At 46.2% G+C, this 72089-nt stretch overlaps 2 long non-coding RNA genes across 2 annotated transcripts; both read right to left on the reverse strand.

Moving 5' to 3' along the window:
* Positions 1-6441: 6441 nt before the first annotated feature.
* Positions 6442-7635, reverse strand: LOC130331590 (uncharacterized). The gene is made up of 2 exons (XR_008874512.1): positions 6930-7635; positions 6442-6829 (listed from the first exon to the last, which is right to left on the reverse strand). It is a non-coding gene; the product is annotated as an uncharacterized LOC130331590 (long non-coding RNA).
* A 26178-nt stretch (positions 7636-33813) lies between these two features.
* On the reverse strand, positions 33814-35973 carry LOC130332563 (uncharacterized). Its single transcript, XR_008875250.1, has 3 exons — positions 35803-35973; positions 34322-34521; positions 33814-34221 (listed from the first exon to the last, which is right to left on the reverse strand). It is a non-coding gene; the product is annotated as an uncharacterized LOC130332563 (long non-coding RNA).
* Between the last annotated feature and the right edge of the window lie 36116 nt (positions 35974-72089).

Here is a 72089-nt window from a genome sequence, read left to right on the forward strand (position 1 = left end):
GCGCGCGCCCTAGGGAGCGGGGCCGCGCGCGCCGGGACAGAACTGACGGAGAGCGAGTCAGGTACGGGAGCCGGGGTGCGCATCGCGAGCGGGCGCTACCCGCATCGCGAATCGCATCCCGGCCGGAGGCGGTATCGCAGCGCCCCGGGTCCGTGGAACCGACCGGAGCGCTGCAGTGAGGGGAGTGTAGCGAGCGCTCCGGGGAGGAGCGGGGACCCGGAGCGCTCGGCGTAACAATAGGGCACGTACAACATGTAAGCATGTGACTTCCATCGACCTAACTTCTTAATAACGTGAACTGGAACGCCATGACTGGAAGCAGCTGCACCTATGCGAAGGGAATGCCCCGAGATGACAGAAGTATCATGACCTAGAGACTTGAGTATAACACGTATGTAACTGATAAACTTAGCGATAGTCATAGGGGAGCCGTCGAATGACAACAACGGTGCTTTCCTGTCAGCGTTTAAATGACAGGCCATTAACTCATGCAAAACGGCTATTGGACACCACTTGTGTGAAGTGGCAACGTAAGATATCAACACTGGATGGCCCGGGAGAGACATTTTCGTGGTTCTAAGCTCCAAAACATAATGGTCCTTGACCCAACTAATCTGGTCTAACATTAAATATGACGAATGCTCAGAACCGCTCGTGAACTCTCCTGGTCTCAGAAAACCGTAAAATCCCCAGAATAGTGCAGCCTTTAACATTAAACTATTACTGTACCCAAATAGTGATTTGTCCAAAGCCTCAGCCAGCTCTCTGAACATCTGACCTGTCAGAGGTTGTCTAGATGGAGCTTTCTGAACCTGGTATTTGGATACCCCTTTTAACGCTGCTCTGATGTAAGCAGTGATGCCCTGTCAGGATGTGATAATGTGATGAAGTGTTGTATCCCAGATAGATATATTTTAATTGTATTATAGGCCAGATGGAGGGTGGAGTGGCAAAACGCAATGAAACTTAATAGGAAAGGGACACTCAGGTGATCTGCTTGAGAATGGGTGTGACGAAACTTGCTGAAAATATTCCATGCGGTGTGGTAAACTTTGCGAGTATTGGGGCGATAATGAGGAATCGATGAGCTGTTTGGCGGTTGACAAATAATGTCCTAATCCATGACTAGATCCCGGAAGTATGGGATTGGTTGACCTGCGGGATCTGCCTCTGGTACCATCTGGAAGAAGAGTGAGAAATTGAGTCTAGATAAATCATCTGCAGCCGTGTTATTGGTGCCCTCAATATGAGAGCTGCTGAAATGGAAATTGAAGGTAAGTGAAAGCCATACTAGTTTCCTGAGTAATGAATTAATAATGCTGGATGCCGACCTGCCCTTCAATAGAATATTAACTGTGGCCTCGTTGTCAGAAATAAATAACACAGTCTGCATGGCCCAAAGATTCCCCCACACACTAGCAGCAGCAACAATGGGAAATGCCATTCCACTGACCCAAGAACCTGTCCCACATAGCTAGATCAGCAAGAGCATGGTGATTGAGTTTAACGACATCGTTCTGACCCGTGACAGAAGACATTGCTTCTAGCAGTCCTGAAATGAAAGTTCTGCCTTGAGGTATGACTCTCATAGAAAAATTAAGCATTCCTAACACAGATTGCAACTCCACTTTGGTGACTCTAAGTGATAGTACTAGGTTGTGACATGCTGATCTAATTCTTGATAGTTTATCCATAGGGAGCCTGGCTACCATGTATTCTGTGTCTAATGTGATGCCTAAGAAGGTAAGTGACTTGCAAGGGCCCTCAAACCTTTTGGATGATACCGGAACTTCTAGTTGTTGAAAGACGGCAAGGGCTGTGCGCAAGTCTCTAGGATTGGTGTTGGCAGGTTCAATCAACAGAAAATCGTCTAGATAGTGCGTGACAGGTACACAATCAAATCTGTTTTCTAGCAGCTAGTGCAGTGCAAGCGCAAACTTGTCGAAAAGCCATGGGCTGCTTCTGGAACCGAAAGTCAGTTTAACGGCAAAATAATATTTTTTTCGCCATTTTATCCCATGCCATCTCCACAAGTCTGGCCTGATAGGCAGTAGCTTGAAGGCGTCGGAAATATCAAGTTTAGACAACCAAGCCCCAGTGCCCATGCTCAGGATCACTGCTATCGCCTGATCTTTGGATGCATATTTTAAGGTGAATTCTTCTGCGTAATTGTACTGTGCTAGGGCAGCTGCTGCCTTCGCTGAAAAGGACTTGTGGTAGTCATAGAAAGTTGACCCTCCGTATTTGTGTGCAAATTCCGTGACCGTGTAGAGGTACATGTCTAGTTCCTCGCACCTTTCTGGTTAAACTGAACAAATGAGATCCCTATAGATCGCAAAAGCCATGCTGAATTCTGCCAGTGACAGTTTACGTTTAAGTCTTGCATCCTTCGCTTTGAGGATGACAGAGACTTCGCCACAAGCAATAGTTTTATTCTCTGTGACATCATGGGCGGCAATGATGAGGGAGGCTAGGTTGATGTCCTTGCCATCCAGGATGTCCTTCTTCAGATTAGCAGGCAAAAAATGAGCCGGAGCAATGTTAGGTACCAACATGTTATGAGTAACCGCTGAACCCGCACTTTGTGGAACTATGCTCTGCTGTGGAGCAGGAGCCTGTGAGATGACCGGAGTTGAAGAGTCTGTGTTCCTATTCTCCAGTGCATCAATCCTGCTAACCAAGGAGTTTACTAGAGAATGAAGCTGTAAGATGGAGGTGTTAAGTGTCTGCATGGACACCCCACCACTACTGGTGCCTGCCCCATAACTCGGACCAACCTGGGCAGCTACCAATAACCTGTATAATTCTTCCTTTCGTGCCGTGGCGGGGTGCGGAATCCCGCGCCGAACAAGTTCGGCTATGATTTTAGGTATCGTTAAGGCACGGAAGGATGGGATACTCTCGTGTTCAGATGACCCGGACGAATTTCCTAGGACGGATCCCGTCTCCTCGATGTCAGATGCGTGAGACATATCTAGCAATAAACAAAGAAACACAGTGCCCTAAGAAACAACTTAACCCATCATGTGTGTACCAGTAACCCAAGATGCCGAGTAAAATTGCCATGAGGGTCTGAGGATGAGCAGACCAGGCAGTGAAGAGAAGATAACCATAACTGTAAATGATCAACCACGTGACGAATTATGCGTGAACTACGAGTCCCATGCCATAAACGTGATGGGCAGGGATGTGTTGAACCCAAAGACGTGATGGGTCAAGCTAACTGAAAACTATCTGAGGCTGGGATCGTCTAAAGCTGCACCTGCAAATGGGACAAGGTCAAAACCTCGTACTGTATGCCATAAGGCTCAAAGTCCAACTACCAACCTGAACAAGCTGTCTGGATAGTCCGGATGACTAATATGTCCGAGATGAAGAGGAGGTAGCTGTAATTCCTGAATAGCGTGACCCTAGAACAATCAAATATATAAACACGTAGCGTATAACCATTTAACAGGAACCTATATACCCAAGATCAATCTACCTGAATGAAAAAAGGGGTAAGATCAGTCAATCTTACAGTAGCCTGTCAATGTAATGCCATGAACCCAGTATACCTCGTGGATCTACTGATAGAAAAATGATCACAAAGATTTAAAATGTCTGAAAGCCATGGAAACCCCAAAGGCATGTTGGGTCATGGCACCTATCAGCTATACACACCTGGAAGAGACAAATACTCAAGGCTAGAGTACGTGATTGCAAGCAGAAAGAGCAACCAAGAGCCACGGTAACCGAAAGCCATGATCCGGCTATGCGCTTTATTTTTTTATTTTTTTTACACATATATACATATACACACATACATACATACATACACATATATATACACACACATATATATATACACATATATATATATATACACACATATACATACACATACATACATATACATTATTTTTTTTCCCCAAGCGTGTGCATGAAGTTAACATTAGCTAAATGCCTGTAACTGGCCAGAAGTGTATTAACTATGTAAAGACGTTCATAAGGAAAATCATGACAGTACGCCGATAGTGTTTCTGGTCATGCCTTCTAATTGAACATTATTGCACGAAAGCCAATCTGACCACGAAGGCATGACCAGTCTGCCGGGCCCAAGCAATGGCATGAAGCTGAGCATGCGAACCATCTGACCAATCAAAACCCATGTTGCCAGGTGAGACCTAGTAGCGTGAAAGCTGACCAACACAGCGGGGGTCACCGCCTCACTCTGGCATGCCGGCCGACTCCCTGCCACGATAGGGCACTATAGCCTCATCTCGTTCCTGCACCAGAATCCCCTGGACCCGGACGGGCGGCGACGACAGAGAGAGGCACGCTGCCTGCCGGGGTAAGCGTGACCCCAGCTCCCGCACTGACCTGTCAGCGCCGCCCGCCCGGCACCAGGAAGCCTGCCGCCCCTGGACACGCAGTATAACTAGGGACCACAGCGTTGGGCTTACCGCTCGTACCTGAGACACGGGCGGCGCCGCTGTCAACGCTGCAGTAATGCAAGTAAGCAAGGCAGGCCACAGTACCCGGCCTGCAAGACTACTTACCCGCCCTCGGGGTGCCGCGGCGCCAAGCCAAGGATACGGAGGACTGGGTACGAGGCTGCATACTCACCGCCCACGACGCCGCTGGCAACTTCCGGGTCAGCTGACAGCTGACGCGATGAACGAAAAACCGGCGACGTGTGTGCTGTAGCGCCCGGCGGGATTTTGAAGCCCAGATGCCCCTCCTACAAACTCAGGCTAAGTATCTTAGCCTTATACGTATGAAACGCTGCAAGCCAAGACCTGCTGCAGATACTAAAATCCTCCTCTCCACCTCGTCAGACACCCAAGTCCCTCTACTTCACCGTCACTCAGCAGAGGGCTATACTGTCTACATAAAGACTTTTCAAAAGAAAATGGAAAACAAGAAAAACCAAATTGTCTAAGCGACTGGTTTTAAGAGGGGATTGAAGGATGCAAGGATCCTGATAAATTTGTATTTATATACAGATCTTTTTATTCCTTGTATGACATATCATAAGTTCTCCTTTCTAGTAACCGCAAAGCATAAGTTACACCAATCCATATAACGGTACAGACCTTAAGTCACGTACATCCTGTTATTCTGCTTCGCTTGACTGCTGACGTGTAACTATTGTACAATTTTGTCATTTCCTCATGAGATATAACTAAGAATTGGTAAAAGTAAAGCAGAGTGTTCTTAGACGGTATCCTGTGTGCATGTATTCTTTCCACACCCGACATGACGCTCTCCTGGTGCCAGTACAAGCCTTAAGCCAAATTGGACCTGGTACCAGGGGTACTGAGTAGACAGAGAACCTTTCAGTAACAATCAAATGAAATATCACATGGTATAACTCTTAAAGAGATAACACATATTATACATTGGAACATATTTACAATGGGGAAACAAGGGCTGGGGACACAGAAGGAGACTGTCTGACAGGACAGCAGGGGTACGGGGTAACATATCCCTTACTGGGCCACCTCATCGGTTTTTATATATACCGGCAAGTTGTCTAAAATATCGGCTGTGCCTGTAAAATACTGGCCAGGTGGCAACACTAAGTGTGTGACATGGTTGTAATAATTATTGGGGAGATTTAACAAAACCTGTAAAGAGGAATAGTTGACCAGTTGCCCATAGCAACCAATCAGATTGCTTCTTTCATTCTTAGCAAGACCTCTGAAAAATAAAAGAAGCGATCTGATTGGTTGCTATGGGCAACTGGACAACTTTTCCTCTTCACAGGTTTTGATGAATCCAGAGCTGTATCTAGCTCCTTTTGTGCCCGAGGCAAGAACAGAAGATTGCACCACCACCTCCATTTGGGCTCAGGCAACCCCTCAGAAATGTTTTTGCGGGCCACCCCTACTGAATTATTTATTGTTATGTTTCTCACAAATGACATATTCACTAATCATTTTTTATAGGCCACTTTAAAAATGAAGAAAGGAATCTGTTGCTATGGGCAACTCAGCAATCTTTCCTCTGGACGGGTTTTGATAAATCTCCCCCACTGTTTAGAACAACAGGTGCTGCATGGAGATCGCTGGGGTCCCAGCAGCAGGACCTCCACGATCAGACATTTTATCCCCTGTCCTTTAGATAGGGGATAAGATGTCTAGAGACAAAGTACCAATTTAAGGGCCAGTGCACGTAGCCAAAAGTTGATCCTTTGCAACCGTATGACCCCTAGCAAGTTCACTGCATGAGACCCGTTCATCAAAAAAAAGGCTTGTGCACGGACCTTGCTGGGTGTCCTATGGTTGCCTTGGCAACTGCACCACCCAACACCAGTTGCCTCTCTCGGCTCTGCATTGTGCAGATCGAGCAGCTTTAGACACTTAAAAAAAAGAAAAAAAAAATCATGTCATTTACATTTTACTAACACTGTTTTTCACACACAGAAATAAAATAAATGAGTCGAACAAGTTAAAGAACAGTTTAAAAAAAGGGAAACTTTATTTATTATTTATTAAAGTGTTTGTGTAGGGATTTATGTAACCTCCCATCACTCACAAAGAGCGTACAGTAACTAACTCAGGACAGGAAAAACCTCCAGAGGGGAGGAAACCTGTAGGGAATCCATGGCTACTGTATTGCCCTTCCTCTGGGCATACTAAAGGAGGTTACCTCTAGAATTTGGGCCAATGTGTCTGTGTATGTTCGTGATTCGAGGGGCTGTGCCTTCATCCAACTTCTTGCTGTAGGTCCGGAAATCTAGGCCATCATCCAACGTCTTGCTGTAGGTCCGGAAATCTAGGCCATCATCCAACTTCTTGCTTTAAGTCCGGAAATGCTACTCCACATGCTGGAAATAGTGCATCTAAGATAGGAAAACAAAAGAGAGATTATTTACATGTTTATTATAGAAATGCACATGGAACTGCACTAAATCCTTTTGGACACAACAATGTGATACTTACCAGTCACAGTCATGTTTTTGACTTCACATTCCCGCGTCCCTACAGTGTCCAGCACCGGCCCCTCACTGATGGAGAATGAGCAGGAGCAGTGTTATATCTGCTCAGTGCTGCTCTCTGGTGGACAATGGTTATGACATCACATGTGTGACACGCTGTTACCTCCTGGGAGTTCTATTTGAGCAGTGCTGCTCTCTGATTGGCTGAAAATCTAAAAAGCTTTCTAATATACTCTGTATGACTGTTATCTAAGGGATTTGGGGGATTTTTTTTATTAAAATGGCGCTACTCCCTATCATTGTGAAATATTTGTTTCTCCTAACCAGACACTCAGTATTTGTAATATCAATTGGTGGCCCCAACAGCCTGGGCCCATAGGTTTCTTACATAGATCAGCGCGGCTCCGGCAGGCTCAATGAGCAATGAGCAGCGCTAGCCGCCGGGATGTCTGATGAGTGACGTCCCTGACGTTGCGGTCTGGAGCAAAGGATGTCACTCGTCAGACGTCCCGGCAGCCATTGATTTAAAGTGGTCGTGGCTCCTGCTGCCAGTTCAAGATCAGACACCATGGCCCTAGATTGACATACTGCATCAGTGATCCCCTGTGGCTGTCCACCTGTTACAAAACTACAACACCCAGCAGGCCCTGAGCTGTCCTAAAACTCCCAGGGCATGCTCTGAATAACGCCACACATTAATTGTGTTTAATCCCAGCCTAAGCCTAGGAACAGACATCATTTTTGTTTGAGTTTTTTTGGGGCAAAAAAAAAAACACCACAAAAACTGCCCCCCCCCCCCCCCCCTCCTCATTTCTATTCTTCCAAGATGCCATCTTTGTGGAGTTTTTACCAAAAACACTGGGGGAGATTTATCAAAACCTGTGCAGAGGAAAAGTGGCGTTGCGACCCGGGTGCGGTGGGTGCGGCCCGCACCGGGTGACACCAACCTAATGGGGTGACAGCAAGACGCTCCGCAGCACCCCCCCCCAGCTACACCGACGCCCCCCGTCTGTACCCGACCGGCAGCACCCCCCCCCGGCATTCACCTGCGCTGTGCGCCCGTCAGCACCCCCCCCCCCCCGCCCTTCATCGCCGCTGTGCGCCCGTCCGTCAGCTGCCCGCCCCCGGCCTCAATTGCCGCTGTGCGCCCGTCCGTCAGCACCACCGCATGGGACGTCAGTGATGTCACTCGTAGGGCGCCAGGAGAGAAGGAGCGCTGCGCTGGATGGGTGAGTGTGTGTGTCTGTCACTCTGTCTGTCGCTATCTCTGTCTGTGTGTGACTGTGTGTGTGTGTGTGTATGTATGTGACTGTGTGTGACTCTGTGTGTGTGTGTGTATGTGACTGTGTTTGTGTGTTGCAGGGGGACCCAGGAGCGCTACACCCCTGCCCACAATCATTTCTTGTATTGGAATTATGTACGAGGCTTTCTGGTGTGCCAAGTATGCCTTATTTTCTGTGTGTGTGTGTGTGACTGTGTGTGTGTGTGACTCTGTGTGTGTGTGTGACTGTGTGACTCTGTGTGTGACTCTGTGTGCGTGACTGTGACTCTGTGTGTGACTGTGTGTGTGTGACTGTGACTCTGAGTGTGTGTCTGTCTGTGAGTGTGTGTCTCTCTGACTGTGTGTGTGTTTGTGTGTGTGTCTCTCTATGTGTTGTATGTGTTTTTTTTGTGGGTGGGGGGTTAAACAGCGATCTAATGTGGGGAGACTTTGACCCATTGTGGGGAACCTGCAAGGGAACCTGTGGCTTAATGTGGGGTAACTACTACCAAATGTGCTGAGTCTATGCTACCTAATGTTGGGATTCTATGCTACCTAATGTGGGGAGTCTATGCTACCTAATGTGGGGAAACTGCTACCTAATGTGGGGAATCTGTGCTACCAAATGTGGGAAGTCTATGCTACCTAATGTGGGGAATCTGTGCTACCGAATGTGGGGAATCTATGCTACCTAATGTGGGGAAACTGCTACCTAATGTGGGGAATCTGTGCTACCTAATGTGGGGAAATTGCTACCTAATGTGGGGGAACATGTACCAAATGTGGGAAATCTATGCTGCCTAATGTGGGGACAATATGCTACCTAATGTGGGGGAACTGCTGCCTACCTAAAGTGGGGGAACTGCTGCCTACCTAATGCTCCCCCCCTGGCAGTAGCACCCTCATCATCCACCAGCAACACCCCTCCCCCCCCAGCAGTAGCACCTCCATCAGCAGATCCTGATGGTGGATGATGGCGGTGCTCCTGCCAGGAGGATGATCCTGTGGATGGATGATGGGGGTGATACTGCCAGGGGGGATGGCCAGTTGCACCCTCATCATCCTCCAGCAACACCCCCCAGTAGTAGCACCCCCATCATCCACTAGCAACACCACCAAAACCCCCCTTCCCTGGTAATAGCATCAGCTAACGGATGTTGAGGGTTGTTACTGCGGTTGTGGTATTATATTCAGAGGGTGCACTGTATGGCAACGTTATATTCAGAGGGCGCAGTTTGTGGTAGTATTATATTCAGAGGGCGCAGTGGGTGGTAGTATTTTATTCAGAGGTACAGTGTGTGGCGGTATTATATTCAGGGGTACAGTATGTGGTAGATTTATATTCAGAGGGTACAGTATGTGATGGTATTATATTCAGAATGTACAGTGTGTGGTAGTATTATATTCAGAGGGTACAGTGTGTGGCGGTATTATATTCAGAGGGTACAGTATGTGGCAGATTTATATTCAGAGGGTACAGTATGTGGCAGATTTATATTCAGAGGGTGCAGTGTGTGGCGGTATATTCAGAGGGTACAGTATGTGGCAGATTTATATTCAGAGTGTAAAGTATGTGTTGGTATTATATTCAGAATGTACAGTGTGTGGTATTATTATATTCAGTGGGTACGGTGTATGGAAGGTTTATAATCAAAGAGTCTAGTGTATAGTAGTATTATATTTAGAGGATACAGTGTCTGGCAGGTTTATAATAATACTTGTTTTCATATAGAGGATGAGAATGCGCTGACATAGTGAGGAGACGTCTGGGTGTCACATTCTGCAGAGAGAAGTTTTAGCTGGACCAGGCGATATGTACCATCTGAATTAGATAATGGAAGACTATAGAGAAGACGTCACCTATAGTCACTGATGTCATTGTACATTCTCCTCTCTATGTCCTATCAGAGCTGTAGTCACTTGTAAGTTCTACAGTTATGGTGAGTGAAACTACAACTCCCAGCATAACCTCACCACTGCTCAAAGGGGTACTCTACTGGAAAACATTTTTTTTTATCAATTGGTGCTACAAAGTTAAACAGATTTGTAAATTACTTCTATTTAAAAATCTTAATCCTTCCAGTACTTATTAGCTGCTGTATAAGTGATTCACAGGAAGTTCTTTTCTTTTTTAATTTATTTTCTGTCTGACCACAGTGCTCTGTGCTGACACCTCTGTCCATGTCAAGAACTGTCCATAGTAGGAGCAAATCCCCATAGCAAACCTATCCTGCTCTGGACAGTTCCTGACATGGACAGAGGTGTCAGCAAATAGCACTGTGGTCAGACTGGAAAGAACTACACAACTTCCTGTGGAGCATACAGCAGCTGATAAGTACTGTAAGGATTAAGATTTTAAATAGAAGTAATTTAAAAATCTGTTTAACTTTCTGGCACCAGTTGATATAAAAGTAAATGTTTTCCAGTGGAGTACCCCTTTAAGTAATTCTGGGAGCTGTATATTTACATGGTGAAAACTTCTTTAACACTTTCCTATTCTGTGGCAACTGGTATATCTGATTATTATACCGGAATTTCTCACAATGCGCTACAACAATGGTGTCTGTCACAACAGGCTAAAAACTTACTGAGGGGGGGAAGGTATGGGGTGACACCATTTTCTACCGCACCGGGTGACACCAACTCTAGCAACGCCACTGATCTCCCCCAATGTGTATTATTATTATTATTATTATCATTATTATAGGCAGTTTTTTGGGTTTTTTTTTTCTCTCGGCATTCCACAGATTTGATACCCTAAAAACACCCAAAAAGGATGAAAACACCATTAGTGTCTGGTGTTTCATGTTACCCTATTGATTCCAACCTAACATGTGCCCACAACGAGCATGGTGTTTTTTTATGAGAAACACGCCAAGTGTAATCTCAGCCTAAATGATTGTTTTCACAACAGCTTGGAACAGGCTGCAGGCTGTGCTATATATTTGCATTGCTGCGGCGTACAGCACGTGCCGCATTTATTTGGCGGCTTTCTGATGGCAAATATGGCTTTTTGCGCTGGCGAATGCAGCGGGCACTTACTGGGCGTGGTTTCCTAGGTGCACAGTTAACGCACTGATTTATGACTTACAACTTTTGCGGAACAACCACTCCGGCCGTGACCAGACTGACCGAGCTAATGACCAAGATGCCGCAGTGAATGGCTTTCTTTCTGTGACACCCGTCATGCCCATTGAAAGCAACGGGCGCTTTGTTTGCCTGTGTCCTACAGAAGGTGCCGGTCACTGACAGAATGCAATGGGATGCCTGCTAGGGTTTTCACCTTTCTTGCAAAAAAAACAAAAAACAAAAACAGCCATGCTAATTTGCATAATTAATTATAAATGCGTGACATCACAGGAAGTGATAGAAGAGATACAATTCATGTGAAGGGGAATGAAATGGCACAGGGGGGGATAAAAGGGGCGATTGAGATGGCACAGGGACCCTGCCTGTTCAGCAGCTCGGGCCGCGGCCACCAGAGCTGGTGCAAGGATTTTTGCTACCCTATGCAAAACCTCATTTTGCCCCGCCCTTTAGTCTCACCCCTTTGCACCGCTCACCTGTTAGACCCCTTAAAGGGTAGCTCCCACCATCCTCTTTTTTTTTTTTTTCTGTCCCTGCCTATTGCCCATCTATCCCTAACCCCCTCCCTGCCTTTTTTTTTTTTTTTTTATTATCTTAAAAATGGCATTTTGTCTGCCTGGTAGTGTGCTCACTACCAGGCAGACTTCCCCAGCAGGCACCACGTCACTGATGCCTGCTGGGGGCCGAGTTCCGCCCATAGTTCTCAGGACAGGGTGCCTCCAGCTGTTTCACCACCACAACTCCCAGCATGCCCTGACATCTATTTGCTGTCAGGGCATGCTGGGAATTGTAGTGGGGAAACAACTGGAGGCACCCTGTGTTGGAAGACACCCAGCCCCCGACCAATATCGCCCCCCTCCCCCTCACAATATCGCCCCCCTCCCCCTCCCCCTCACCTGTGCCGGACCATGAGCGGGGGTCCGTAGCAAGCAACAAGTGTATGCCCGGCTTCCTGTCATGCCCGTACACTCTGGAAACTGTCTCTATGTTTCTGGAGGATTGAAAGTCCTCCAGAACCATAGAGAGAGTTACCAGAGTGTAGGAGCATGACAGGAAGCCGGGCATACACTTGTTGCTCCATATAACGCGCTCCCCCCGGCAATGACAGGAGCAATGAGGAGGCGGCGTATCCCCACTGGAGCCGGGGCTGTAAGCAGAGGTGAGAGCCATGTGCCTCCCTGCTGCAGGGAGAATATGCAGCAGGGAGGCGGCCAGTGTGTGAGTCCAGGGAGCCAATGCGCAGCCCTGGATTTCACTGTGCTCGCTCTCGCCTGTTTGATTGACAGGCGGGAGCGAGCACCGCAGTGACTAGAATTTCGACTCATTTGCCAGGCTCAAATGAGACGAAATTCTGTAGTGACGTCACTGCCGAATGCATTCGGCCACTAGGAGGGCGACCCCTAGTGGCCGAATTTAAAAGTGATTTTAAACTGGTTTAAAATCACTTTTTTTAATTAAACTATATTAGAGATATGTTGTAGTACTTAAGTACTACAACATATCAATTTTTTTATTTCATGACAGTGCCCATTTAAGGACGGACCCATTTTTTACCTTAATGATCAGGCTCTTTTAAAAAAAATGTGACATGTGTCCCTTTAAATGGTAATAACTTTAGAACACTTTTTCTGAGCGGAATGATTCTGACTTTTTTCGTGACATATTGTACTTTATAGAAGTGGTGCATTTTTGTTGACACATGCAGAAATGTTTGTGAAAAATTCCAAAATATTGTGAAAAACTGGAAAATTTCTGGCATTTAAAAATTTTTTTTATGGTGTACACTGTGCGGTAAAAGTGATGTTATATCTATTCTGTGGGTCAGTACGATTGTGGCGATACCCAGTTTATATAGCTTTCTATGTTCTTTTTCCTTTTCTGAGCAAAATTCCTTTTCTGCCATTCATTTTCAACAGCCGTAACTTTTTAATTTTCCGTCCGACGCCATTAAATTTTATTTTTCATTTTCACAGACCACTGTTCCAAAAATCTGTCATACACCAGTGGGGTGTAAATGCTCACTGCACCCCTTATTACATTCCGTGAGGGGTGTAGTTTCCAAAATGGGGTCACATATGGATATTTATTGTTTTGCGTTTGTCAGAACTGCTGTAACCATCAGCCACCCCTGTGCAAATCGCCTCAAATGTACATGGTGCACTCTCCCTTCTGGGCCTTGTTGTGCGCCTCCAGAGCACTTTGCGCCCACATATGGGGTATCTCCGTACTCAGGAGAAATTGCGTTACAAATTTAGAGGGTATTTTTTCCCTTTTACCTCTTGTGAAAATGAAAAGTATAGGGCAACACCAGCATGTCAGTGTAAAAAATTAATTTTTTTACACTAACATGCTGGTGTAGACCCCAACTTCACCTTTTCATAAGGGGTTAAAGAAGAAAAAGCCCCCCAAAATTTGTAAGGCAATTTCTCCCGAGTACGGCGATACCCCATATGTGTCCCAAAACTGTTGCCCTGAAATACGACAGGGCTCCGAAGTGAGAGCGCCATGCGCATTTGAGGCCTGAATTAGGGATTTGCATAGGGGTGGACATAGGGGTATTCTACGCCAGTGATTCCCAAACAGGGTGCCTCCAGCTGTTGCAAAACTCCCAGCATGCCTGGACAGTCAATGGCTGTCCGGCAATACTGGGAGTTATTATTTTGCAACAGCTGGAGGCTCCGTTTTGGAAACAGTAGCGTACCAGACGTTTTTCATTTTTTTTGGGGAGGGGGGCTGTGTAGGGGTATGTGTATATGTAGTGTTTTTTACTTTTTATTTTAGGTTAGTGTCAGTGTAGTGTAGTGTTTTTAGGGTACAGTCACATGGGCAGAGGTTCACAGCAAGTTTGCCGCTGGAAGTTTGAGCTGCAGCGCAAAATTTGCGGCATCTCAAACTTGCAGCACTCACTGTAAACCTCCGCCCATGTGAGTGTACCCTGTACATTCACATTGGGGGGAGGGGGCAAACATCCAGCTGTTGCAAACTCCGAGCATGCCCTTTGGCTGTCCGTGCATGCTGGGAGTTGTAGTTTTGCAACAGCTGGAGGAACACTGGTTTGGAAACACTAAGTTAAGTAATAAACTTTCAAGTGTTTTGCAACCAAACTTAGTGTTTCCAAACCAGTGTGCCTCCAGCTGTTGTAAAACTACAACTCCCAGCATGCATGGTCTGTCAGTGCATGCTGGGAGTTATAGTTTTGCAACAATTGCAACAGCTGGAGGCACTGAGGTAGGAAACGGACAATGTTTCCCAACTAGTGTGCCTCCAGTTGTTGCAAAACTAATACTCCCAGCATGCCCAGACTGCCAAGGCATGCTGGAAGTTGTAGTTCGGCAATATCTGAAGGATCAGATGTTGCCGAACTACAACTTCCAGCATGCTTGGGCAGTCTGGGCATGCTGGGAGTTGTAGTTTTGCAACATCTGGAGGTCCACAGTTTGGAGACCACTGTATAATGGTCTCCAATCTGTGCTCTTCCAGATGTTAGAGAACTACAACTCCCAGCATGCCTGGACAGACTGAGCATGCTGAGATTTGTAGTTTTGCAACATCTGGAAGAGCACAGATTGGAGACCATTATACAGTGGTCTCCAAACTGTGGACCTCCAGATGTTGCAAAACTACAACTCCTAGCATGCACAGAAAGCCAAAGGCTGTCTGGTCATGCTGGGAGTTGCAGTTTTGAAACTCTCAGAGGCAGCAGTGAGATCGCTTTACGGCAATCTCACTGCTGCCAATGAAGATGCCGCACTGCTGCTGGAAACTCACCGCCGGGACCGCACGGAGGACGCCGGGACCGCACGGAGGATGCCGGGACCGCTCGGGACACCGCTTCGACGGGTAAGTGACGCCGGGGGACGGGTCAGGGACACTTAGCAGAGCGGTGTGTGTCCCGAATCCCGTGATCGGGACTCACACACCGCGCTGCTAAGTATTTTCATAGCGAAACGCTGCTATCAGCTAGTCAGATTTGACCAGCTGATAGCAGCGATCGCTGGGGGGGGTGGGGGACGAAACCCCCCGTGGTCGCACGGTAAGATGGCTGGCTATCAGTGATAGCCACCATCTTACCGGGCGCTGCGGGATGCCGCGAGTAGCGGCAGTAATGTCCATGACGTACCTGTATGTCATGGGTCGGGAACACCTTGCCACCCATGACGTACAGGTATGTCATAGGTCGGGAAGGGGTTAAAAAGGTGGAAGGTGCAAATAAGGGGTGAGACCAAAGGGCGGGGCAAAGGTCCAGAGCCAAGGGGGCCACAAAATGAGGTTTTGCTAACGGTGGCAAAAATCCTTGCACCTGCCCTAGTGGCTGCGACCCGAGCTGCTGAACAGGCAGGGTGCCAGTGCCATTTCAGACCCCCCCCCTTAAATCCCCCCTGTGCCATTCCAATCCCCCTCCCCCTCTGATCCCCCCTGTACCTTCTCAATCAGCCTAGTCCCGGCCGGAGTGGTTGTTGTGCAAAACTGTGCGACTTATACAGAAGTTGCAAGTCACAAATCAGTGCGTAAACTGTGCACCTAGGAAAACCACATCCATTTGCCAGCGCAGAAAGCCATATATGCCATCGGAAAGTCACCACATAAATGCGCCAAGTGCTGTACACCCCAACTATGCAAATATATAGCACATCTGCAGCCTTTTCCAATCATCTGTGAAAATATTTATTTAGGCAGGGATTACACTTGGCATGTTTATTTAACATAGACTTTCGAAAGCAAAAGGAATCCCTATGGAACTCCCAAGTGATACAATTCTGCGTATCCATTTCTTTCATGTGAAAGAAAAAATACTCTTAGCCACAAGGAACAGACCACTGCTACAAGAAATCTCGCGATGTACCCTGACCTGTCCGCAGTCACAATGGCCAGACGCTGGGAGTTTGCACAGGGAACCAGACTGATCCGAGACCATAACATTTATTATAAATGGGGCTTCCTGACATATAGAGGGAAAAACTATGTCGCGGCTACTCCGCACTCCTTAATGGAACTATGTACACAATGGGGCATTAACTTCAATCAGCAAGAGCAGAAGGAAACAGGGAAACCTCTTCTCAATATATCCAGCCTGAATGGACAATAGTGATTTATAAGAAAAAGAGCGCTAAACAATATATGAGCAGCCTAAAATAGGAAGGGACTATATAGCCATTGTGGACAAGCAATCATGGCATAATGCTTAAAGGGGTATTCCAGGAATTTTTTTATTTGACTATGCTACAGGGGCTGTAAAGTTAGTGTAGTTCATAATATAATGTAAATCCACATATTAGAGAGATGTGTAGAAAAACGCAGCACTCACCGGGTTAGATGCAGATAAAAAAAGCACTTCGTCAGGTATGGCCTGACGAAGTGCTAGGTGCACGATACGGTCCGTCGCCTATATCCCTCCCCCCTGCACGCCTGTTTACCTGCTCCCCTGCACAAGCCAGCCGCTGTTTGTCTCTTGAATAAAGAAGTTGATTTTATCTGCATCTAACCCGGTGAGTGCTGCGTTTTTCTACACATCTCTCTCATATGTTTATTTGCTTTGCCTTTGACTAGCGCTATTGCACCCGGGACGCACCTGTGCGGCTTGTTGTGCTGTTTCCTTGTGTTTCGTTTCTATCAATGCAACACGTGGAATACACCCTAGAGTGGTGCCGGTAGTAATCGCTATAGACTGCATAATATAATGTATATACCTGTGTGTGACGGTTTTCTCACAATTCATATGTGATTTTCACCACAATATTTATTTTTACCAGCATACAAAATGACTGTTGTCTCTGATTTTTCCCAGGTTGCAATGCGGCCAAGACCTGACTCATTAGTCAGTTGATGACAGGGAGTCTGTCTGCTTCAATGAGTGGAGGGATCGCTTGGTGGGAGAGAGAGATCAATCTACAACTAATGCAACAGCTGTAGGCACCTTAATTGAAAACCACAGGTCTTTTGAATGGATGCAGCTCCTTTATGTTTCAATGGGTGTGGTGGCTGATGTGTGGGAGGGAGAAAAATGGAATTATGGGATTTGTAAGCAAAAAAGGAAAACTCAAACAGGAAATACCAGTTCACAAAAAGCTAGCCACAGTGTTATGGTAATCTCATGACATAGCCATTTAGTCCCAAGACAAGTGCAGATCCTTCCTAAGCATGTCCATTACTGTCTGACAGGTACGTACTAAAATCACATCATGTCCTCACTTTTTCTGTGTGTTTTTTTTTCTTATCCTTTTTTCCTTTTTTCAGTTCTTTCCTGCTGTAATGTTACTGTTATTTTTTCCTGCTGTAATGTTACTGTTATATTTTTCTCTGCTTTCCTTCTTCAGTTAACTTTTGAAATTATTAAAAAGAATCACCTAGAAATCACCTGCGACAGTCAGGCTCCTGAATCAACAACAGGTATGACTAGATATCCAGGTGATGCTGAGGAACTTTGACATTAGGGTGGTATTTCTAAACTGTAGGGGATTAAACTCACCCTACAAAAGAAACAAAGTCTGGCAGGAGGCAGAAATCCTACAGGCAGATATATTCTGCCTGCAGGAAACCCACTTAAGGGTACGTTCAGACGAGTGGATCCACAGCATATTTTACTCTGCAGATCCGTTGCTGAAGGACCCCCACAGGATGCCTTTAGATGTGCCTGCTCGGAGTGGCAATATGTCGCTACGAGCAGGCAGACTGCTGCGATGTGCGAGATGCTGCGCATGCGCGGTGTACTCGCACACATCTCGGCCGCTTCCCCTGCTCCCTGAGCTAGGCCGAGAGCAGCCACGATGTGCGAGTATACTGTGCATGCGCGCTGCCACTGGCACATTGCAGTGTGCTTGCTCGTAGTGGCGGATTGCCGCTCCAAGCAGGCACCTGTAAAGGCAGCATACAGCGGTCCTTCAGCTGCGGATCCTCAGCTTAATACGCTCTAGGGATCCGCTCGTGTGAACGTACCCTTAGGCCCCAGGACGCTTATAGACTGCATAATAAAATGTTTCCCTACATCTATCAGGCCACAGCACCAGGGAAGAAAGGGGAATAGCATTGTTAATTAATAAGAAAGTGAATCTAACCAATGCCGTAGCTGAAACAGACGAAGAGGGTAGGTTTATAATATGCTCCAAATACTAAACAAAATAAATTCCTTAAAGCAGTTTTGGCAAGAGCTACATTTTTTGAGATAGGGAACGGGGGGATCATGTTGGGAGATTTTAATCACCCAATATGGCCATCGGAGGACTCTGCCTCAAATAACTCAATTGCTGAACCAACCTCCATATGCCGTACGATTGCTCAACACTCACTGTACGACGTATGGAGAATACAGCACCCCACAGAACTTGACTTTACTTTCTTTTCTAATCTTCACCAGGTTTATACCCGCATTGATTATTTTCTGATTACTAAACTTCTATTAGATGTGGCAATCTCTTCTGAGATTAAAATTATCTTCTGGTCTGACCACGCTCCAATAGTTCTGACTCTAAGGCTGGGTTAACACTGTGGAATTTCTGGGCAAGCTGGCGGCACTAGGACTACGCGGCCTGCATTGCCAACCCCATAGATGTCAATGCACTTCTGAGCAGATCTCCCAAAAGAACCACCCAGAAATGCATTGCCGTCTATGGGGACAGCAATGCAGTTCGTTCGGTCTTAGTGCCGCCTGCTACATCTCCGGCAGAAATTCTGCACAGAGATTCCGTAGTGTGAACCTAGCCTAACAGACGCTTTGGCAACTACTGGACAGAGACTCTGGCGAACAGATCCGCAATTTACTCCAAAGACGGGACTTGAAGAGTGATTTATCCTCACAAATTTCCTCTTTCTTTAAGATCAATAAAAACTTAGTAACCTTGCCAACTACCCTGCGGTGTGCTTTTAGGGCTGCTATACGGGGGCATATAATAAGCCAGGTAGCTTACTATAATAAAATGAACACAACTAAAAGGATAAAGATTACATCTGAATTAGCTGAGATACATAACTAACCAAAAAGAATTACTGTATGACTCCCAAACTGCAGCCCATATTGCCTCACTAACAGCAGACTTACACACAATGGACCTGCATAAGTTTGACTTAACACGTAAAAAATATGAAATTAGAACATTATTGGTCCGCAAATAAACCTGGTGCATATGTTGCCAACCAAATAAAATAATAAAAAGGCTTACAGAGGAAAAAAATTTCGTATTTAGACCTACCCTCAGGAAAGAAAGTTGAAGATCCTTTGAATGTAGCAAACAGGCTGGCAACCATTTATGAGAATTTATACAATCTAATGTTAGATGAGGCAACGGCCCAACCATCCAGTTCATCAATAGCTGCATTTTTAGCTAAGATAAAATGACCACACCTCTCAGAATCCCCCAAAAAAGCATTAACGGCACCATTTACAATGGAGGAAATTAATAAATTCATAGGTCTCCTTAAACCAGCTAAATCCCCTGGTCTGTACGGACTAATTAATTAATTCTACAAAATACATGTGGGAATATTAGCCCCCCAGCTTTTGGACATGTTTAATAACATATTTTCCACTGGGGTTGTCCCCAAGGAAAGGCTTGAGGCAGTAGTGATACCAATCCCTAAAGAAGGAAAAAACAGGTGTTCCCCTGAGGAAGTCGCTTGCGACGGAACGCGTGGGGTTTTCTGACCCCGTCCTCCATTCAGTATTTGTGTCGCTGGCCTCTGTGGATTATATTCGGGAATCGTGGTACTGTATAAGATAATATAGCCCTAGCCCAGTATTATTGACCTACTGTTATTATTTGAGATAAGGTAGTTATTCCTGCTTACTGCCATATTTTGAGATCAGCTATTGTTATTATAATACTGCTTTTTTTTGGTTAGAGATGTGTATTGCAGTACCATAGTGGCGCTGATCTTGCTTATACATGTACATTGTGTCACAGTTACATAGAGCCGACACTGAATAACATTACTAATTGTTAAAAGGACGGGGTCTTTTAGTCAGAGCAGGGGGTCATGGCCCTGCCCTAAGGCTGTGTTGTGGCTCTTTAGGGAGCCTTTTAAATGGTTTTAAATCTGTAACTTGATTAATTGTTTTGTATACATTAATAAAGTCATTATATAACAGATACTATAGTGGTGTGCATTCCATTTTCAGTGGTAGCTGTTCTTGTTAATATTGTGTATTTCACTGAATTGCACCCCTTGTTTTCTTTATTTGATTCAGTGAGCCCCCGCCCCCCCCCCCCCCCCGGTTCATTGTTTGAGTTGTAGTAAGACTGGACAATTGAATGCAGGCCACGCTCACTTGACAGATGACAGGGACTGACTTGACTGATGACTGACAAAGCTATGACTGTAGCTTACTTACATTTGATGGTGGCTGCAGGACTTAACTTGAGGCCTTCAACACTCTGGACAGACACACTAGGCATGACTGACCTCAGCAAAGACTTAGTGCAAAAGAGACAGAGAGAGCAGAGGCTCCACCCAGGGTTTATATGGGGGAGACTAGCAGGGAGCCCATAGGTCACCCTTGGGTCATCTGGTAACTGATACCTCCTGGGTAACTTAACCGCAAGGCATAAGTTACACCAATCCATATAAGGGTACAGACCATGAGTCACGTACATCCTGTTATTCTGCTTTGCTTGACTGCTGACGTGTAACTATTGTACAATTTTGTCATTTCCTCATGAGATATAACTAAGAATTGGTAAAAGTAAAGCAGAGTGTTCTTAGACGGTATCCTGTGTGCATGTATTCTTTCCACACCCGACAAGATGCTCTCCTGGCGCCAGTACAAGCCTTTAGCCAAATTGGACCTGGTACCAGGGGTACTGAGTAGACAGAGAACCTTTCAGCTGGGGGCTCATCCGGGATCGAGAGGGTCATCCTCCGTACCGGTAAGAACCATATCCTTGTGTGGTATTGTCGACCCGGGGGGCACTGGCCACGTCTCGATCCCAGTAAGTATAACAGTTACTTGCTTTCATATTGTGTCTGGGACACAATATTGAATTCTGCTCAGGGAACAGGCGAAATGAGGAACTAAGACTAATCTGACAATCCAGGGAGATTGTTGTCTAATTTGGCTTAATGCTTAAGAAACTTCTTGCATTTCTGTTTAGTGTGTTAAGAAATTATTTTGTAACTTCCTCTTTTTCCCCCTTAAGCTTAAGAAGAAACGTGAGTATACTAACCATTGCCTTAATGTATAGAGTATAAGGTACATATAACTGTTATAATAAAAATAACTGTAATAATAATAATAATCTGCTGGTTCTCAGAACATTTGTAAGACGTCCCACCCTCCCGGCTAGAGGAAAATTGTTGACCCGGGATGTGGTGAAAGCAAGTGACAGTTTGTTCAGAGATACCACGCATGTTCAGTGATTGGTGCAAATAAATTAGAGAATCCCTACTCTGTTGAGAGGAATTGTCGGATTCAGTTCACAATTCACGGTTCAGTACAGCCACTCCAGAGACTGTGGTTTTGCACCAATTACAGAACATGGGTTCCAAATCATCTAAGTCATATCCTCCGCCCCATGTAAGGATTATGTGGCCCGAGTTAGCCCTACAGAATGGAACTTAGTGAATCCGTGGGTAGATGATATAGCTGGTTGATCAGAATTCATGGAGGACTCCAGCCCATTCCCAAGGGAGGGGGCCAATGATAAATACCACCTGACCCCCACACTAACAACTACATTTGTAATCTCGAGAATTAGAAGAGGAACTTAACAGAGTTTTCAAACAAAAATCATCACTGCCCATTGCTGTGGCATGCAAACAAAAACTAGGTGAAACTGTTACTGACTTTTGAAAAAGGTTCAAAGAATGTTGGCGTTATGATGCAGGGCTGTGTAAATTGTTTGATAGGATTAGAGATTGTTGTCAGAAATAGAGACTCAACGTTTTGGTGGAAAAGCAGGTGATTTGTGAAGGGAAAAGCATGTGAAGCAGTGTGAGGACTGTAGGATGAGCAGAGTTGAAAATGTTTGAATAAGTGAAGTGAAGATGAGTGTTCAGTGCTATGGAATGCAGTGATGTGGTAAATCGCTGTGTATGTAGTCATATGATGGCGTTTATAGGATGGTTCTTAAGATATAAAGTATGTTATTTATGTGTGAGGTTACATAGTTACATAGTTACATAGTTAGTACGGTCGAAAAAAGACATATGTCCATCAAGTTCAACCAGGGAATTAAGGGGTAGGGGTGTGGCGCGATATTGGGGAAGGGATGAGATTTTATATTTCTTCATAAGCATTAATGTTATTTTGTTCCAGGAATGTCTCTAATCCTGTTTTAATAAAGGTGTATTAATAAATCAGGAGTGTATAGAATATGGCCAGTGAATGTTTTCCCTGTGAAGCTGTTGTGTTGTAATAAAATTGGTGTTAAAAGAAAAAAATATTAATGTGGTATTAAATTGAACTATTTGATGATATTTCATAAATTTCTTGTTTTCACAGTAACACAGGGTTGATGCCAAAAAAATAAAATGCATCAGGAAATGCGATTAATTGTCTGATTATATTACAGGAGTAATAAGAGAAGAAATTTGGCCAAGAAGAATAAAATAAGATATAAAAAAAATTAAAAAAAAGTGATCACTATTTAATTGATAAATATTACTTTAGGCATTTAAAATCAAGCTAATGGTTTACTGGATTATAAACAATGCGCATTGGAGATAATTATTTTAAAAATTTTGGAGAGAGCTGTGTACACTTTTATTTTTTACATTCATGGTGAGAATGTGGGTCCTGTGTGTTGTACGTTCAGTATTTGTAAATGTCGGTATTGTTACATGTTACATGTTTCTTGAATGTCTCTTGATGTAAAGTAACACAGTCAGTAACAAATGTGATACTAGACGTTTCATGGTGACTGACCAGAACTGGGGAAAGACAAGAAGCCAGACTCAAAGGGGCGGTGACTGGTGCCATAGAGGTTTGGGAGGGGTAAGGTGGGGTTTACAGGGAGCATGACAGCCTCTTCTTCTTCTTCGGATCTGGTGTAATTTTGTTTTTCAGGGGATATATGTGTATGTGTATATATATATATATATATATATATATATATATATATATATGTGTATGTGTATATATATGTCTACTGTTTGAAATTGAGTATGTTCATAGTACCTGTATATACAATGCCCCGAGGGTGAACCTTCCATTCCTTTTGTATCATACCTGAATGCCCTGTAAACCTCCTGGGAAGAGACCTCACATGTAAACTCAAATTACATATCACTGCATCCCCGTCCAAGTTACATGTCACGTCTGACCTCACACCCATAGTCACACCTGCAAGGTACTGTCCTGCTGGACATTATCCTGTTATGTCCCCGGCCCAGGTCCCACCTGAGGTAGACCCCATTGTCTGATCACATGGCAAACCATGATGTGGGACACATTGACTGTACACCATACAAGGCAAGACTCAAACCAGACATTCTCCCAGTCTACCAAAAATAGTACCCCTTGTCACTGAAAAAAATTTAAGGTATCCCCCCTATGATCAAACATTTCCTACAAACTTGAGTTTTAGAACATACTGTCTCTCCCTACTGCACTCCAATTAATCCGGTCCCCAAACCCGATGGTACTGTTTGTTTTGTACAAGACCTGAGAGCCATAAACAGACTAATTGTGCCTATTGCCCCTATAGTTCCTGATGTCACCCGACTGTTGTCATCAATCCCAGCACAGGCAACTAATTTTTCTGTCCTCTTTCTGAAGAATGCGTTCTTCTCGATCCCAGTGGACAAAGAGACCAGACTCCTTTTTGCTTTTTCCTTTGAGGGACCACAGTTAACCTGGTGTAGAATGCCCCAGGGGGTATGCTGATTCACCAGTTGTGTTCAGCATTGTCCTCCAAGCCTTTTTAAAATCATGGCACGCCCCCCAGGGTTCTGTTCTCCTCTAATATATTGATAGTTTCTCTGAGGAGGCCTGCCATGAGCATGGTGTTGTGAACAGGTTGAATATCTGGGTTTTGTTCTGCCAAAAGGGAAAAGGGAGTTGAGCAAGTCTAGAATTCAGTCTGTAGCGGGCCTGGTCACCCCACACGCCCAGAAGGAAATGCAATCTTTCTTGGGTATGATTAACTACTGCAGGCAGTGGATTCCCGACTGCTCATATTATGACAAAATCTTGAGAGATGCTACCCTGTCGGACAAACCAGATCTAATCAAATGGTCCTCATAAATGTACAAAGCTTTTAATGACAAGTCCAGGGCTAGGCCTCCCAGATTACAATTTGCCTTTCCACATGTATGCACAAGACAATTGTAAAACCGTGGCGGGTGTGCTGACACAGTTTCACGGAGGTAAACTACGTCCTTGTGCCTTTTTCTTAAAGGTGATGCACGTCTCCATACAGGGGATGCCGGCATGTCTGCGAGCTCTTGCTGCCTGTGCTGTGATTGTTGAACAAGCTACCATCCTCACTTTAGGACATGACACTACCTTGTACACTTCCCATGATGTTATCTCTCTCCTTAAAGGCCTACATACACAACACACGTCAGCACAATGGCCCTCTGGATATGAGGCAATTCTCCTCAGTAATCCATCCTTGAAAATTGTGTATGCCTCCCCTACATCTGGCCCTGCTTCAATACTCAACACACTAGTTGGCCTGAAAATTCATGATGATGTAATGCCGTACATACATGACTACTTGCAAGTCATCCACACTGACGCCTCACCCAGACCAGACCTCTCTTCAGTGCCCATACCTGATGTTCCAGAAGTCTTTGTAGATGGGTCATGCACCCGCCCCAATGACAATGTTTACCATGCCGATTATGCTAATGTCCAATTACCTGACATTGTCCTCAAGGCCCAGTTCATCCCCTATAAGTCCGCACAAGCTGCAGGACTCATCGCCCTCACTAATAAACCTGTCACCATTTACATGCACTTACCCTACCATCACAATTAGTCATCATTAACTGCAGGACGCACACACGTGGGACTGATCACATTTCAAAGGGCAATGCTCTAGCAGACCACACCGTCAAACTGGCTGCTACACAACAACCTGTCTCACTGATGTTACCAGTAGTGTTGAGCGGCATAGGCCATATTCGAATTCGCGAATATTCGCGAATATATGGACGAATATTCGTCATATATTCGCGAATATTCGCATATTCGTTATATCCTCGTTTTATTTTCGCATGTGCGAAAATTCGCGTATGCGAAAATTTACAGATGTGAAAATTAGCATATACAAAGTTAGCATAAGGTAAAATTCGCATATACGAAAATTCGCATATGCTAATTTTCGCATATGCGAATTTTCGCACGCCAGTCTCACACAGTAGTATTAGAGCCTTCTTTACACTACACAAGCTGGAAGCAGAGAGGGGTGATCACTGTGATGTGTACTGTGAAGAAAAAAAAAAAAAAAAAAAAAAAAAAAACGAATATTCGTAATTACGAATATATAGCGCTATATTCGCGAAATTCGCGAATTCGCGAATATGCGATATTCGCGAATAATATTCGAATTGCGAATATTCGCGAGCAACACTAGTTACCAGTTCTTACACCTCCTTCCCTCGAAGACACAAAAACTTCTTCTCTCTCTCCAGTCCTCTGTTCCCAAACAAGAGGAATATGATTGGTGTTATCTGGTATTGCAGAAAAATCCTGTAACAGGATTGATCTACAAAGAGGGGAAACCATATATACCCCAACACAGTGCCCCAGTCTTTATTGCTCATTTCCACAGAGTAGGCCACAACAGCATCTCCACCACACACACCCTCCTCTCCCAACATATTTACATCATGAATTCAAAACAACTGGTAGACGACTACATCAAACGTTGCCTTGTATGTCTCAGGAACAACCCCAATACACACCACTGTGTACAACACCAACACCTGCAGTACCCCACAACACCTTTCACTCACCTACAAATTGACTACACCCACATACCAAAAGGGAAACAAGAAAATGCCCTGGTCATCATAGACATGTTCTACAGATGGCCTGAAGTATTCCCTACCGAGAGTGAAGATGCAAAAACCACTACACAAATACTCACACAACACATCATCCCCCGATGGGGATTTTTACTTGTAATTGAGTCTGATCAAGGCCCAGATTTCACCTCCAAACTAATTAGGGAAACCTCGAAGTTATTGAGAATAGACTGGAAGTTCCATGTCCCATATCATCCACGATCCTCAGGGATAGTAGAAAGAATAAATAGAACAGTCAAGGACAAAATAAGAAAGGCCACAGGGGGCACCTTTGAGAAGTGGAAACAAGTCCTTCCCATCATACTCGCAGAAATTAGAATGACCCCCCATAAGACTTTAAAACTCTCCCCTTTTGAGATTCTCATGGGTAGGCCTTTCCCGACTCCATGGGCCCAACAACCACTCATAACAGAAGAAGGGGACCTCGACCAGATAAGGGAACAATATGTCACAGACCTCATCCAAACCCTTGATAAAGTTGCCTGTAATTCTGCTTCTCTCCCACAGGAACCAACACACCAGTTCCAGGAAGGCAACACTGTCCTGGTTGAGACTCTGTCGAAAGGAAAGAAGCCCGGAGACTTCACCTTTGGACCCCCAACCACATTTTGTAGCCGTGACGAGGACGGCGGTCCTCACGGAAGACAGCCCTTCTTGGATCCACGCCTCTCGGATCAAACTCGTCCAACATCACCCAAAGGAGGTAATAACAGGGGCAGAGAGCCCTGACCTTGAAAGCCTACCAAAAGATGTACCCGCTGATGCCCTGGCCTTGTTCTGGCAGATGGTCGAAGAAACTAATTCTCATGATGTTTGCATTAATGACTTTATTGACTTTGATTCACCCCACAATGACTCTGCATAATGAATTACAGACACACCCAAACAATAAGTTCCTGAAACATCATATAATGTTAGCACAAAACCTCACTGCGAAGGATTGTTGGATATGCACCCATGCCCCTGTGTCTGCCCAAAGCATGCCCTACTTTGCTATCCCTGTGCCCTCATATGAATTATTGCAGGGAGACTGTTTTGACATGCTTGCTGACAACGAGACACGATATGCAAAGAACTGGAACACCATAGTGGGAATTCCTATAGTAGGATGGGTGGGGCAGCCATGGTGGCAGGGAAACTTAAGCAGCCCAGGCGTAGGACCACAACAAATGTTGGCTTTTATGGTGGGTTCCTGGGTAACTCGAGTAGTCACACATAAACTAGACCTAGGAGCGATCCCCACAGAAGGAATATAAGTTAGTTTTAACAAGACAACCGCAAGTACTTATCTTTTTTAAACCCAGCCAGATAGAAAGGTACTTACATGACCCAAGGTGGCCAAATAATACCCTCTTTCCTCAGGCTACTCAAGATGAAGACTGCTATAATATAACAGGACACCAACCATGCAATGACACATTAGAATACCATCTTACTGATCCAACATGTAATAACCCAGATGTGAGCTACTGCGGTAGATTAGGACAGATACCTTCCTGGTGTTACTTAACAAATGCCTCTAGACTCATTGACATAGTTAATAAACTTATCAATCAACATTCCTCTTTCTGGGAGCTCCCACGAGACATCTATTGGGTATGTGGTAGACAAGCCTACAAGTGGTTGCCGGTAGGGGTCAAAGGCGCATGCACCCTAGCTAGACTTACCCCCTCGACCTTTGTCATATCCAACAACGACATTGACATGAGAGCAGCTCCTAAACACATGTTATACCGAAGAGCAGCAGATAATAAAGAAAGGGAAAACGGTAGGCCACATGTTGTCCAAATGGGAATAAACAACAAGCTTTATAGCTCCATTTTTATATACCCAATGGTGATGCAAATGTGGGATAAGTTAGTCGAAGCCACTGACTACCTCGATGACCAAATATATGACATTTTAGAAATTACTAATATCTCTGTGTCCGTGCAAAACGAACTGATGATAGTGAGTAACCAACACGCAATAGTCCTGGACTATCTCACAGCAGCCCAAGGAGGGATGTGTCAAATCATAGGTCCTACTTGTTGCCATTACATAGACACTTCAGCAACAATTCAGATGCACCACCAGCTTGAGAATATACAAAATTTGAGGGACAAATATGCCAAAGACAATGAAATCAGCAAGGATAAGTGGTGGGGGGATACCTTTTCAATATTGAATCCCGCTACCTGGCTTAAGGGCATAGGAGGATGGATAGGGGGCATTCTGCAGCTCATTATACACATTACTGTTATTGCCCTCATAGTATATGTATCAATAAAACTTATTTTCTTATGTATGAAACGCTGCAAGCCAAGACCTGCTGCAGATACTAAAATCCACCTCTCCATCTCGTCAGACACCCAAGTCCCTCTACTTCACCGTCACTCAGCAGAGGGCTATACTGCCTACATAAAGACTTTTCAAAAGAAAATGGAAAACAAGAAAAAACAAGTTGTCTAAGTGACAACTGGTTTTAAGAGGGGATAAAGAATGCAAGGATCCTGATAAATTTGTATTTATATACAGATCTTTTTATTCCTTGTATGACATATCATAAGTTCTTCTTTCTAGTAACCGCAAGGCATAAGTTACTCCAATCCATATAAGGGTACAGACCTTAAGTCACGTACAGAGAAAGGAGCAGGAACGGTGACCTTGGGGGAAAAGCAGTTAAGAACGAGAGGTTTGAGAATGGAAACATGAAAGGAGTTAGGAATACCAAGAGAAGGAGGAAGATGAAGCTTGTAGGAGACAGAGTTGATTTGACATTTGACTTTAAATGTTCCAAGGTAACGTAGACCCAGCTTGTAGCTAGGAACATGAAACCGGATATATTTGGCAGAGAGCCACACTTTGTCACCAGGAGCGAAGACAGGAGGAGTTCTTCTCTTTTAATCTGCATGTCTCTTCATACGAGACGAGGCCTGTAGGAGCGACTTTTGAATCTCCTTCCAGATAACGGAGAAGTCCCGGGTTACTTCATCCACGGCAGGAACTCCAGAAGAAGTGGGAATGGGGAGAGGGGGCAGAGGGTGACGGCCGTACACCACAAAGAATGGGGATTTGGCGGAGGATTCAGAATTTTTGAAATTGTACGAGAATTCAGCCCAGGGCAGAAGGTCGACCCAATCATCTTGGCGGGAGGAGACAAAATGTCGCAAGTAGTCACCAAGAATCTGGTTTACTCTTTCCACTTGTCCATTGGATTGGGGGTAATAGGAGGACGAGAAATGTTATTTCATCTTTAATTGATTACAAAAGTTCTCCCAAATTTTGACACAAATTGAACGCCTCTAACCGAGACGATATGCGTGAGAAGACCGTGAAGACGAAAAATGTGCAGAAAAAATTGCTTCGCCAACTGTGGCGCAGAAGGAAGGCCTGGAAGCGGAATGAAGTGAGCCATTTTGGAAAAACGATTAACGACCACCCAGATGACGGTGCTGCCATGGGATGCAGGAAGATCAGTAATGAAATCCATGGCAATTTGGGACTGTGGTTGCTCAGGGACGGGCAAAGGAAGGAGGAGTCCAGCAGGCTTCTGGCGAGGGGTTTTATCCCGGGCACAAACAGTACAGGCCCGAACAAAATCAGTAACGTCACCTTCTAGTGTAGGCCACCAATGCAGACGAGAGATGAGCTGAATGGACTTTTTAATGCCAGCATAATCAGCCAGGTGAGAAGAATGCCCCCATTTGAGGATCTTGAGGCAAAGGCGTGGAGGAACAAAAGTCTTTCCAGGGAGGGGGGGGTTTGCCCCAGTGAGGCTGGAGCAGAGGAGAACAGGCACTCAGGCGGTATGATTTGCTGCAGAGGGGCTTCAGACTCGGAGGCATCAGAGGAACGAGAAAGGGCGTCAGCTCTGACATTCTTGTCAGCGGGACGGAAGTGTATCTCGAAGTTGAAGCGGGCAAAAAACAACGACCATCTAGCCTGGCGAGGATTCAGACGCTGAGCGGACTGGAGGTAAGACAAATTCTTGTGGTCAGTGTAAATGACAATGGGGTGTTTGGAACCCTCCAATAGATGTCTCCACTCCTCGAGTGCTAACTTGATGGCCAGAAGTTCACGATCTCCAATAGAGTAGTTCTTTTCTGCCGGAGAGAAAGTCTTTGAGAAAAAAAACACATGTAATGTTACGTCCTGTAGCGTTTTTTGGCAGAAGTATGGCTCCGGCTCCGACTGAGGAAGCGTCTACTTCCAGGAAGAATGGTTTAAACGGATCTGGTCTGGACAGAACTGGTGCAAAGGCAACGGCAGCTTCGAGGCAATTGAAGGCCTCATCCGCTTGTGGAGGCCACGACTTAGGATTAGCATTCTTCCTGGTCAGAGCCACAATAGGGGCCACAATGGGGGAGAAGTGGGGAATAAACTGTCGGTAATAGTTGTCGAATCCCAGGAAGTGTTGGATAGCGCGGAGTCCAGAAGGACGTGGCCAATCCAAAACCGCCGACAGTTTATCTGGATCCATTTGAAGCCCTTGGCCAGAGACTAGGTAACCTAGGAAAGGAAGACTGTTGCATTCAAAGAGACATTTTTCAAATTTAGCGTACAGGGGGTTTTCACGGAGTCTTTGGAGCACTTGATGGACATGACGACGGTGTTCCTCTAAGTTGGAGGAAAAAGAAGGATCAAGATGTCATCCAAGTAAACCACAACACAGGTATACAATAAGTCCCGAAAGATCTCATTAACAAAGTCCTGGAAGACTGCAGAGGCGTTGCAGAGCCCAAAGGGCATAACTAGATATTCAAAATGTTTCCTGCAGAACCTGAGTCCAAGAAGGCCATTGCTGAGAAGGAGGAGTTGGCAGAAGGAGAAATCCGCACAGGTACAGTCAGACGTGGAGAGGCTGAATTCACACCAAGTGTCGTTTCACCCTTGTGAAGTAGGTGCGTGCGTTTCTCCTGACGCGGAGGGCGGATAGGACAGTCTTTTAGGAAATGTTCGCTACTAGCACAGTACAGGCCTAATTATTCCAGGATAGCTCAGAGGCGAGGGTACGGAACTGGATGGCATATTCACCCACAGAAGAACTCCCTTGGACGAGGTTCAGCAAAGCAGTCTCGGCTGAGGAAGCCCAGGCTGGCTCCTCAAAAACACTACGTACTTCTGAGAAGAAGGACTGGATAGTAGCGGTGGCGGGATCGTTGCGGTCCCAAAGCGGTGTGGCCCATGACCAGGCCTTTCCAGAAAGGAGACTGACCACGAATGCCACCTTAGACCGTTCGGTAGGGAATTGGTCCGACATCATCTCCAGGTGTAGGGAACACTGGGACAGGAATCCACGGCACTGTTTAGAGTCCCCATCAAACTTGTCCGGTAGAGACAGGTGGAAGCTGGAGCAGCCAATCGCTGCAGGAAATGCAGGAGCTGGCGGAGGAGATGATTGCTGTAGTTGCGGCAGAAGCTGTTGCAGCATAACGGTCTGTTGAGTCAGCTGCTGTCCTTGCTGCGCGATCTGCTGTGATTGCTGGGCGAACACGGTGGTTAGGTCAGCGACACTAGGCAGCGGGACCTCAGCGGGATCCATGGCCGGATCTACTGTCAGTATCCGGACTGGTATGCAGCGAGGACACTGGAGGTGGATCCTCTGTGTCAGTGAGGTGATGGCGTGGGCCGTACCAGGGGAACGGAATCTAAGAGGTTACTGGTTTTCACCAGAGCCCGCCGCAAAGGGGGATGGACTTGCAGCGGCAGGTAACCCCCAGGTCGTTCCACCAGATAGCGACTTGACCCCACTGACAGCTGAGACAGGTGCGGTACACAGGGACAAGGCAAGAGCAAGGTCGGACGTAGCAGAAGGTCTGGGCAGGCAGCAATGGATCGTAGTCAGGGGCAACGGCAAGGGTCTGGATACACAGGCTCGGGATACACAAAACGCTTTCTCAGGGCACTAAGGCAACATGATCCGGCAGAGACAGGAAGGGGAAGTGGGTTTTTATATGAATGGGTGTGATTGACACTGATTGGGCCAGGCACCAATTAGTGGTGCACTGGCCCTTTAAATCTCAGAGAGCCGGCACGCGCGCGCCCTAAAGAGTGGGGCCGCGCGTGCCGGGACGTGACAGCTGGGGAACGGGACAGGTGAGTGGATTGTGATGCGACCCGCGGGCGGGCGCGTTCCGCTACGCGGATCGCATCCCCGCCGGCAGTGACAGTGCAGCGCTCCCAGTCAGCGGGGCGCTGCAGACAGGAGAACGCCACGAGCGCTCCGGGGAGGAGCAGGGACCCGGAGCGCTCGGCGTAACACGTACATCCTGTTATTCTGCTTCGCTTGACTGCTGACGTGTAACTATTGTACAATTTTGTCATTTCCTCATAAGATGTAACTAAGAATTGGTAAAAGTAAAGCAGAGTGTTCTTAGACGGTATCCTGTGTGCATGTATTCTTTCCACACCCGACAAGACGCTCTCCTGGCACCAGTACAAGCCTTAAGCCAAATTGGACCTGGTACTGAGTAGACAGAGAACCAATCAGTAACAATCACATGAAATATCACATGGTATAACTCTTAAAGAGATAACACATATTATACATTGGAACATATTTACAATGGGGAAACAAGGGCTGGGGACACAGAAGGAGACTGTCTGACAGGACAGCAGGGGTACGGGGTAACATATCCCTTACTGGGCCACCACATCGGTTTTTATATAAAAAATACCGGCAAGGTGTCTAAACTACCGGCTGTGCCTGTAAAATACTGGCCAGGTGGCAACACTAAGTGTGTGACATGGTTGTAATAATTATTGGGGAGATTTAACAAAACCTGTAAAGAGGAAAAGTTGACCAGTTGCCCATAGCAACCAATTCGATTGCTTCTTTCATTCTTAACAATACCTCTGAAAAATAAAAGAAGCAATCTGATTGGTTGCTATGGGCAACTGGACAACTTTTCCTCTTCACAGGTTTTGATGAATCCAGAGCTGTATCTAGCTGCTTTTGTGCCCGAGGCAAGAACAGAAGATTGCACCACCACCTCCATTTGGGCTCAGGCAACCCCTCAGAAATGTTTTTGCGGGCCACCCCTACTGAATTATTTATTGTTATGTTTCTCACAAATGACATATTCACTAATCATTTTTCATAGGCCACTTTAAAAATGAAGAAAGGAATCTGTTGCTATGGGCAACTCAGCAATCTTTCCTCTGGACGGGTTTTGATAAATCTCCCCCACTGTTTAGAACAACAGGTGCTGCATGGAGATCGCTGGGGTCCCAGCAGCAGGACCTCCACGATCAGACATTTTATCCCCTGTCCTTTAGATAGGGGATAAGATGTCTAGGGACAAAGTACCAATTTAAGGGCCAGTGCACATCCAGTCCAAAAGTTGATCCTTTGCAACCGCATGACCCCTAGCAAGTTCACTGCATGAGACCCGTTCATCAAAAAAAGGCTTGTGCACGGACCTTGCTGGGTGTCCTATGGTTGCCTTGGCAACTGCACCACCCAACACCAGTTGCCTCTCTCGGCTCCGCATTGTGCAGATCGAGCAGCTTTAGACACTTAAAAAAAAGAAAAAAAAACTCATGTAATTTACATTTTACTAACACTGTTTTTCACACACAGAAATAAAATAAATGAGTCGAACAAGTTAAAGAACAGTTTAAAAAAAGGGGAACTTTATTTATTATTTATAAAAGTGTTTGTGTAGGGATTTTATGTAACCTCCCATCACTCACAAAGAGCGTACAGTAACTAACTCAGGACAGGAAAAACCTCCAGAGGGGAGGAAACCTGTAGGGAATCCATGGCTACTGTATTGCCCTTCCTCTGGGCATACTAAAGGAGGTTACCTCTAGAATTTGGGCCAATGTGTCTGTGTATGTTCGTGATTCGAGGGGCTGTGCCTTCATCCAACTTCTTGCTGTAGGTCCGGAAATCTAGGCCTTCATCCAACGTCTTGCTGTAGGTCCGGAAATCTAGGCCATCATCCAACTTCTTGCTTTAAGTCCGGAAATGCTACTCCACATGCTGGAAATAATGCATCTAAGATAGGAAAACAAAAGAGAGATTATTTACATGTTTATTATAGAAATGCACATGGAACTGCACTAAATCCTTTTGGACACAACAATGTGATACTTACCAGTCACAGTCATGTTTTTGACTTCACATTCCCGCGTCCCTACAGTGTCCAGCACCGGCCCCTCACTGATGGAGAATGAGCAGGAGCAGTGTTATATCTGCTCAGTGCTGCTCTCTGGTGGACAATGGTTATGACATCACATGTGTGACACGCTGTTACCTCCTGGGAGTTCTATTTGAGCAGTGCTGCTCTCTGATTGGCTGAAAATCAAAAAAGCTTTCTAATATATTCTGTATGACTGTTATCTAAGTTATTTAGGGAAATTTTTTATTAAAATGGCGCTGCTTCCTATGGGTGTGAAATATTTGTTTCTCCTAACCAGACACTCAGTATTTGTAATATCAATTGGTGGCCCTAACAGCCTGGGCCCATAGGTTTCTTACATAGATCAGTGCAGCTCCAGCAGGCTCAATGAGCAGTGAGCAGCGCTAGACGCCGGGACGTCTGATGAGTGACGTCCCTGACGTTGCGGTCTGTAGCAAAGGATGTCACTCGTCAGACGTCCCGGCAGCCATTGATTTAAAGTGGTCGTGGCTCCTGCTGCCAGTTCAAGATCAGACACCATGGCCCTAGATTGACATACTGCATCAGTGATCCCCTGTGGCTGTCCACCTGTTACAAAACTACAACACCCAGCAGACCCTGAGCTGTCCTAAAATTCCCAGGGCATGCTCTGAATAACGCCACACATTAATTGTGTTTAATCCCAGCCTAAGCCTAGGAACAGAGATAATTTTTGTTTGCGTTTTTTTTGGGAAAAAAAAAGAAGAAAAAAAAAAAACACCACAAAAACTGCCCCCCCCCCTCATTTCTATTCTTCCAAGATGCCATCTTTGTGGAATTTTTACCAAAAACACTGGGGTGATTTATCAAAACCTGTGCAGAGGAAAAGTGGTTGCCCATAGCAACCAATCAAATTGCTTCTTTCATTTTTGAAAAGGCCTCTGATAAGTGAAAGAAACAATCTTATTGGTTGCTATGGGCAACTGGTCAACTTCCTCTGCACAGGTTTTCATACATCTCCCCCGATGTGTATTATTATTATCATTATTATTATTATTATTATCATTATTATTATTATTATTATTATTATAGGCAGTTTTTTGGGGGGCTTTTTTTTCTCTCGGCATTCCACAGATTTGATACCCTAAAAACACCCTAAAATGATGAAAACACCATTAGTGTCTGGTGTTTCATGTTACCCTATTGATTCCAACCTAACATGTGCCCACAACGAGCATGGTGTTTTTTTATGAGAAACACGCCAAGTGTAATCCCAGCCTAAATGATTGTTTTCACAACAGCTTGGAACAGGCTGCAGGCTGTGCTATATATTTGCATTGCTGCGGCGTACAGCACGTGCCACATTTATTTGGCGGCTTTCTGATGGCAAATATGGCTTTTTGCGCTGGCGAATGCAGCGGGCACTTACTGGGCGTGGTTTCCTAGGTGCACAGTTTACGCACTGATTTATGACTTACAACTTTGCGGAACAACCACTCCGGCCGTGACCAGACTGACCGAGCTAACGCTAAGGGCCTGGAGCCTTAAGTGAAGGGCCACATGGGAGGCGCCTCCAGCCCGGGGAGTTGTTGGAATAGGGGTTAATAAAAAAAAAAAAAAAAAAATGATAGATATCAAATGGTTGTTTTACATACAGCGGGTGCTGATTGGTTGCTCACCTGTAGCTGGGCAGATGTTCCTGGCCAGATGTTCAGCTGGCATGGGATTGGTCGCTGGGCAACGGCGGGAACTCGCTTTGTTTATAAATAAGGATGCTGCCCCTGGTTCCAGTCAGATGCCGGCGAGTCAAGCAAAGAAGAACCCCCCGCCCACCCTCCCTTGTTTTCTTAATGTTCCTTTTGTCGCGGTCGGAGTTTGTTAAGCAGGGTGTCACCCAGCTAGGCTGGGCGGACAGGTGGTAAAATTCACATTGGTTTAATATTTATTATTGAGTTTTTTATTATGTTATGTTATTGGTTTTCTTAATAAACGAGGACCGCGGCCTGTTTATCCAATTTAGTGTGTGGTCATCTTTATTTTAGTTTAGTACTTAATGTTAATTATAAAGTGGTCTCCTCCCTGGGTATGGAGGCTAGCCCTCCCATGACCAAGATGCCGCAGTGAATGGCTTTCTTTCTGTGACACCCGTCATGCCCATTGAAAGCAATGGGCGCTTTGTTTGCCTGTGTCCTACAGAAGGTGCCGGTCACTGACAGAATGCAATGGGATGCCTGCTAGGGTTTTCACCTTTCTTGCAAAAAAAACAAAAACAGCCATGCTAATTTGCATAATTAATTATAAATGCGTGAGATCACAGGAAGTGATAGAAGAGATACAATTAATGTGAAGGGGAATGAAATGGCACAGGGGGGATAAAAGGAGCGATTGAGATGGCACAGGGACCCTGCCTGTTCAGCAGCTCGGGCCGCGGCCACCAGAGCTGGTGCAAGGATTTTTGCCACCCTAGGCAAAACCTCATTTTGCCCCGCCATTTAGTCTCACCCCTTTGCACCGCTCACCTGTTCAACCCCTTAAGGACGGACCCATTTTTTACCTTAATGACCAGGCTCTTTTTTTTTAATTTTACATCTGTCCCTTTAAATGGTAATAACTTTAGAACGCTTTTTCTGAGCGGAATGATTCTGACTTTTTTCGTGACATATTATACTTTATATAAGTGGTGCATTTTTGTTGACACATGCAGAAATGTTTGTGAAAAACTCCAAAATATTGTGAAAACTGGAAAATTTCTGGCATTTAAATTTTTTTTTTTATGGTGTACACTGTGCGGTAAAAGTGATGTTATATCTATTCTGTGGGTCAGTACCATTGTGGCGATACCCAGTTTATATAGCTTTCTATGTTCTTTTTCCTTTTCTGAGCAAAATTCCTTTTCTGCTATTCATTTTCCAACAGCTGTAACTTTTAAATTTTTCGTCCGACGCCATTGAGTAAGGGCTTATTTTTTGCGGGATGAGCTGTACTTTTCATTGGTATCATTTTTGCGATACATGCTACCTTTTGATCCTTTTTATTCCGCTATTTGTACAAAAATTGGCAAATTTTGTGCTTTTTTTGTAGTTTTTTTACGCGGTTCAGTGTACAGGATAATTCACATTATAGTTTTATAGTTTTATAGTATAGTTACGGATGTGGCAATACCTATTATGTATATGATTTGTGTTTTTGATCTTTTTTGGTGATAATACAGGGCTTTTATTGGGAAAGGGGTATTTTTTATTTTTTTTTACACTTCATACTTTTATTGAAGAACTTTTTATTTTATTTTTTACACATTTTACAGGTTATACTATGCTGCAATACATTTGTACTGCAGCACAGTATGACCCGATCAGCTGCACACTGTACAGCCTGTGCGATCCAGCCTGTGGCTGGATCTCACAGGCTTATGTAGCAGGCAGACAGGAGGTCATGATCTGACCTCCTGCTGCCATAGCAACCAACGGCGACCCCCAATCATATCGCGGCACCGCCGTTGGTAAACAGGGGTTGATCACGGCATCTATGGGGTTAATGCATCACGGCCCCAGCAGCTGCAGCGGGACTCCGGCCGTGATTGACAGCCAGGTCCCGCCACCGATCTCCTGCGCTGCCCACGGCAGATCGGCAGAGCGGAGATCGCTAGGACGTATTCATACGTCCCAGTGCGCGAACATGTCGGATGCTGGGACGTATGCATATGTCCGGTAGCGGGAAGGGGTTAATGATTGTTAGGCTATGTTAACACAGCAGGATTTCCGTGCAGAATTGCGCAGGTATTTTCCACACGGAAATTCCGCTGCAGCAGAGGAAATATCTGGCACAGAAATTCAAATTCTTGCGTCTGCAGAAATAATAGACGTCTATTCCACCTGCGTATTCTGCTCAGAAATACATTGCCGTCTATGAGACGGCGAATTTCCAAGCAGTCCTAGTGTTGGTATTAGAGATGAGCGAATCGAAGTTGACGAACCCGAATTTGTTACGAATTTCATGAAAAATTTGATTCGCAACAAATGCGAATATCGCCGCGATTCGATCACGCGAATCGCTTCATTAAACTCCATTTTACAGCGTTCCAGGCTATAGGAGACCCAAGATGGCGGATCCACATGTGAGTACATGGGGCAGGGGATTATGGGAGGGCGGGAAAGAACGGCGGGAATGAAGGTAGGCGGGCTGACCCTGAATCACATGTGAGATGCAGCCTATCAGTGTTCACTGACCCCTGAGATGTCACAGCCCTATATAATCGGCGGCCATCTTGCCTCTCTTCATTTCATCTATGCAGTCAGATAGAGAGGACGGGACTGCGTGTGTGTGAATAGCTCATACCACAGCGTTACACTGCAACTGCTAGTCACATCAGCATTAGGGAAAGGCAGGAGTGCAGAGTGCTGTGCTGTTACACTGAGAAGGATCATTGATTGCTAAACCTCCTATTCACGTTATTGAGCATTGCAGCAGAGAGGGGCAGATAGCTGTCAGCTGCCTCATACAGATCTCCAAGCTGCCTCAACTTTCTGAAGCATCTTATCTCCTCATTTTTCAGCCTAATTGAAAGTGAAAGTAAATCGATCTTTACTGTGGCAACCACTAGGGGGGCCAAACTGCAACTCCCAGCATGCCCAGAGAGCCAAAGGCTGTCTGGGCATGCTGGGAGTTGTAATTTTGCAACATATGGAGGGTCACAGTTTGGAGACCACTGTTACAGTGGTGCCCAAACAGTAGCCCTCCAGATGTTGCCAAACTACAACTCTCAGCATGCCTCGACTGCCCAGGCATGCTGGGAGTTGTAGTTCTGTAACATCTGTCCCTTCAGATTTAGCAATTTTCATGACATTTTTTAAAATTGCTGCTCTACTTTGAAGCCCTCTAATTTTTTCAAAAAGCAAAAATATGTCCATTTTATGATGCCAACATAAAGTGGACATATTGTGTTTGTGAAGAAAAATAAAATTATTTGGAATATCCATTTTCCTTACAATTAGAGAGCTTCAAAGTTAGAAAAATGCAAAATTTTCAAAATTTTCATGAAATTTTGGGATTTTTCACCAAAAAAGGATGCAATTAATGCCGAAAATTTACCACCAAAATAAAGTAGAATATGTCACGAAAAAACAATCTCAGAATCAGAATATTCGGTAAAAGCGTTTAAGCGTTATTAATTTGTAAAGTGACGGTGGTCATAATTGCGAAAAAGGACTCAGTCCTTAAGGTGAAAAAGGGCTGCGTCCTTAACCCCTTAAGGACGCAGGACATAAATGTACGTCCTGGTGAGGTGGTACTTAACGCACCAGGACGTACATTTACGTCCTGTGCAAAACCGCGGGCATCGGAGCGATGCCAGTGTCATGCGCAGCTGATCCTGGCTGCTGATCGCTGCCAGGGACCCGCCGGCAATGGCCGACGCCCGCGATCTCGCGGGCGTCCGCCATTAACCCCTCAGGTGCCGGGATCAATACAGATCCCGGCATCTGCGGCAGTGCGCGATTTGAATGAATGATCGGATCGCCCGCAGCGCTGCTGCGGGGATCCGATCATTCAGAACACTGCACGGAGGTCCCCTCTCCTTCCTGCTTCCGGCTCCCGGCGTCTCCTGCTCTGGTCTGTGATCGAGCAGACCAGAGCAGAAGATCGCTGATAACACTGATCTGTTCTATGTCCTATACATAGAACAGATCAGTATTAGCAATCATGGTATTGCTATGAATAGTCCTCTATGGGGACTATTCAAGTGTAAAAAACAAATGTAAAAAAATGAAAAAGTAAAAGTAAAAAAAAGTGAAAAATCCCCTCCCCCAATAAAAAATTAAAACGGCGTTTTTTTCCTATTTTACCCCCAAAAAGCGTAACATTTTTTTTTTCATAGACATATTTGGTATCGCCGCGTGCGTAAATGTCCGAACTATTAAAATAAAATGTTAATGATCCCGTACCGTGAACGGCGTGAACGAAAAAATAAAAAAAGTCCAAAATTCCTACTTTTTTAATACATTTTATTTAAAAAAAATTATAAAAAATGAATTAAAAGTTTTTATATGCAAATGTGGTATAAAAAAAAAGTACAGATCATGGTGTAAAAAATGAGCCCCCATACCGCCGCTTATACGGAAAAATAAAAAAGTTAGAGGTCATCAAATAAAGGGATTATAAACGTACTACCGTATTTATCGGCGTATAACACACACTTTTTAGGCTAAAATTTTTAGCCTAAAGTCTGTGTGCGTGTTATACGCCGATACACCCCCAGGAAAGGCAGGGGGAGAGAGGCCGTCGCTGCCCGCTTCTCTCCCCCTGCCTTTCCTGGGGTCTAGAGCGCTGCTGTCGGCCCTTTTCACCCCCTGGTTATCAGCGCCGCTGCCCGTTCTGTCCCCCTGACTATCGGTGCCGGCGCCGATAGTCAGGGAGAGAGAAGCGGCGCCGACAGCCAGGGGAGAGAAGGGGCAGCGGCACCCATTGCCGGCGCCGCTGCCCCGTTGCCTCCCCCCATCCCCGGTGGCATAATTACCTGAGTCGGGTCCGCGCTGCTCCAGGCCTCCGTCGTGCGTCCCCGGCGTCATTGCTATGTGCTGAACGGCGCGGCGCATGACGTCAGAGCGCCGCGCCGTGCATAGCAACGACGCTGGGGACGCACGACGGAGGCCTGGAGCAGCGCGGACCCGACTCAGGTAATTATGCCACCGGGGATGGGGGGAGGCAACGGGGCAGCGGCGCCGGCAATGGGTGCCGCTGCCCCTTCTCTCCCCCTGGCTGTCGGCGCCGCTTCTCTCTCCCTGACTATCGGCGCCAGCACCGATAGTCAGGGGGACAGAACGGGCAGCGGCGGGCTCTCTCCCCCTGCCTTTCCTGGGGGTATATCGGGGTATACACGCGCACACACGCACCCTCATTTTATCATGGATATTTATGTAAAAAACTTTTTTTACCCAAATATCCTTGGTAAAATGAGGGTGCGTGTTATAGGCCGGTGCGTGGTATACCCCGATAAATACGGTAATTTGGTTAAAAAGTTTGTGATTTTTTTTAAGCGCAACAATAATATAAAAGTAAATAATAATGGGTATCATTTTAATCGTATTGACCCTCAGAATAAAGAACACATGTCATTTTTACCATAAATTGTACGGCGTGAAAACGAAACCTTCCAAAATTAGCAAAATTGCGTTTTTCGTTTTAATTTCCCCACAAAAATAGTTTTTTTTGGTTGCGCCATACATTTTATGATATAATGAGTGATATAATTACAAAGCACAACTGGTCGCGCAAAAAACAAGCCCTCATACTAGTCTGTGGATGAAAATATTAAAGAGTTATGATTTTTAGAAGGCGAGGAGGAAAAAATGAAAACGTAAAAATTAAATTGTCTGAGTCCTTAAGGCTAAAATGGGCTGAGTCCTTAAGGGGTTAAGGGGTTAAAAAAAAAATAAATACAGAGTTTTTTCTGCGTATAGTTACGCATATTACTGCCCTCATCAGTGCATACCGCATAGGTACATCCAAGTATTGTACCATTTAGTACCTGTTAATCTGTCAAGGTGCTCTATGCCCTCAAAGTCCAAACAATAGTATTCACCGGCTGGTGTTTTACAAAAATACAGTTTTTTCTGCGTATAGTTGCGCATCTAACTGCCCTCATCAGTGCATACCACATACGTACATCCAAGTAGTGTACCCTCAAGTACCTGTTAATCTGTAAAGGGCCTCCATACTGTGAAAGGACAGCCGTAAGTAATCACCTGCTGCTGTTCTAGACAAATACTGTTTAAAGTATATATAAGGTGTAGCTACCTATATAAGTAGCAGGTAGTTACACCTGGGCCCTTTCATTTTCTAGCAGTCTCCCAGTCTGACTGGGAGCACATGTTAAGTGTGCTGTTACACCTTGTTCACACTGGTGTGGTGCTGTGCGGCGTCCGTTGCTGCTGCGGCGCCATGTCTGCGGGGGGTGCAGCCCGGAGACTGGTTTGGGTGACACTGGGGCCACTCTGCCAGTGGGTCGTTCCCCCTGTGGGCACTGGTGTCACAGCGGTGGTGGGCGCCGCCCAGTGCTACACCATTTTATGCTAGGGAAGTTAGGGACCCACTCTCAATAGGTGGCCTTGACGTGGCGAGTGGGCTTTGTACCTTTTGATCAAAATGTATATACTAACAACCTGTTAGTTTTTGTAATTATGCTGAGAAGCAATTAGATCATAATACAAAATTGTGGATGTGCGGCCATGTCTGTTTTTTCTACCAGGATTCACTGTTTAAAGAGTAGTGTAGCGTATTGTAATACCCTCATAAATGCACTAAGTATGTCAGGCAGAGAAGTGTTAGGACGTGCACAGTGGAGTGGCAGAGGCCTAAATACTTCAGGCAGAGTTGGCAGCAGACTTGGGGCGAGTGGCAGCAGGAGTTGCAGCGAGAGGCCTGAGCTCCCGTTAGCAGCCAGCGGTCGTGTCTCCACCAGCAACCCATCTGCCGTCGTCGATTGGTTAACACGCTCATCCACATCATCACAAGTGACATCTGACACTCCCAGTCAACAGTCGGTGGGTTCCTCAGACACAACCCTCAGTTGGCATGGCCCGGGAGCAGTCCCTGTCCTCCCATTGCCTTTGTCCTATGCTGTTCCCTCTCCTAAAGAAGTATCTTATGCTGTGGGTTCAGCTCCACTATTTACTGAGGATGATCTAATAGAAGACAGTCAGCAGCTACTGGACAGCCAAGAAGGGAAGGAGACATGCGCCGCTTGCTCTGCTAGGCGGCCAAGTAGTGATGCGGAGAGTGACGTGGGAGGCGGTGTTGCAAGTGTTCAGGGTCCTGAAGCAGACACTGTTGGGGAACCTGAGGAGGACATCAGTGACGTGCACACAACTATTGGTGATGATGAAGCTGATCGCAATTGGGAGCCGGGTGCAGAAGGGGCTTCATCATCATCAAGAGTTGCAGGTTGAGCTTGAGGCAGCAAGGCGTTAGCACGGTTGGCAGTCAGCGTGGTGGCAGTAGTGGAAATTCAGGAGCCGAACATGCCCGGGGAGACCACCTGCTTCGCGGCAGCCTACCTTTCCGGGAGGTAGTAGAACAGGGTAGTGTCCAAGAGACAACAGTATGCGCCCACTCATCCAACGGCGCAGAAGTTGAATGTGCTCCTGGAGGGTTAATAGGTAGGCGAGACAGAGGACCCAGACACACCGTGGCAGTATGCAGTGGAGATGGAGGCAGGTAGTACCTCCGAGTCACTGGCGCAAATGGCACGATGCATGCTCAGTTGCTTGCATAGGGATCCCCGAATTGCCAAAATTCGTCAGCAGGATGACTTCTGTATCTCCACCTTATTAGACTCTCGCTACCGTCCCAGAATGGGGGCTTTTTTTACACCCACTGAGAGGGAGGACAAACTGGCCTACTACAGAGAGATTCTATGTAGTCTATCGGCCACATGGTCCATCCACTCGCAGGTCTGACTCGGGGGGCCCTCTGCGCTCACCTTCCACTGCCATGGCTGCTGGGGAGGGGTGGCAGGAGCAGTACAAGCTCAATCAGCAGCAGCCTGAGTCTACAGTCGCTTCCCCCGCATAATGAAGCAACTGATCAGCAGCAGGTAGACATGGAGCAGGACTTGAACCAGCAGGTGGTGGCATACCTTGACATGACCATGCCAACAACCATTGAAGATCCGCTGGACTTCTGGGCAGCCAAACTTGATTTATGGCCGCGACTAGCAGAGTTTGCCCTGGAAAAGCTGTCCTGCCCGGCCAGTAGTGTGCCATCCGAGCGGGGGTTTAGTGCGGCCGGGGCCATAGTCAACCCAAGGCAAACTCATCTGTCCACTAAAAATGTGGAGAGACGCCTCGGAGTAGATTGACCAGATGCCTCGTAGTAGATTGACCATGCTGCTACACCAACATTTCCCAATTATGGTTGGATATGAAACCCTCTTGGGTTATCAATTATGGTTATGAAACCGTCTTTGGTACTACCATTGCCTGCTCCTGGCTCATCCTGTGTCTTTCAGGAACTACTTACCTCACTGATGCTTCTGGCCTTGGGCCTTTAATTTTTGGAAGTTTAGCAGTAGCTAAATACATGCTTAATGCAAATATCAACATTGATCTTAATGTAAGGGGTTATGAAACCCTCTTGGGTACTGTGAATGCCTGCTCCTGACTCATCCTGTGTCTTTCAGGATCTACTTGTCTCACTGACACTTCTGGCCTTGGCCCTTTAATTTTTTGGAAGTTTAGCAGTAGCTAATACATGCTTAATGCAAATTTCAACAAAGATCTTTAAATTCTTGGCGCTCTGCCAGGTCCTTCTCCTACCTCGCCAGGGACGATCCAAGGACCTCAGTAAACCATCCAATCGTTAGTAGAGACATGCAGTGTGTACAAATGGCAGGGACTTAATGAACCCGAGCTTTTGACCCGCACTTAGTTGTGATTCTTCTTTCTTGGCAAATAATTGCAAACCCTGATCCCTATCGCGAACGGGGTTCAGCGGGTTACCCGCACCTGTCGGTGAAAGATAGACACTCGCTGGTCCGTTCAGTGTAGCGCGCGTGCAACCCCGGACATTTGAGGGCATAACACACCTTTTAATGTTCGATCCCGCGATTGATCGTGCAATGTAAGGGGTTATTAATGCCTCTTGGGTACTGCTGATGCCTACTCCTGACTGCTCCTGTGTCTTTCAGGAACTCCTTGACCTTATGATGCTTCTGGGCTTGGGCCTTTAATTTTAGGTTTTTTGAAATACATACATACATGCTTAATTTAAATTTCAACATTTATGGTGCAATGTATGGGGTTATTAAACACTCTTGGGTAGTGTTTTTTTTTTCAAATTTTCTAATAATTATCACTGTAATAAACTTGAATTTTCCAGAATAATAATAACCATTACACTATTGAATGCCTGTAGAGTGTGATTTTTTAAGTAAAATTTCCCCAAAAAATACGGAGAGGGATGAACTCTTTTGGTGGTCCACCGTCCTGCATTATAGAGTCTTCTGGACTCTTGGATATGCGCTTGTTCTTAAACAAAGGTACAAAAACCAAAAATGGCCGGTCAGGCCTAGGGAGACGTTGCGCCTACATCTTACGGCCACATGAGCGCTGTGGGTGCTTGTGAGATTAGGTCCTTTGTACCCACACGGCGGGGTCCGGGACACAAATTTTGATTTAAATTTCAAATAAAAAAATAACACATTTCAACGGTCTCCTCATGCTGCAGCCAACTCCAGGCTGAGCCATTCTGGTTATATATAGAGAGCACTCGCTGTCCTAAATTTTTCTTAAAATTTTTCATCAAAAATGTTTGTCTTTTTTTATTAGGGATTGTGAAGCTTTGGTGCATACTCTTTCATCAGCCAACTCCAGCCTGTGTCACTCAGGCAATATATGTTTTACTGATGGCGCTGCTGGGCCTGGGTCTGGGAATTTCAAATTTTCTCATAGGTAGCACCCGCCAAAAGTCTTCTTCATAAATTTCTACAATTGTTGTGTTTTTTGGTGGGGGGGATTGCGAAGCCCTAGTGTGTACTCATGCATCAGCCAGCTCCAGGCTGTGTCATTCAGGCAATATATAGGTAGCACCCGCTGTCCTAAATATTCTTAAAACATTTTTTTTTTAAATTTTAAATGGTTGTTTTTTCTTTGGGATTCTGAAGCCCTGTTGTGTACTGCTGCTTCCTGCTATACTCTGTCAGCCCGTTGGTCCTGTGACAGTGTGCTACTCCACCTCCACATCCTCCACTTTGTCTTAAGCCTCCACTGCCCGGAAAAGTCTCAGTGGCCCTTCAGCATACCATGTGTGCAGGTCACGGCGGTGTCACGCTGTTCTTCACATGGTTTGCCTTTGCGAGAAGTCTTGGAAACAATGGCCGGTCAGGGCAATGGAGATGTTGTGCCTACATCTCACGGCCACATGAGCCCTGTGGGGGCTTGTTGGATATGGTCCTTCGTACCCCCACGCTTGGGTCCGGGACATGCAAAGGTTGTTTTAAATTTAAAAAAATGATGGCGCTGCTGGGCCTGGGTCTGGGAATTTCAAAATTTCTCATAGGTAGCACCCGCTATCCAAAATCCTTTTCAAAAATTTCTAAAATTGTGTTTTTTTGGAGGAATTGTAAAGCCCTGCTGTGTACTCATGAATCCGCCAACTCCAGGCTGTGTCATTCAGGCAATATATGCTTTACTCATATTGCTGTGGGGGCTTGTTGGATTTGGTCCTTCGTACCCACACGATGGGGTCCGGGACACTCAAAGTTTGTTCTATTTTTCAAATAAAAAAATGATGGCGCTTCTGGGCCTGGGCCTGGGAATTTCAAATTTTCTCATAGGTAGCACCCGCTATCAAAAATCTTTTTCAAAAATTTCTAAAATTGTGGTGTTTTTGGGGGGGAATTGTGAAGCCCTGTTGTGTACTTGTGAATCAGCCAACTCCAGGCTGTGTCATTCAGGCAATATATGCTTTACTGATGTTGCTGTGGGGGCTTGTTGGATTTGGTCCTTCGTACCCACACGATGGGGTCCGGGACACTCAAAGTTTGTTTTAATTTTCAAATAAAAAAATTATGGCGCTGCTGGGCCTGGGTCTGGGAATTTAAAATTTTCTCATAGGTAGCAACAGCTATCCAAAATCTTTTTCAAAAATTTCAAAAATTGTATGGTTTTTTTGGGGGTGATTGTAAAGCCCTGGTGTATACTCGTGCATCAGCCAACTCCAGGCTGTGTCATTCAGGCAATATATGGTTTACTGATGTCGCTGTGGGGCCTGGGTCTGGGAATTTCAAATTTTCTCATAGGTAGCAACCGCTATCTAAAATCTTTTTCAAAAATGTAAAAAATTGTATGTTTTTTTGTGAAGACCTGGTGTATACTCGTGCATCAGCCAACTCCAGGCTGTGTCATTCAGGCAATATATGGGTTACTGATGCTGCCGTGGGGCCTGGGTCTGGGAATTTCAAATTTTCTCATAGGTAGCAACCGCTATCCAAAATCTTTTTCAAAAATTTCAAAACTTGTATTTTTTTTTGGGGGGGGGGGGGGGGGGGTGGATTGTGAAGCCCTGGTGTATACTCGTGCATCAGCCAACTCCAGGCTGTGTCATTCAGGTGCACCCTACAGACAGACTAACTCAGCAAGCTGCAGCTAAGATTTTTACCGTAAAGTGTACAGTGTGAAAACGAGACCCTCCAAAATTTGAAAAACTGCAGTTTCCGTTAAAATTTCCTCACACAAATAATAATTTTTGGAGTTCGCCGTACATTTTATGGTAAAATGAGTGATGTCATTACAAAGTACAATTGGTTGTAGTATTGGTTACACAAAAAACAATCCCTCATAGTGGTCTGTGAATCAAAATATGAAAGATAGGGGATAAGATGTCTGATTGCTGGGGTCCCGCCGCTGGGGACTCCCACAATCTCTCCTGCAGCACCCACTTGTCATCAGCTTGGAGCGAAGATCGCTCCATGTCTGTTGACTCACAATACAGGGACCGGAGTATCATGACATCACAGCTCCGCCCGGGCATGACGTCACACCCTGCTCCCTCAATGGAACCCTATGGGAGGGGGCGTGACGGCAGCCATGCCACCTCCCATAGACTTGCATTGAGAGGGCGGGGCTGTGACATCAAGTTACTCCGGCCCCTGTATTCTGATTCCTCAGATACGGAGCGATCTTCACTCCAAGCTGATGACAAGTGGGGGCTGCAGAAGAGATTGCGGGGGTCCCCAGTGGTGGGACCCCAGTGATCAGACCAGGGGGTGGATCCAGAGTCTAGTCTCAAGAGGGGCACTATCAGAGTATCATGCGCTGGTCAACAAACCCCCTCCCATAGACTTGCTTTAAGGGGCGTGGTGTGACATCACAAGGGGCGTGGTTATCACATCACAACTCCCGCAGCCTGCACCCAAGGTTTGTAACAAAATGTTCAGAACACTGGGGCAGTGGAGTATGCCTTTAAGTACGCAGCATAGTGCCCACACTAGGTAGGCAGCATTGTTCCCAGTTCCCCCACACTAGGTAGGCAGCATAGTTGCCCTACACTAGATAGACAGCATAGTTGCCCCACATTAGGTTGGCAGTATAGTTCCCCCACATTAGGTAGGCAGTATAGTTCCCCCACATTAGGTTGTAGTTCCCCTACATTAGGTTGGCAGTATAGTTCCCCCACATCATGTTCCCCTAACATATAATGCCCCCTGTGACGTGCCCCTCACATATAATGCCCCCTGTCCTGCCCCACAGGGGGCATCATATGTGAGGGGTACATGACAGGAGGATTATATCTGAAGGGCACCTGATGATGATGGGGGCATTATATGTGAGGGGCACAGCACAGGGGGCATTATATGTGAGTGGAACATGACAGGGGACCCCCTGTCATGTGCTCTTCACATATATTGCCCCCCTGTGATGGACACCTCACATTAGATGTATCTTTTTTTTGTGCCCCTTAAGTTTTTTAAATTGCCCCCTGACCCCAGTGCTATATAGTTATGCCAAACAGTTAAAAAAAAATATATATATATACACTTACTTATATTATGTTTCCCCACTGAGCAGCTCTCTTCTTCTTACTTGCACAGACTGTGCAGACAGGTGAGCGGTGAGCCGCAGTGATGGGATCTTCAGGCGCCGGCGCGATAATGTGACGTCATCACGCCGGCCTGCCATTGATCGCCGATCACATCTGTGGTGTCCCGGTACCACATCCTATCCGGTACCTGTGTATATAGGTCACCATAGCCAGAGTCCCTAAGACGTCGGATCCTTTTTGTCTGGTCTGCCCCTTGTCACCTCTCATCTAGATAGTCATTAAACTAATAGTTTATTCAGGATTTATGTAAATATAATAGTTCTAATGTATATAACTAGTTAATTACCTGTCCGAAGCATAGCAGGACCTGCAGGTCACGTGATCAGGTAAACTCTATGGTTTTTTGCTTAACCCCTCAGCCCATTTGGACCTTAAAGAGTACCTGTCATCATCTAAACTTTCCCTGATCCCCCTTCCCATCTGTCCCTTAATCTAACTATGCCTATCCCTGTGTTTATTGAGGTTTAAAACGCTGTGGAAATACCTCTTTTTATCCCTCTTCATTAGCTCAGGAACACTGTCTTTCTGAGGGGTGGAAGGAGGCGGGTACCGGCAGGTATGATGTCACATGAAGCTTGGCTGGGACTCTGCTTCTGCCAGTCTTCCTGTATGCTGCTCTCCCTCTGCAGCAGTGTTTCCCAACCAGGGCACCTCCAGCTTTTGCAAAACTACAACTCCCAGCATGCCCAGACAGCCAACAGCTGTCCAGACATGCTGGGAGTTGTAGTTTTGCAACAGCTGGAGGCACCCTGGTTGGGAAACACTGCTCTGCATTGTGCATACAGACTAAGTACAGGTGAGGGATGGCATCCTCTGTCTCTCTCTCTCCTGTGTCTCTCTGCACTAAAAAGTCAATGCTGAGAACCAGGGGCGGTGGGAGCAATTACAGAGGCAGTGATTAATGTCCGGGGGGGCAGTGAGATAATACAATGTATAAGATAACGTGTGGTGAGGGGCAGGGAGAACACAGAGCAGGGGGGAGGGGGAGGTGACTGGCTGTTATATGAGAGGCATGTGCAGGCTTGTAGCTCACAGGCTGGGAGCGAGTCCTGAGCTGAGACTACTGAACTTCCGGTGGAAGGACCAGAGCCCTTTCAGCATTAGTCCTAAAAGCTGTACACTTACTATGAAAAGCATAGGATGCTGCTTGCAGACCAGGCATAGAAGAGTGACCCCTAGTGGCCAAAAGTATAAAATGAAAAAAACTGGTATAAATATTAATTTTTTTTTAATGAAGATATATTACAATATCTCTTCATTAATGATTATGAACAACATATTAAAAGTTTTTGTTGATGACAGGTACTCTTTAACCCCTTAAGGACCCAGCCATTTTACACCTTTGGACCCGGCCATTTTTTGCACATCTGACCACTGTCACTTTAAACATTAATAACTCTGGAATGCTTTTACTTATCATTCTGATTCCGAGATTGTTTTTTCATGACATATTCTACTTTAACATAGTGGTAACATTTTGTGGTATCTTGCATCCTTTCTTGGTGAAAAATCCCAAAATTTGATGAAAAATTAGAAAATTTAGCATTTTTCTAACTTTGAAGCTCTCTGCTTGTAAGGAAAATGGATATTCCAAATAATTTTTATTTTTATTCACATTTTCAATATGTCTACTTTATGTTTGCATCATAAAATTGATGAGTTTTTACTTTTGGAAGACACCAGAGGGCTTTGAAGCAGCAATCTTCCAATTTTTCACAAAATTTCCAAACTCACAATTTTTCCGGGACCAGTTCAGGTTTGCAGTGGATTTGAAGGGTCTTCATATTAGAAATACCCCACAGATGACCCCATTATAAAAACTGCACCCCCCAAAGTATTCAAAATGACATTCAGTCAGCGTTTTAACCCTTTAGGTGTTTCACAGGAATAACAGCAAAGTTATTCACAATCTCCTTTTTTTACACTCGCATGTTCTTGTAGACCCAATTTTAGAATTTTTACAAGGGGTAAAAGGAGAAAATGTATACTTATATTTGTCGCCCAATTTCTCTTGAGTAAGCACATATCTAATATGCCTATGTAAATTGTTCGGCGGGCGCAGTAGAGGGCTCAGAAGCGAAGGAGCGACAAGGGGATTTTGGAGAGTACGTTTTTTTTAAATGGTTTTTGGGGGCATGTTGCATTTAGGAAGCCCCTATGGTGCCAGAACAGCAAAAATCCCCCACATGGCATACCATTTTGGAAACTAGACCCCTTGAGGTACGTAACAAGGAATAAAGTGAACCTTAATAACCCACAGGGGTTTCACGACTTTTGCATATGTAAAAAAATTAAAATAAAATTTCACTAAACAGCAGGCATCCCGGCACATCGCCGAGGGGGGTCCTGAGACCCCCCTATGACCGCGATGCGCGCAAATCGCAGGTCAATTCAGACCTGCGATCTGCGCGATTCCAGGTCATACGGGTCACTGGTGACCCGGTGACCCGGAAAATAAGAGGGATCGTAGGTGTCCGAGACACCCTCGATCCCCCTAAAGGGATAGGAGTTTGGTTTGGTGGCAGGGGTGCCACCCCTCCTATCCCTGCTATTGGTCGGCCGAGCGACCGACCGATAGCAGACCGGGGGAGGGGGGGTTAAAGTTCGGTTCCCCCGCTTTGCCCACCTATCGGTGTCCGGGCAAAACGAGGGAACCGTCCAGGGAAGGTCGGCGCCGAAGGTCCCTACCTGGATCCCGGATCCCGGAGCGCGATCCTCCATGCGGGGATCCCCCACGTGCGGCGGCAATGGCGGCTTCCGGGTCCTGCTAGGTGAGTTGTTGCCTAGCAACATCCAGAGGGCCACAGTTTACAGTGGTCTCTAAACCGTGGCCCTCCAGATGTTGCAAAACTACAACTCCCAGCATGCCCAGACAGCTGTTTGCTGTGTGGGCATGCTGGGACTTGTAGTTTTGCAATATTTAGAGGGGTTCAGGTTGTAGATCACTAAGTGGTCTCAAACTGTAGCCCTCCAGATGTTGCAAAACTACAACTCTCAGCATGCCCAGACAGCAATTTGCTGTCTGGGCATGCTGCGAGTGTTAGTTTTGCAACATCTGGAGGGCCACAGTTTTGAGACCACTGGACAGTGATTTACAACTTGAACCCCTCTAAATCTTGCAAAACTACAACTCCCAGCATTCAGGAACAGCATAAGGCTGTCTTGGCATGCTGGGAGTTGTACTTGCGTGCCTCCAGCCATTGCATAACTATATCTCCCAGCATGCCCTTCCGCAATCAGTACATGCTGGGAGTTGCAGTTTTGCAACAGCTGGAGGCACACTGGTTGGAAAATACTGAGTTAGGTCATAGAACCTACACCTACATAGAACCTACATAGAATCTACACTGATAACAACCCCTTGGCCCATTTGAACACTGCTAAGTTGGGAGCTCTTGAACAGCGTTGGTCCTCTCGGTTGGCCAACTATGATTTCAACATTAAGTTACTTTCTTGCATGGCCCCGGGAGAAGCATCTCCTGCTGAAGATGTGTGAGAAGATGTGGAAATGCTTCCCTTCTACCAAAGGTTCGTGAGCCAGAGTGCTCTAACTGCCAAGGCGGGTGACGGACCTGAATCTCCCAAAGTCCCTGAAGATCTGTCAACCTGGAAGACACTTCAGGATGAAAGCCGGGTTATCGGGGACCTCCTAGACTATTGCCTCCACAAGAAAGTGCCCACTCGGGTGCGCAAGGCCCACGGGGACTTCGAACTGAAGCGGTTGTGGTGGCAGAGGAATCGCCTGTTCCTGCACAAGGGGCTGGTCTACCGAAATTCCCTGGACCCAGTTTCCGGAGACCGCATACACCAGATTGTGGTTCCCCGAAGAGATGCAGCCATGGTCCTGAATGCCTATCATGATCAATCCGGACACTTCGGGGGCCCATAAGACAGAGATCACCGTTAGAAGAGGGAGATTTTACTGGATTGGGATGCGGGGAGACATCGAGAAATGGTGTGCCGAGTGCTCCGTGTGCAACGTGATAAAGAACCCCCGAAGGGACGCAAGAGCCCCTTTGCATCCCATCTGTACAGAAAGGCCAAATCAAATTTTTGCCTTGGATCATGTGAAGCTGGCCCCCACTCGATCTGGCTATTGTCATGCTCTACCAATGGTGGATCATTATTCCAAGTGGGTGGTCGTAGACCCTGTCAAGGATCTTACCACCAAGACTGCTGCTCAACTCTTCTATCGACATTGGATCCAACCTCTGGGGTGTCCTGAATCGGTCCTCACGGATCGAGGAACCGCCTTTGAAGCCCAGTTGTTCCAGGAACTTTGCCGGTTGCATGATTGCAAGAAGCTCCGGACGACGGCCTACCATCCCCAAGGGAATGGGCTCTGCGACAGGATCAATCAAGTGTTCATCCAAATGCTTAGAGCTGCCTCTGTTTCAAAGCACTAAGAGTGGCCTCAGCTGTTGCCTGAACTCCTAGAAATTTACAACAACACTGTCCACTGCTCTATGGGGTACACACCTTTTTTCCTGATGATGGGCCGACACGGCCAATTGCCAAAGGATCGAACCTTCGGGCTACAGGCACCCTTCAACAATTCTCCTCAGGTTTCCCAAGGTTGGGTGTCAGAGCATCAACGAAGAATTGAGGAAGCCAAGGACATTGTTGAAAAGAAAATGGTTGAAGTTCATGAACGCCAGCAGAAAGTTTATAATCGACATGCTTCGGCTCAGCCCTTACAGCTTGGAGATAATGTGTGGCTCCGAAAATTTCCTAGAACCCATAAATTGGACTCCTTGTGGGAAACGGAGCCATACACCATTACTGCAGTCCCTTATTTTGAAACGGACATGTACGAGATACAGAAAGACGGGTTCGAGCCACAGGTGGTCCACAGGAATAGGATAAAAATGTGCCTGAAAAAAGATGTGCTTGGCCCATCTCCTCCTACTCCTTCTGCTCATCCTGCTACTTCTACTCCACCTCCAAGAAGGCCAGTGAGAGAATATGTGCCGGGAGAAGGAATTCATCCCACTATGGACGTTCCTTTGTTCCCATCTCAGCAGCCTACCATGTATTGGGGTATACCGTTCCCAGCTCCATCCAGCCAGCCGCCACTGGTTGCTCCACCCAAACAGTTGTCGGTAGCCGTTTCGCCTAATCAGTTGCCAGTAGTTGTTGCTCCCTGTCAACCACCATTGGTTGCTACATCCAGCATCAGTCCTGCTCCAGTGACTGCTTCAGGTATTGATGTCACTACTCCACCAGTCTTCAGAGAACCCCCCAGTCCAACCGAAGATATTGCTTCTGTTTCCAGCCCTCCAGCTGGTACCTCGGGGACTGAAGTTCTTGAAGAATCCCCAAGTAAAGGAATTCCTGATGACTTGGAGGTGGTGTTGCAGTGGTCTCAAAGGGCTACACAGGGCAAACTACCCGCAAGGTACCAGGACTCATATTTAGTACCTGCACACATAGTAACTTTGATAACCCACTTCAATGCTCTGCCTATCACTTTCCAGTACTCTAGATTACTCACTTAAATGTACTACCTCAAGTTTCTCTTGTACATACACCAAAATAAATATCTCACTTAAGAAAACACTTAGGAATTGTAGCATATTGTAAAAGCAATTCCTGCCACTGTTAGGTACACTTCTTCTTCTCCTTCTTTGCGTGTGTGAGATGCTCTGCCTGGCTAGTAGGTGCTCTTGCGAATATAGAATTAAACACGTATTTCTAAGAATAACCTAGTTGGGTTGTTTTGAAAGTGCTCTAGGGGTATGTAGCATGTAGCCGATAGACCCTAGCAGCCATCCTTACTGTGACCTAGCTTCCAGCTAGCCAGTATAACTTTTGTTTACTAACAGGTAACTTATTGTTGGCGAATAAAATGTGTGAGATAATAAAAATGTTTAGTCAGCTTGAAACTAAAAGTATAGAGAGCTGTTCTAATGTTCAGTTTAGCCTCATAAAAATGTGTAGAGAGCTAATAAAATGTCTTAGGAGCTAGCAACTACATGTCAGTTAGCTGCCTAATTGTCTAGTAAGCTTTAAAGTGTATAATACGTTTAATAAAATGTCTATGAAGCTAGAAACTAAAAGGATAGATAGCTTCCTTAAATGTCTAGATAGCACCAATGTCTAGATAGATTTCTATTGTCTAGTCCAGATACTAGTGAGAGTATCAAAGAATGTTAATGTGTTCCATTTTTACTTAGAATGTATAGCAAATGTATAGATGATCCTGTTCTAGTCCTAGCCCCTCTGTCTTAGGGGACAGGCTCCGAGGTCGACTTATCTTAAGTAAGGGGGTTTGTGGTGTCCCGGTACCACATCCTATCCGGTGCCTGTGTATATAGGTCCCCATAGCCAGAGTCCCTAGGACGTTGGCTCCTTTTTGTCTGGTCTGCCCCTTGTCACCTCTCATCTAGATAGTCATTGTTACGCCGAGCGCTCCGGGTCCCCGCTCCTCCCCGGAGCGCTCGCAACATCCTCGCAATTGCAGCGCCCCGGTCAGATCTGCTGACCGGGTGCGCTGCGATACCTCTCCCAGCCGGGATGCGATTCGCGATGCGAATGGCGCCCGCTCGCGATGCGCACCCCGGCTCCCGTACCTGACTCGCTCTCCGTCGGTCCTGTCCCGGCGCGCGCGGCCCCGCTCCTTAGGGCGCGCGCGCGCCGGGTCTCTGCGATTTAAAGGGCCACTGCGCCACTGATTGGCGCAGTTGGCTTAATCAGTGTGTTCACCTGTGCACTCCCTATTTATACCTCACTTCCCCTGCACTCCCTCGCCGGATCTTGTTGCCATTGTGCCAGTGAAAGCGTTTCCTTGTGTGTTCCTAGCCTGTGTTCCAGACCTCCTGCCGTTGCCCCTGACTACGATCCTTGCTGCCTGCCCCGACCTTCTGCTACGTCCGACCTTGCTCTTGTCTACTCCCTTGTACCGCGCCTATCTTCAGCAGTCAGAGAGGTTGAGCCGTTGCTAGTGGATACGACCTGGTTGCTACCGCCGCTGCAAGACCATCCCGCTTTGCGGCGGGCTCTGGTGAATACCAGTAGCAACTTAGAACCGGTCCACTAGCACGGTCCACGCCAATCCCTCTCTGGCACAGAGGATCCACCTCCTGCCAGCCGAATCGTGACAGTCATTAAACTAATAGTTTATTCAGGATTTATGTAAATATAATAGTACTAATGTATATAACTAGTTAATTACCTGTTCGGAGCGTAGCAGGACCTGCGGGTCACGAGATCAGGTAAACTCTATGGTTTTTTGCTTAAGGACCTTTGGAGGTCCCTGTGACGTATTAAACCCACCATGCTTTGTGACGGTGAGTGACAGATATTTAGACCAATCAAAACAATCCCGTCCCTGCCCATATAAGGGAGCGGCGGCCATGATTCTCGCTCTTGTTCCTGTGCAGCCAAGCAGTAAGCATCTCTCTTGTTCCTGGGCTGTCAAACGAGCAGGATCTGCGCAGCTATCTTCCGAAGTGAGTTAGGCCCGAGCCTTGCGGCAACGGCTGATCAATTCAGAATCGTGAGTGTATCAATCCCTAATCACTCTGCAAGATCACCGGACCTTATCTATCCCCTAAATCCAGACGGATCTTCTCAAATTACCCTAAATTCAGAGACTTGTATTAATATTCAAGGTCCGCAACAACTGTCAGTCACTAAACTATATAGAGACTGTTTGCATGAGACTGTTATTGTGCATTGGATGTACCGCAAGCCTTTCAGTAAAGTTTATCCAAGTTCAAGTACCTTGTGGACCTTCAGTCATTTTGTGCATGCACCTATCGTTACTGGGAAGGGCGGCTATAGGCCGGAGAATTACCTCAGCATACTAGCCCTCAGCCTGGCGTCACAAACTATAGGGTTAACCTTAACCCCTCATCCACCTAAACAACACCCCAGCTACCATACACCCCCCAAGGGCTACCACACATCCCAGTGGCGAGAAAGGTAAACTAATGAGCGAATGTTGGAGCGGGAGTTGATAGCTCCCGCTCCACCATGCTAGAAATCGGGGGGCAGAAATCTCAGGGGGGGGATGCAATTGCCCCCTTGACCCCCCCCCCCCCTCCCCCCCGGATTAGACATCTTATCCCCTATTCTTTGGATAGGGGATAAAAGGTCTAGGGGCAGAGTACCCCTCTTGAGGACTGGCCCATTTTTCATTTTTGCCCTTTTGTTTTTTCCTCCTTGCCTTCTAAGAATGAGAACGTTTTTTCCACCTATAGACCCATATGAGGGCTTGTTTTTTGTGCCACCAATTTTACTTTGTAATGACATCAATTATTTCATCACACAATCTATGGTGAAACAAGAAAAAAATTTTGTGGAGCATAATTAAAAAAACTAAATGCCATTTTGTAACTTTTAAAATGACACGGTATCTTTATTCTGTAGGTCCATACGATTAAAATGATACCCAACTAATATAGGAATATAGGTTAAGGTCAAAATGGGCTGAGTCCTTAAAGGGGTACTCTACCCCTAGACATCTTTCTTATCCCCTATCCTTTGGATAGGGGATAAGATGTCTGATCGCGGGGGTACTGCGCCAAAATGACATGCACCAAAATGATTACCGTATATACTCGAGTATAGGCCGAGTTTTTCAGCACGATTTTTCGTGCTGAAAACACCCCCCTCGGCTTATACTCGAGTGAACTCCCCCACCCGCAGTGGTCTTCAACCTGCGGACCTCCAGAGGTTTCAAAACTACAACTCCCAGCAAGCCCGGGCAGTTATCGGCTGTCCGGGCTTGCTGGGAGTTGTAGTTTTGAAACCTCCGGAGGTCCGCAGGTTGAAGACAACTGCGGCCTTCAACATCATCCAGCCCCCTCTCACCCCCTTTAGTTCTGAGTACTCACCTCCGCTCGGCGCTGGTCCGGTCCTGCAGGACTGTCCGGTGAGGAGGTGGTCCGGTGGGATACTGGTTCCGGGCTGCTATCTTCACCGGGGAGGCCTCTTCTAAGCGCTTCGGGCCCGGCCTCAGAATAGTCACGTTGCCGTGACAACGACGCATAGGTGCGTTCATTGCCAACGTAATTCTGCGTCATTGTCAAGGCAACGCCTCTATTCCGGGCCGGAAGCGCGGAGAAGAGGCGCCCCCGGTGAAGATAGCAGCCCGGACCACCTCCCCACCGGACCACCTCCTCACCGGACAGCCCTGCAGGACCGGACCAGCGCCGAGCGGAGGTGAGTACTCAGAACTAAAGGGGGGTGAGAGGGGGCTGGATGATGTTGAAGGCCGCAGTGGTCTTCAACCTGCGGACCTCCGGAGGTTTCAAAACTACAACTCCCAGCAAGCCCGGACAGCCGATGGCTGCCCGGGCTTGCTGGGAGTTGTAGTTTTGAAACCTCTGGAGGTCCGCAGGTTGAAGACCACTGAGGGCGAATGATGAGAAGAGGATGATGAACGGGGGGGTGTGGGGATGATGAAGGGGGGTGGGGATGATGAAGGGGGGATGTGCGGGATGATAAGGGGATGATGAAGGGGGGATGTGCGGGATGATAAGGGGATGATGAAGGGGGGATGTGTGGGATGATAAGGGGATGATGAAGGGGGGATGTGCGGGATGATAAGGGGATGATGAAGGGGGGATGTGCGGGATGATAAGGGGATGATGAAGGGGGGATGTGTGGGATGATGACAAGGGGATGATGAAGGGGGGATGTGTGGGATGATAAGGGGATGATGAAGGGGGGATGTGTGGGATGATGATAAGAGGATGATGAAGGGGGGATGTGTGGGATGATGACAAGGGGATGATGATGAGGATGTTAATGACGGGTCTGGATGATGACAGGGGGGGATGAGGTATTTCCCACCCTAGGCTTATACTCGAGTCAATAACTTTTCCTGGGATTTTGGGTTGAAATTAGGGGTCTCGGCTTATACTCGGGTCGGCTTATATTCGAGTATATACGGTATGTTTTTGTCATTTTCTGATCCCTATAACTTTTTTATTTTTCCACATACAGGGCGGTATGAGGGCTCATTTTTATGCACCATGGTCTGTAGTTTTTATCAGTACCATTTTTGTTCTGATGGGATTTATTATTTTTTTTTAAATAGAGGGATTTTAAACGCACTAATTTGGTTAAAATGTTTGAGATTTTTTTTTAAGCGTTACAATAATTGAAAAGTATGTAATCATGGGTATCATTTTAATCGTATAGACCCACAGAATAAAGAAAATATGTCATTTTTACTGTAATTTATAGAGGATGAAAATAAAACCTTCCAAAATTAGCAAAATTGCGGTTTTATTTTCAATTTCCCCCCACAAATAGTATTGGTAACTGGTTGTGCAAAAAACAAGCCCTCGTACTCGTCTGTGGATGAAAATCTAAAAGAGTTATGATTTTTAGAAGGTGAGGAGGAAAAAACAAAAATGCAAAAATAAAATTGGCTGCATCCTTGTAGTGGGGGGAAGAGTTGCCCCAGAACACTTTCTGCTGAGCCACAGTGTGGTTGAGGTGCGCTGTGTGTAGAAGCCTCAAGTGAAGGCCCAGATCAAATGTATTCAATCCGGTCATTCTGCAAGGATCACCCACATGGAGGAAGTTCAAGCCCTGGCGGAGAAAGCTACAAGACCTTGACAGAACCCAGCTACCAGGATCAATCTACCCGTCTTTCAATTCAGTATCAATTTATTGGGTGAAATCACCACAAGTCCCAGCAAGGCAACAGGGCTCCCGAGGGGTTACACTGCATCCTCTCACTCAGTGTAATACCATCTGCACCCTGCTCAGTAAAGACCGTTATCCTTAACCTGATGTCTGTGTGTTCCTTTACTCCCCGTGTCTGGCCCAGGAGAAGCTGTCTCCGACCTCGGACCGTGTATAGGCTAACGGTGCCCTGGCGTCACAAAGTGATCAGGTATTTCCCTAGCACCCCCATGGCTACCACATTATTACCCTGGTCAGCCCTGTCTGTGAGATAGATGTAGGGTCCACCACCTCACCATAAACTGCACTTCGGCTAAGTGCTCACTATGTGGACAGTTTAGCAATGTAAAGGATGACTGTACAGGACCGGTCATCTGTAACCTGTGCTCAGGACCAGGGCATACATTTAGAGGGTGTCCGCATGCAGAGCATAATAAACGTAATGAGACCCTCACAGAGGCCATGGAGGAAGGACATCACCACATGTATGAATACAGGCCCAAAACTGCCCGTCCCCCTGCAGATATCCATCAAAGTACCAGTGACCCTGCTGCAGAGCCAGAGCGAATATCTACTGTACTACAAGTACCAGCGGTCAGTGCAGATCCTAATGTAACATCTCTGGATGCTGTGGGAAAAGAATGACCAGCAGATGCAGAGCCCAAAGTACCACTTATGAATAATGAACTACAAATACCAGCAACCAAGTACAATCAACTGGTGCCAGAAAGTTAAACAGATTTGTAAATTACTTCTATTTAAAAATCTCAATCCTTACAGTACTTATCAGCTGCTGAATACTACAGAGGAAATTATTTTCTTTTTAAATTTCCTTTCTGTCTGACCACAGTGCTCTCTGCTGACACTTCTGTCCATGTCAGGAACTGTCCAGAGGTTTGCTATGGGGATTTGCTCCTACTCACAGAGAGCACTGTAAAGAACTAAACATTTCCTTTGCAGTATGCAACAGATAATAAGTACTAGAAGAATTAAGATTTTTAAATAGTAGTAATTTACAAATCTGTTAAACTTTCTGGCAACAGTTGATTTAAAAATAAAATATGTTATTTATAAATGTGGTAGCCTGGTTTTGTAGGGTATATGGGGTGTAGCTGTGCGGTAACTAAAGGGTGCTTGTTTAACCCTTATAACTCGTGACGCCAGGGTGAGGGCTCCACTGTATATGCTTGTCCTATCGCCACCTGTTCCAAGAACGATAGGGAGGTATAATAAATGATTGTCCACAACCGGAGGTTTTCATAAAACTGTCGGAACTTTTACTGCAGCTTTTATGCAACATTAAACAGGAACAGTCTTTGTACAAGAGTCTATTAAGATCCTGATAGTTGGTTGGGACCTCGTGAGTTCTGAGCTTAGAAAAAGGAATAAGTGCTGTTCCTCTGGATTTAGGGGATTGAGTTTAGGTCCAGCAGTCACACTAGCTTTAGCGGGGATTGATATTGTAAATCACGATTAGATTCAGGCTGAGGCTGGCAGGCTTCAGGCCTAAGCTTGTCTTTGTAAGTTGCACGGATCACTTCTCTCACTCCACTAGTCCGGAACCCAGGAGAGCGAGGATTGGCTGGCAGCTCCCTTATATGGGCAGGGGCTGGCCTTGAGCTCATTGGTCCATACCATCTGTCATTCACTTTACAAGGGATTATGGTCTAACCATGTGACCACACACGTAACCTAGGAAGGTCCTTCAACACACCTTACTAGAATTAACATGAGTCATGTGACCTAAGGTCCTGCGACACTATATAGATAATGAAACATACAATTATTTATACATGTAGACATCATAGAATTGAATAAGGAAGAGGCGACTAGGGGCTATCCTACTAGGAGGAGGCTACTGGAATGAAGTAACTCTGACTTTGGGGACCACCACACAAGGTACGGTATACCATACGGTACCGGGACACCACACATGGCAACCAATCAGATTGCTTCTTTCACTTTTCAGAGGCCTTTTTAAAAATGAAAAAACTATCTGATTGGTTGCTATGGGCAACAAGTCCACTTTTTCTCTTCACAGGTTTTGATAAATCACCCCACAGTGTTTTTGGCAAAAAATACCACAAAGATGGCATCTTGGGAGAATTGAAATGAGGGGGCAGTTTTTTGTGGTGTTTTTTATTTTATTTTTTTGCCCCCCAAAAAATAAAAAAAATGGTGTCTGTTCCTAGGCTTAGGCTGGGATTTAACACAATTTTTGTATGAAGCTTCTCAAAGCCCACATTGCTTTATCTTTGGGGGTTCCCCCCTCCCCTCCCCCTTCTGACAGATGCCTGCAAAACTTCAACTCCTATCATGCCCCGGGAATTTTAGGACAGCTCAGGGTATGCTGGGAGTTGTAGTTTTGTGTCTGATCTTGAACTGGCAGCAGGAGCCACGACCACTTTAAATCAATGGCTGCCGGGACGTCTGACGAGTGACATCCTACGCTGCAGTCCGTAACGTGAGGGACGTCACTTGTCAGACATCCTGGCGACCAGCGCTGCTTATTGAGTCTGCCGGAGCCGCACTGATCTATGTAAGAAACCTATGGGCCCAGGCTGTTGGGGCCACCAAATTATATTACATATACAGAATGTCTGGTTAGGAGAAACAAATATTTCACACCCATAGGGAGCAGCGCCATTTTAATAAAAAATTCCCCCAAATCAGAATATATTAGAAAGCTTTTTTGATTTTCAGCCAATCAGAGAGCAGCACTGCTCAAATAGAACTCCCAGGAGGTAACAGTGTGTCACACAAGTGATGTCATAATTATTGTCCACCAGAGAGCAGCACTGAGCAGATATAACACTGCTCCTGCTCATTCTCCATCAGTGAGGGGCCGGTGCTGGACACTGTAGGGACGCGGGAATGTGAAGTCAAAAACATGACTGTGACTGGTAAGTATCACATTGTTGTGTCCAAAAGGTTTTAGTGCAGTTCCATGTGCATTTCTATAATAAACATGTAAATAATCTCTCTTTTCTTTTCCTATCTTAGATGCATTATTTCCAGCATGTGGAGTAGCATTTCCGGACTTAAAGCAAGAAGTTGGATGATGGCCTAGATTTCCGGACCTACAGCAAGAAGTTGGATGAAGGCCTAGATTTCCGGACCTACAGCAAGAAGTTGGATGAAGGCCTAGATTTCCGGACCTACAGCAAGAAGTTGGATGAAGGCACAGCCCCTCGAATCACGAACATACACAGACACTTTGCCCAAATTCTAGAGGTAACCTCCTTTAGTATGCCCAGAGGAAGGGCAATACAGTAGCCATGGATTCCCTACAGGTTTCCTCCCCTCTGGAGGTTTTTCCTGTCCTGAGTTAGTTACTGTACGCTCTTTGTGAGTGATGGGAGGTTACATAAAATCCCTACACAAACACTTTAATAAATAATAAATAAAGTTTCCCTTTTTTTAAACTGTTCTTTAACTTGTTCGACTCATTTATTTTATTTCTGTGTGTGAAAAATTGTGTTAGCAATGAGGTTTTTTTTAAGTGTCCAAAGCTACTGTTCTGTGTGATCTGCACAATGCGGTGCGGAGAGAGGCAACTGATGCTGGTAACCGTAGGACACCCAGCAAGGTCTGTGCACAAGCATTTTGTAAAGGATACGGTTGTAAAGGATGAACTTTAGGATACGTGCACTGGCCCTTAAAGTGGTACTTTGTCCCTAGACATCTTAGGGAGAGTTATCAAAACCTGTCCAGAGGAAAAGTTGCTGAGTTGCCCATAGCAACCAATCAGATTCCTTCCTTCATTTTTAAAGAGGACTGTGAAAAATTAAAGAAGCAATCTGATTGGTTGCTATAGGCAACTCAGCAACTTTTCCTCTGGACAGGTTTTGATGAATCTCCCCCAGTATGTTTAGATCGCTGAGTTCCCATGGCAGGAGTCTATGGGAGGTGGTGTGATGTCACAAGGGGGCGTGGTGTGACATCAGGACCCCACTGAGAGAACCCAGCGTTCTAAACATATTGTTTAGAATGACGGGTGCTGCACGGAGATCGTGGAGGGTCCCAGCGACGGGACCCATGTGATCAGACAGGACTCATGTGATGAGTACCCCTTTAACCCCTTAAGGACCAAGGACCTACCAGTACGTCCTGGGTCCTTTTCCTTTCTATAACTCGGGGCCACAGGGTGGCCCTGCATCATAGTGGGTCGGGCCCAACCTCTAACAATGGCCGGGACCCGTGACTAATAGTGCGTGGCACTGATCGCTGTGCCGTGCACTATTAACCCTTTAGAAGTTGCGTTCAAAGTTGAACTCTGCGTCTAAAATGAAAGTAAAACGTTGCTGGGTAGCACAGGGGGCTGTTTGGTACCGCTGAAGTTAAATCGCGGCATCCTGAACAGCTGTGGGACACAGGGAGGGTCCCCTTACCTGCCTCCTGGTGTCCGATCGCCGAATGACTGCTCAGTGCCTGAGATCCAGGCATGAGCAGTCAAGCGGCAGAATCATTGATCAATGGTTTCCTATGAGAAACCATTGATCAATGTAAAAGATCAGTATGTGCAGTGTTATAGCCCCCTATGGGAGCTATAACATTGCAAAAAAAATTTAATAAAGATCATTTAACCCCTTCCCTAATAAAAGTTTGAATCACCCCCCTTTTCCCATAAAAAAAAAAGTGTAAATAAAAAGAAAAATGAACATATGTGGTATCGCTCCGTGCGGAAATGTCCAAATTATGAAAATATATCATTAATTAAACTGCACGGTGAATGGCGTATGCGCAAAAAAATCCAAAATAGTGTATTTTTGGTCACTTTTTATATACCGTATTTATCGGCGTATAACACGCACTTTTTAGGCTAACATTTTTTGCCTAAAGTCTGTGTGCGTGTTATACGCCGATACACCCCCAGGAAAGGCAGGGGGAGAGAGGCTGTCGCTGCCCGCTTCTCTCCCCCTGCCTTTCCGGGGGTCTAGAGCGCTGCTGTCGGCCCTTCTCTCCCCCTAGCTATCGGCGCCGCTGCCCGTTCTGTCCCCCTGACTATCGGTGCCGGCGCCCCATTGCCAGCGCCGATAGCCAGGGGGAGAGAAGTGGCGCCGACAGCCAGGGGGAGAGGAGGGGCAGCGGCACCCATGACGTCAGTGCGCCGCTCCGTGCATAGCAACGACGCAGGGGACGCACGCCGGAGGCCTGGAGCAGCGCGGACCCGACTCAGGTAATTATGCCACCGGGGATGGGGGGAGGCAACGGGGCAGCGGCGCCGGCAATGGGTGCCGCTGCCCCTTCTCTCCCCCTGGCTGTCGGCGCCGGCAATGGGGCGCCGGCACCGATAGCCAGGGGGACAGAACGGGCAGCGGCGCCGGTAACCAGGGGGAGAGAAGGGCCGGCAGCAGCGCTCTAGACCCCAGGAAAGGCAGGGGGAGAGAAGCGGGCAGCGACGTCCTCTCTCCCCCTGCCTTTCCTGGGGATGTGTCGGGGTATACACGCGCACACACGCACCCTCATTTTACCATGGATATTTGGGTAAAAAACTTTTTTTACCCAAATATCCTTGGTAAAATGAGGGTGCGTGTTATAGGCCGGTGCGTGGTATACCCCGTAAAATGCGGTAATGAAAAAATGAATAAAATGTGATCAAAGTCCGATCAATACAAAAATCGTACCGCTAAAAACTTCCGATCACGGCGCAAAAAATGAGCCCTCATACTGCCCCATATACGCAAAAAAATTAAAAAGGGGTCAGAAGATGACAATTTTAAATTAAATTTTCCTGCATGTTGTTATGATTTTTTCCGGAAGCACGACAAAATCGATTAAAAGGGTCTCATTTTAATCTTATTGACCTATAGAATAAAGATAAGTTGATATTTTTACTGAAAAATGTACTGTGTAGAAACGTAAGCCCCCAAAATTTACAAAATTGGGTTTTTTCTTCAATTTTGTCGCACAATGATTTTTTTACCGTTTTGTCGTAGATTTTGGGGTAAAATGACTGATGTCATTACAAAGTAGAATTGGTGGCGCAAAAAATAAGCCATCATATGGATTTTTAGGTGCAAAATTGAAAGGGTTATGATTTTTTAAAGGCAAGGAGGAAAAAATTAAAGTGGAAAACCCCCTGGTCCTTAAGGGGTTATTAAAGGGGTAGTCCAGTGGTGAAAAACTTATCCCCTATCCTAAGGATAGGGGATAAGTTTGAGATCGCGGGGGGTCCGACCGCTGGGGCCCCCTGCGATCTCTCTGTATGGGGCCCCGGCTCTCGGCCCAGATAGCGGGTGTCGACCCCCGCACGAAGCGGTGGCCAACACGCCCCCTCAATACATCTCTATGACAGAGCCGGAGATTGCCGAAGGCAGCGCTTCGGCTCTGCTATAGAGTTGTATTGAGGGGGCGTGTCAGCCGCCGCCTCATGCGGAGGTCGACACGCCCCCTTCCCGCGGGCTGTCGGGGCTCCGTACAGGAGATCGCAGGGGGCCCCAGCGGTCGGACCCCCGCGATCTGCAACTTATCCCCTATCCTTAGGATAAGGGATAAGTTGCTCACCACTGGACTACTCCGTTAAGGAATTAGGAAGGGAGGGTAGGCATGCCTTGATAGAGGATAAGATTTCTAGAGGCAGAATACCCCTTTAAGGATTTAGGAAGGGAGTATAGGCATGCCTTACAAGCAGGTAGAAAAAGAGCAGCTGGGAGAAATGGCAGAATGCAAAGCAAAGTTTGGCTGGGACAGATTTTGGGTGTGTTTTGGCTGATTGAAGGAGAACTATGGCAGAAATGTACTTATCCCCCATCCATGGGATAGGGAATAGGTAGCTGATCCCAGGGGTCTTACCGCTGGGGCCCCCTGCGATCTCTGGGATGACACCCAGTGCTCCGTTAGAAGTGTGTGCTGCAGATGGCACTCGCTCCATTATTTTCCATGGGAATGCCGAAAAGATAGAATACAGCACTTGGGCATCATCGGCACTCCCATAGAAATGAATGGAGCACGTGTCGTCTACCTGGGATATATGGAAAACCTTCTTGCGAGTATGATAAAGATTGGAGCCTATGCTTCCTAACCGGACAGATTGGTATCCCTTAAGTTTATTTGACTCTGTCAAAGTGCTGCTCTTGCCTAAGAGTATAATCCGGTGTGAGGTATTTTCTGAAATGTAGCTGGAAAATACAAGGTCCCGATGCAAAAAAACTTCCCTGTAACCCGTCACTTTCACCCCCTTTCCTCTGTGGCCACCACAGATGCCCCCCAGTCTGCTGTCTCTTACAGATTTTTATGGCCAGAAATGGTTGGGTATTCAATTTGTCAGTAGATTCTCATCCTAAATATGAAGACAATCAGGGAGCTTTATCCCGAGCCGGGCCGTAGCACCCATAAGGCTGGAGGCATTTGAGTGAAGCTGGAAAAATTGTGCGTTGTGGGAAGGCTGGTGGCATTGTGTTTGAAGGAGGCTGGAGGCATCTGTGGGGGGAAAGGGGTGAATAATGCTGGAAAAGTGAAGAGCCTAATATGTTTGTGTTGTAGGTTCTACCCTGAAGAATTTTGGCTGGAAGAGATCATCATGATGTCCTGGGCCAGATGGAGAAGAAAAGAAAAAGAGAATGACTCTGATCAGTGAATGTCATTCGTGAGGAACAGAACAAAAAATAATTCAGTAGGGGTGGCCCGCAAATAAAAATTCTGAGGGGTGCCCTGAGCCCAAATGGAGGTTGTGGCACAATCTTCTGTTCTTGCCTCGGGTGGAAAAGGAGCTAGCTACTAGTGTTGCTCGCAAATATTCGCAAATTTTAATCGCGAATATCGCATATTCGCAAATTCGTACCAAACATACCACTATATATTCGTAATTACGAATATTCGTTTTTTTTTGCATATGCGAAAATGTATGCGCATATGCGCATATTCGCAAATATTGAGTCCTCCCTTATTTAATGGTATAGGGAACTATGACTGGTGCATTAACTCTTTGATTATTTGCCCATTGAAAACAATAAGCCCATTGTGGTCTATGGGGATCTCACGGCATGTTAAACAGTAAGATAAGCAGGACCGTCTAGAGTCCCGGGTGGGACAGAGTGTTACAGTGTTTTGGTTAAACTTTCCTTTCCTGGAAAAGCTGCTGAGTTGCCCATAGCAACCAATCAGATCGCTTCTTTCATTTTTCACAAGGCCTCTGCAAAATGAAAGAAGCGATCTGATTGGTTACTATGGGCAACCCAGCAGCTTTTCCTGGAAAAGTTTCTGAGTTGCCCATAGCAACAAGATTGCTGCCTTCATTTTTCAGATGCCTTTTCAAAAATGAAAGAAACAATCTGATTGCTTGATATGGGCAACTGCACAACTCTTCCTCTACACTGGTTTTGATGAATCTCCCCATAGAGGGAGATTTATCAAAACCTGTCCAGATTAAAAGTTTCTGAGTTGCCCATAGCAACCAATCAGATTGCTTCCTTCATTTTGCAGAAGCCTCTGAAAAATGAAAGAAGCGATCTGATTGGTTGCTATGGGCAACTCAGCAGCTTTTCCAGGAAAGTAAAGTTAAACCACAACACTGTAACACTCTGCCCTACCCTGGGACTCAAACCCGTGGTGGTCTCCCATTCCCCTGTGCTGCCAAGACAGTGCTGCACAACTTACTGTTTTACATGCCGTGAGATCCCCATAGACCACAATGGGCTTATTGGTTTCAATGGGCAAAAAATCACAGAGTTAATGCATTAGTCACAGTTCCCTATACCATTATAGAAAGGAGGGCTCAATATTCGCGAATAAGCGCATATATTTTCGCATATGCGCAAAAAAACGAATATAACGAATATGCGAATTTTGCGAATATATGATGAATATTCGTCCATATATTCATGAAATATCGCGAATTCGAATATGGCCTATGCCGCTCATCACTACTAGCTACAGCTCTGGATTTATCAAAACCTGTGAAAAGGAAAAGTTGACCAGTTTCCCATAGCAACCAATCAGATCACTTCTTTTATTTTTCAGAGGTCTTGTTAAGAATGAAGGAAGCAATCTAATTGGTTGCTATGGGTAACTGGGCAACTTTCCCCTATACAGGTTTTGATAAATCTCAATAATTAATACAACCATGTCATACACTTAGGGTTGCGGATATTTTTTTTTACCATTGACTTCTATTGATTTCTGCTAGCGGATTCCGCTTGAAGAATGAACATGCTCATTCTTCAAGCGGAACGGAATTCAACATCCGAATTCCGCTAGCAGAATTTCCGCAGTGTGAACAGGACAGCGGAAATAACATTGAAGTCAGTGGGCAGAGGAGATGTGAATTAATTTAGTGCGGAGAATTCAAGAGGAATTACTCGAGTAAATTCCTCTTGAATTACTCCTTGTGAACGCACCCTAAGGATGAGTTTTTTTGTTGTTTTTTAAGTTAAATTTTTTATTCAGAATCTTCTACATCTACAGGACTACAACTCCCATTGTGGTCGGTCTGTTCATCCTGTGCCTCCTCCAACCTTGAGCCTTATGGGGCACAGACAGACAACACTGGGAGTTGTAGTACTTGCAATTTACACTCAGAAATTTGCTGACTCATAGACGGCAATGCATTTCTGAGCTGAGTACGCAGACATATTGACAGACAGAATTAGAATTTCTGTGCCAGATATTTCCTGCATGGAAATTCTATTGTGCGCACAGTGCACCAGAATCCCATTGAAATTGCTGAGGAATTTCCATGCGGAATACTCCTGCGGAAATCTACACGGAAATCCTGCCGTGTGAACATAGCCTAACAATCATTAAAAAGGTGGAAGGTGCAAATAAGGGGTGAGACGAAAGGGCGGGGAAAAGGTCCAGAGCCAAGGGGGCCACAAAATGAGGTTTTGCTAACGGTGGCAAAAATACTTGCACCTTCCCTAGTGGCTGCGACCCGAGCTGCTGAACAGGCAGGGTGCCAGTGCCATTTCAGCCCCCCCCCCCCCCTTAAATCCCCCCTGTGCCATTCCAATCCCCCCCCCCTCTGATCCCCCCTGTGCCATCTCAATCAGCCTAGTCCCGGCCGGAGTGGTTGTTGTGCAAAACTGTGCGACTTATACAGAAGTTACAAGTCACAAATCAGTGCGTAAACTGTGCACCTAGGAAAACCACATCCATTTGCCAGCGCAGAAAGCCATATATGCCATCGGAAAGTCACCACATAAATGCGCCAAGCGCTGTACACCACAACTATGCAAATATATAGCACAGTCTGCAGCCTTTTCCAATCATCTGTGAATATATTTATTTAGGCTGGGATTACACTTGGCATGTTTGTTTAACATAGACTTTCGAAAGCAAAAGGAATCCCTATGGAACTCCCAAGTGATACAATTCTGCGTATCCATTTCTTTCATGTGAAAGAAAAAATACTCTTAGCCACAAGGAACAGATCACTGCTACAAGAAATCTCGCGATGTACCCTGACCTGTCCGCAGTCACAATGGCCAGACGCTGGGAGTTTGCACAGGGAACCAGACTGATCAGAGACCATAACATTAATTATAAATGGGGCTTCCTGACATATAGAGGGAAAAACTATGTCGCGGCTACTCCGCACTCCTTAATGGAACTATGTACACTATGGGGCATTAACTCCAATCAGCAAGAGCAGAAGGAAACAGGGAAACCTCTTCTCAATATATCCAGCCTGAATGGACAATAGTGATTTATAAAAAAAAGAACGCTAAACAATATATGAGCAGCCTAAAATAGGAAGGGACTATATAGCCATTGTAGACAAGCAATCATGGCATAATGCTTAAGGGTACGTTCCCACACGACGTATCTTGCTGCGCATTTGATGCTGCGTATTTTCCTACCCATTGACTTCAACAGAGAAAATAAAATACACAGCAGCAAATACGCAGCAGCAAATACGCCGTGTGGGAATGTACCCTAAAGGGGTATTCCAGGAATTTTTTTATTTGACTATGCTACAGGGGCTGTAAAGTTAGTGTAGTTCATAATATAATGTAAATCCACATATTAGAAAGATGTGTAGAAAAACGCAGCACTCACCGGGTTAGATGCAGATAAAAAAAGCACTTTGTCAGGTATGCCCTGACGAAGTGCTAGGTGCACGATACGGTCCGTCGCCTATCTCCTTCCCCCCTGCACGCCTGTTTACCTGCTCCTCCGCACAAGCCAGCCGCTGTTTGTCTCTTGAATAAAGAAGTTGATTTTATCTGCATCTAACCCGGTGAGTGCTGCGTTTTTCTACACATCTCTCTCATATGTGTATTTGCTTTGCCTTTGACTAGCGCTATTGCACCTGGGACGCACCAGTGCGGCTTGTTGTGCTGTTTCCTTGTGTTTCGTTTCCATCAATGCAACACGTGGAATACACCCTAGAGTGGTGCCGGTAGTAATCGCTATAGACTGCATAATATAATGTATATACCTGTGTGTGACGGTTTTCTCACAATTCATATGTGATTTTCACCACAATATTTATTTTTACCAGCATACAAAACGACTGTCACGATTCGGCTTACAGGTTGTGGATCCACTGTGTCAGCGAGGGATTGGCGTGGACCGTGCCGGTGGACCGGTTCTAAGTGGCTACTGCTGTTCACCAGAGCCCGCCGCAAAGTGGGATGGTCTTGCTGCGGCGGTAGCAACCAGGTCGTATCCACTAGCAACGGCTCAACCTCGCTGACTGCTGAGAAGGCGTGGGACAGAAGGACTAGGCAGAGGCAAGGTCAGACGTAGCAGAAGGTCGGGGCAGGCGGCAAGGTTCGTAGTCAATATGGATAGCAGGAGATCAGGTAACACAGGCTTGAACAACACTAAACGCTTTCACTGGCACAAGGCAACAAGATCCGGCAAGGGAGTGCAGGGGAAGTGAGGTGATATAGCCAGGGAGCAGGTGGAAGCTAATTAAGCTAATTGGGCCAGGCACCAATCATTGGTGCACTGGCCCTTTAAGTCTCAGAGGGCTGGCGCGCGCGCGCGCCCTAGAGAGCGGAGCCACGCGCGCCAGCACACGCGCGCCAGCTATGCGAATCGCATCCCCGCCGGAAATGTCAGTGCAGCGCTCCCGGTCAGCGGGTCTGACCGGGGCGCTGCAGGGAGAGAGGCGCCGTGAGCGCTCCGGGGAGGAGCAGGGACCCGGAGCGCTCGGCGTAACAGTACCCCCCCCCTTAGGTCTCCCCTTTTCTTTGTCCGGCAACTGCTTCACATGGGACGAGGACACCGGGAGTGATTGTAGGGTTTCCTCAAAGGCAGGCAGTACAGCAGGAGTGGGAATGGGGAGGGAGGGCAGAGGGTGAAGCTTGGCATGGGGAAGGGTGTCACCAGGACGGGGGCCATGAGGAGGCACTGAGGCTTGCCTGACGGGACTGGGAGGGGGGAGAGGCATTTCTTGTGGCAGGCAGATTCCCAGTTCTTGATCTCCCCGGTGGTCCAGTCAAGGGTGGGAGAATGAAGCTGGAGCCATGGCAGACCGAGGAGGACCTCAGAGGTGCAGTTGGGAAGGACGCAAAAATTCAATCATTTCGTGATGGGGTCCAATGCACATTAAGAGGGGTTTTGTGCAGTAACGCAC

This window comes from Hyla sarda, chromosome 1, assembly GCF_029499605.1.
Source record: "Hyla sarda isolate aHylSar1 chromosome 1, aHylSar1.hap1, whole genome shotgun sequence".
NCBI classification, from domain to species: Eukaryota; Metazoa; Chordata; class Amphibia; order Anura; family Hylidae; genus Hyla; species Hyla sarda.